General features: G+C 46.3%; 1 protein-coding gene across 1 annotated transcript; it reads left to right on the forward strand.

The window, feature by feature from the left end:
• The first annotated feature begins 23184 nt into the window (after positions 1 to 23184).
• PRSS35 (serine protease 35) lies at positions 23185 to 50602 on the forward strand. The gene is made up of 2 exons (XM_085611028.1): positions 23185 to 23372; positions 46958 to 50602. The coding sequence occupies exon 2, from the start codon at positions 46976 to 46978 to the stop codon at positions 48233 to 48235; it is 1260 nt and encodes a 419-aa protein (XP_085467154.1). The 5' UTR covers positions 23185 to 23372; positions 46958 to 46975; the 3' UTR covers positions 48236 to 50602.
• The last annotated feature ends 21487 nt before the right edge of the window (positions 50603 to 72089 follow it).

A 72089-nucleotide genomic window follows, 5' to 3' on the forward strand; every position in this document is an offset into this window, starting at 1 on the left:
GAGAAGGAGCACTGCCCATCTCCAACCAGAGCGCAGACACACAGGGTTTCTCTGGGGCAATAATAAGGGTCCCTTTTACCAAACCAGTACCAATGGAAATAGGAGGTAAATGTATTCAGCAACGCCTGCTCTACTCAACACAGTCCCCAGTAAATCTCTTGGGACGAGACCTCATGGCCAAATTAAATATGACAATTAGTTTTAAAGAGAACGGTACAATGACTTGTTCCATTCCTGGTACATCAACGTGCAGGATGATGGCTGTCACTGTGGATTCCTCCCTGAGAGATGAGATAAGAGCCCGCCCAATGGATGAGCAAGCATTTTCCACAGAGGTACACATTGTTGTTGCCAATACACCAGAGATGAATGGGCGCACTGTCCAACTTCCCAAAGAATTCCTTTTTCGTCCCCAGTCACAAAACATGCCTGTGCCTGACAAAAATATGATCCTAGGAATACACTGTCTTGAAATAACACCCACGTATGGAGCTTTCTTAGCACTAGACGACAATGCCCACACATGGGCCTGTGTCATTTTCATCGAACCTGGACATCAAGTAAGGAATATTTCAGATCACCAACTATTCGGAGATCCTGAGGAATATTCCAAAGCGGAGATTATTTACCAAAATCCAGTACCTTTGTCGGTGACAGTTGAGATTAGAACTCCAACTCCGCCCGAAGTATTCGATGCTACCCGTGACTCAGACTTAGCTCAGGTACCAAGCATTCTTTGGACAACAGGTCCCAATGATGTGGGGCTCATTAAATCAGCTGCACCATTCAGAGTGACACTGAAACCAGGTGCCCTTCTACCCAGAGTGCGCCAGTACCCTTTGTCTAGGGAAGCAGAGGAGGGAATTGCCCCTACCATACAGGCGCTGCTAGATCAAGGTGTGATATACCCCTGTATCTCGCCATGTAACACGTGCCTTTTTCCGGTGAGGAAACAGAAGACTAATCAATGGAGATTAGTGCATGACCTACGCTCAATTAACAGCATAGTGATCCCAGAGTTTCCCATCGTCCCAGACCCTTCAGTGATACTTACCAACATCCCACCTGACACTAAATATTTTTCCGTCATTGACCTGAAAAATGTATTTTTTAGTGTCCCTCTACACATAGACAGCCAGTTCTTATTTGCTTTCTCATTCCAAGGTAGGCAATTTACATATAGAAGACTGCCCCAGGGGTATTGTGAGTCCCCCAGTGTGTTCAACAGAGTTGTCAAAGATGACTTGTCAAATTTCCAATGTGACAGCACCTTGCTACAATATGTTGATGACATACTCCTCTGTAGCACCACTGAGCAGCAGTGCCGACGGGATACAGTTGCTCTGCTTACAACATTGGCACAGAGAGGATACAAAGTAGACAAACAGAAACTCCAATATTGTCAGGAAGAAGTACAGTACCTAGGACAGCTGATCTCAGCATCAGGGAGAAGAGTTACCCCAGGAAGAGTAGAGGCAATAAGAAGCACTCCAGAACCCCAGTCAGTTAAGGACATGCAAAAGTTCCTAGGACTAGTGAACTACGTTAGACAATGGGTTTTTGACTATTCCACCATTACTGCACCACTCCTGGCAGCCGTCAAAACGGCCAAAGACAGGCATAATAAGATTGACTGGACACCTGAAATGACATCAGCCTTTGCCAAATTGAAAGATGAGATTACAAACGCACCTGTGTTAGGCTCTCCTGACTACACAAAAGAGTTCTATCTGTTCACTCACTGTAATGGACAGGTCATGACAGCAGTCCTCACCCAGAAGTACCCCATGGGCCACAAACCCATCGCATACTTCAGTGGCATGTTAGACTCGGTAATGAAAGGCCATTATCCTTGTGAGCAGGCCTTGTCAACCGCAGCATTTGCTGTTGAGAAAAGCACCCCCCTAGTGATGGGCTCCCCTCTGACACTGTACACTGAGCATGCAGTATTCGCAGTGATACAAAAAGCTAAAACAACTCTCACCACACAAAGAGTGTCAGGATATGAAGTCATACTGTCATTACCATCTTTGAAGGTTGTTAAATGTCATACTGTGAATCCTGCCACGTTCTTTGTTCATCCCATTGCCACAACTGATGATGACAGTCATGACTGTGCCACATATTGTCCAGATGAGTCAGGAACAGCGAAAGAAGATCCATTGCCAGATAGTGTAAGTTACTTTGTTGATGGTTCCTCTACCATTGATCAAGAGACAGGAATAAGATACACAGGTGCTGCAGTGGTCAGAGCACAACAGAGAGACTCCTCTGACTCTCTAGACATCGTACAGCAAATAACATTGCCATCGCATTATTCAGCACAGGCAGCAGAGTTGGTAGCTTTGATTGCAGCCCTCAAACATGGAACGGATAAGAGGATTACTGTGTACTCAGATTCTGCATATGTCACCACAACAACACATTCCAGCATTCTGAGATGGAAAAGGCGTGGCTTCCTTAAAACTGATGGCACACCTGTAATGCACAAACAGTTACTTGAGGAACTAATAGATTCATTAACATTGCCAGCAGAAGTGGCTGTAGTAAAGTGTACTGCACACACAAATGGCCAAGATTTCGTTTCCAGAGGAAATGCCATGGCGGATTGGGCTGCAAAAGCAGCTGCCAGAGGGCCCCGACCTGAACCATCTCAAGTGACAGAGCAAAATACCTGTGCCCCCATCCTGTTTGCTCAAAATGCATCCGTCGTAGTACAGGTAGATACACAAAGTACAATCGATGACACGAGTGAATCGTTGCTCTCAGATACCCCTGATTCAACACTCCCATACACTATAGATGACACACAGCAATATGATATCATTGCACAACTACACCTACGAGAAATACAGGAGAGTGCCCCTCCTGAAGAGAAAGAGCTGTGGAAGAAGAGAGGAGTGCAACAAGATGTCTCAGATTTCATTTACAGACAGACAATGACAGGGAAGCCAGTTATGCCACAGGCACTATTACAAGTAGCGCTCACTCAGTTACACCTTCCGGCACATGTCCCTCGTGATATCATGTCCACAACTTTGCAGACAGAGTGGTTCATCCCCAATGCATATGAGCAGATACAACTCTTCGTTCATCAGTGCCTCATTTGTCAACAATATTCACCTAACCCAACTATGAAGACAGTTGCCTCAACAATACCAAGGCCCAAAGGTCCCTTTAGAGAACTCCACATTGATTACATAGACATGATTGACAGATGCAACAATTACAGGTACCTCATTGTAGTGGTATGCCCATTTTCAAGGTGGATTGAAGCTGGACCATGTGTCCATTGTGACGCAAAGGCCGCAGCTACTTTTTTGCTTCGTGAGGTCATATGTCGCTGGGGATTACCGGATGCTATTCGAAGTGACAATGGCCGCCATTTTTCAAATGATATCTTTGCCATAATTACCTCAATGTTAGGAATAAAACATAAGTTGACATCAGCCTATCATCCACAAAGCAATGGTATTTGTGAGCGCCTTAACGGCCTGCTCAAAGCCAAAATCAGTAAGATAAGTGCCACAATTGGAAAAAAATGGCTCTATTGCCTTCCCATTGCTCTGTTCACACTCAGAAACGCTCCCAGTTCTGACCATCACCTTACACCTCACCAGCTTGTCACGGGCAGATCAATGAATGTGGTTGTTCCCTCCACCAGACCTAAAGTAGACACTGAAATGTCTTCTGAGATTGTGAAAGCTGAACTGTTTGATTACTTGTGTGCACTAACTTGTGCTGCAAAGTTCCTTTCCATCCAGATATCAAGGACACAGAACAAGGGCTCTATTTCTGATGAACTTCCACCTATATGCCCTGGGACAAAAATCTTCGTAAAGAAACAAGTCCGGAAGTGGAAAGATCCTAAATTTGAAGGACCATATCAGGTCATAGACTCTTCACCCACTGCAGTCCGAATAGCCGAAAGGAAGGCATGGATACATCGGAGCCACGTGAGGATCCACCCGGCACCATCCCAGGCCTGAACTATGGACAAGAGGAGGGCATCATGTTTCCATGGTCTATCCAAGAGAAGGAGTATGAAGATCGCATGGCCATCTATGGACTGAGACACAGTAACAGACGTTCCTCGCATAGCGAACTTTCACTGAAAAAGATATGTACAGTAATCGGTATTCTCTTTGTTGCATTTTTAATTGCAGTAATTGCATTTGATTGGGTTGTGGTGTATCCAGAGAGAAGGGGAGGTACAGCTAGCAATGTTAGATCTACCCTAGGACAACCCCAGTCTGAGACACTTCCTGACACCTATGCACCGCCCACTCTGGCACCTTCCACACCCCCTGCTAACCCAACAGAATGGGATATGGTACTGGATATCACCTTGAATGCCCATGTGCCGAATGCCCATGTGCCAGATACTCATAAAAAGGCCCGCCAGAATAAGCGAAGTGTTGGGAGTGAATTAATTGTCAGAGGCATAAAGGCACCTGCCAGGTATTCGCCACGTATCACTCGCAAGCAAGCAGTGGCCTCGCCAGTAGTAGACTGGGTTAGTAAACTTCAGGACACAGTTGTGTACACCTATGACCAGCATTTCATGCCTGGTTTCCACTCCCAGCACACTGATAAAATATCAGAGGATAGTGGGGTTCACAATGCACTGTTTGACAACATGTGGTATAGAGTCATGAGGGAGGTTGAGAGGAAGGTCACGAATGAATCCTGCTTTGTGTGCTCTCACATCCCTCATGCTGTAGGCGCAGACAAATTGATCTTTCCCAGAGAAGTGCCACCACCCACTGCCAAATGTCTCCTACATCTGTTTCTTTGTCGCATACATGGTCAGATACAGCTCCACTCAGCCACAATAGATGGTGTGTTTGTGAATGCTACAGAGTGGGATGACAAATACGTTACATTTACAGTGGTAACAAATCCATCAGAGTATGAAAGGAGGATAGGGGTTTACCGTGGTATGGAAATGCCCATCGGCCTGTTGGAGGTCTGGAGATACCAGTTTAGGAGACTAGGGTACTTCGCCTTCCCAACACCCCCGTCAAAATGCCACTCACCAGTGCATCGCCAAACCAACCATAATGATTCCCAGTGCCCTTGTCAGTGGAGGCCAATATTGCGCCTGCAGGCCAACATTTATTTTAACGGCAGGTGGAATGGCCCACATGACTTGGTATGTAAGGCAGCCTCCTTAGGGGATGCCATTGTGGAGGAAGATGACATACATCGTATTGATAAAAAGATAGGGGAGGAGTGCGCTGAGATATGGGCACAAGAGACTAGAAGATACACTTTCAATGAGGGTACAAGATACCAACCAAAGAAAGCATACAAGCTAAAGTCTCCTCTCCTTTGTTTCCTAGGTAATGGAACGATCTCTGTGGGCCGCAACACAAACTGCAGCAGCACAATTTTTAATTCGGACCTTCAGTACGGCACCTCCAGCCTCATGGACATCTATTGGGCCTGCGGTGAACACATTTATCTGCAGCTGCCACCCCACTGGAAAGGACTATGTTCCATGGTCATGATGCATGAACTACACCTGGTTGTACCAGCATCGAACATTTCCCGCATCCATACCCACCCAATGACAGGTGATGTCACCCTGCTCCACCACCGAAAAAGGAGCCTTCAGAAATACTACTCAAGTGGTCCATTTCACGAGGTTCCACAAGAATTCCTCCTTTTCAACGAAGCTGAACTATTCTTCGGGGGCGCTGTCCCCATGTTCCAGACAAAAGCCAATGCTCGCTGGCTCCAAGTGACGCGATATGAACTGATGCAGCTCGTCAACAACACCCGTGATGGGTTCAACGCCGTGAAAGAAGAACTGAGACCTCTGAGACTTATGGTTCTGGAGCACAGATATGTTCTAGATCAGCTGACTGCGATGAGTGGTGGTGTATGTGCAAGAGTGGGGAAGTCCTGCTGTACTTTCATTTTGGCTAATGATGCGGACAACGGAACACTTACAAAGGCCATCGAGGACTTGGACACCTTGGGGAGACAGATGCATGAGGAAGGAGGTGCTGAAGCAGACGTTTTTGATAATTTGTTCAGTTTTGACTGGATGCCTTCATGGCTGTCTGCTGTACTAAAACTTATGATGCCTATAATTTGTGTGCTGTTGCTGTTGTATTGTGGTGTACAGATTCTAATACATTGTGTGAAAAGATTCAGTTCTACGGTAATTGGTATGAACTACGCGAGCTCAGGGGTGTACACTGGAATACGCACTGAACAGGGGGATGGGGAAGAAGTAACTAGGCTGAACATAGTAGAGCTCACCATCCCTGGGTCTAGCACGTCACAAGCTTCCCTTGGTAGGTGTTATCAGCCCCAGGTGCCTGGTAGCCCCCCACTTCCCTCGAGGAAAGACTTAGTACACCCGTATGAGATAATGGCTGGGGATAAAGGGGAATCACAGGGAGAAATAGAAGCAGGCCCGAATAGGAGTGATGGAGGGCTTTCTCCTCGTGACGCCACATGGCCACTGCCCCCACCGCCAGCTAAGTATGCTGTACGAATGGTGTTCATTAAAGATGAACAAGAGGAGGGAAATTAGAGAGGGACTGATTTTGAGACTTCCCTCCTACTTGCCCGTGCTGTGTAGGCCCTTTTATATGTTATATAGGCCTTTGTTAAATTGACCGTAGCTCTGCCATTTTAGTGCATCGCAGGCTGATGGCAGGTCTGACCCAACTCTGACCCAACGCAGATTCAGTTCCTCTTTCTGCGAGGCCTTCTGCCTCCAAACTGGTAGCCCCCACCCTGCCCGGTCGGTACCAAAAGTTCAGCATCCTCTTGACACTTCGACATACAGTAAGCTGCATCCTGGCATAGCACTTGTTTCCTGGGCAGGTTTCCCGTATTTCAGGAAGTGGCAACCGCAGAGCTCAAGTTGGGAGAACTGAAAGGATGTATGTATGTCTATATTCGATCCGTGCACAATATCTGTTTATATTTTTCGCTTCGCGTACAATGTCTGCTTATAGTTTCTGCTTGCTCTGTGTAATTTACAACAAGCGATTGGCCTGAGAAACTGACCTTTTCACCTAGTTCATTGTCAGCATTAAGTGGTAAATGACGACATGTCTGGTGAAATTCTGCAGACGAGGTTTATTTATGGGTAAGAGTTGCGTGCGAAGGAGCCCATAGAATAGTATATAAGGGGAGCACCCAGACACCTCGACGGATTACCTCGCTGTCTGTATGTAGGTGACAGACTCCGTAGGTCTTCTCCAAGAGCACTCAGTGGCTCTTGTGTTTGCTTTTGCGCCTGCTTAGCATTTTGTTGTATTTTACCTATATGAAATGTCCTGTTGTGTTTAGTTGTTGTTCTCTTTATTTCTGATCACAATGTATTCATTTCATTCAAAATTGCAGGAATGCTTGCTCTAGAGTAGATATGAGAGTACCTTGGTGATAGAGATCTCATACACTGATGCGTTTATACACTGTGTTTTCTTTCTCTCAGACAATCTGATATGGAGAGAATGGATATGTGATATTTGAATTTTGTATTTTGTACTTTATGCCTTTGTCTTGCAGTTTCTTTGAAGTTGCATCTTCTCATTAAACTGCTATTGTGATCTACCTCAGATTCCATGTCTCACATGTCTGTTTTCTTCAGTTTTAGAGCAAGCGTTCCCAGGCACCCCTGCTCAAATTAAGGTGCCCCTTTTGTCCCTGACTCACTCTCCTGCTCAGTTCTGTGGTGGCTCCCGGGGCTCTGAGTACCGCCCCTAGCTTCCTTGTCCCGTAATAAATCCTCCCTCCGACAGGTTTTCATCCAATACATAGGATATGCTGATCCCCTACAATTAACCTTCGATACTCCTGTTACCTTTCCTTGTCCCAGTACTTATAGCATGAGTTGTTTCCACCTCCCTCCATGCACAGCGTGACGTAGTGAAACTCTAAAAGATCTTTCCCATCGTCCTCCGCAGTCCTCGTACTCACTAGGCCTGGGCGGTAAATTCTGTTCCGCTCACGGAATTTGTGGAATCTTGGTAATTTCGCATTCCGTGGAGAATGCGGAATTGCCAAAAATTCCGTGATCTGCGGCTTCGCAGAATATTTTGCTTGTTCGTACTTTCAAAATGCGTGTTCGCGAGATATTTCCCCGTGAGCATGCAAACAGCGTTCGCGAACAGGAAAAAAGCATCACGAACGGGCGGAACAAGCAATTCCGCATGTTCACGGAACTCTGTGTGCTTGCGGAGATTTGTTTTACCATTTCGCGGAGCTTTGCATAGCGCGACTACGCAAATTCCGCCCACCCCTAGTACTCACGTGCCTCCACATTATGAGGGACTATAAAGGGGAAGGCAACCCAAAACAAATCGGGACACACCCAAGTACTGGGAATCAGGGGCATGACAATGGTAAGGGAGGAAAGAAGGTACATACTGAGATAGGTGATCAGCATAATGAAAATCACTGCGAAGTAGTCAGCACATTACCTCCTCAACTCTCTCTTATCTCAGTCCTTACAATATAAGGATATGCCAAGGCAGTAAACCTACGACACAATCCCAACCTTTACACAAACCCTTGAAGCACTTCAAGCGCCCTGTAGAAAAGAACATGGCATCACCTTAGGAGTGCAGCCCGGATGAACGTAGGCAAATGAACCAACAGGGCAGGCACCCCTAGTCCTTATGAGGCCAAAACAAAGTTAGAGGAAAGGTCAACAGGTCCATAAGGGCCTCTCCAAGGATTAGAAGTACAGACAATCGGGTCAACAAGCCATAAAGAACCAAAACCAATCCCTGAAACAGGAAATGGGAGACCAGGAGAATCCGAACAATGGGAACAGATAAACAAACCAGCAACGTAGTGCCAAACCTGATCACCAAAAACCAGAGCCAGATGACAATAAGCCTGAAAGGTAGTCCAGAGCCTATAGGTCACATAAGAAAATACCCATTCACCACCTGTACTGACCTAGAGCTGAACAACGCACAAAAAAGAATTTGGAGAAATCAGATAGCAAGGAAGACAAAAAACAAAAATAAAAGGTATGAAGGTGACCTAGACCAGTCAGGTCAGGGTAGTCTGCTGGAGCTCTTTTATGGTCCCGCATGGTGGGAAGGAAAGGGGAAAAGGACAAGAAGTCTTTTGTGAGTTTGACTAGGCCATGTGCTGCCTAGGAAGAGATGAACACACCTCATATTGCAAGGACTGGGATGTGAAAAGCTTAAGTAGGTAATGGGCTAGGTCTTGGATACAAGTTTGATATGAGATATGCTCTTTTGTAATTAACTATTTGATGGAATCAAAAAGTCCTCTGCATGGTAGGAGGCATGTACCCCTGCCCTGAGTGCCCAACTGTACTGTTGTCTCAATCAAACCAAATTTGAAAAGCGTAGCTAATCACCCAAAAGGGTATCCAGGCACTGAGAGTGTAGCTGTTCAGATCAGTTGAACAGCCAGGTCTTAAGTTCTTTCCTGAATTCCAGAAGGGAGGAGGAGGTCCACAGGTGAAGGGAGAGATCATTCCAGGATTTTGCAGCGAGGTAGGAGAAACAGTGTCCTCCACTATTCATTTGGCAGATGCTGGGGGTGTGCACGAGGGAGAGAGAAGCAAACGCAGGAGTCAGGCAATGCACTGTGCGCCGGAATAAACAAAAACCTCACCCGCAAGCTACAGAACATCCAGAACGCCGCCACAAGACTGGTCCTCAACCTGCCACGACACTGCCACATCCCCCAGCACCTGCGCACATTCCACTGGCTCCCCATCTAGGCTAGAATCACCTTCAAGATGCTCACCCACGCACACAAGGCCCTCCACGACACCGGACCAGCAAACCTAAACAGCCGACTCAAATTCCACGCTCCCCAAAGGACCCTACGATTAGCCCAGCTCTCCTACGCTGTGGTCCCCTGCACCAGAAAGACCAGATCGGGAGGCCACTCCTACTCCTTCCTTGCGGCCAGAGCCTGGAGTGCCCTTCCGCTCCACCCCAGACAGACAACATCGCTCCCCATCTTCGCAAGAAAGCTCAAAACCTGGCTCTTTGACAGACACCCTCCTGGATGGACTGGAACCTGCACCCCCCCACCCCCAGCACCTTGAGACCCTTATGGGTGAGTAGTCGCGCTCTACAAACGCCTGATTGATTGATTGATTGATTGAGTGATTGATTGATTGATTGATTGATTGATTGATTGATTGATTGATTGATTGATTGATTGATTGATTGATTGATTGAAAGGTTGGAGGAAGTTCAGGCCGTGGCTGTCTTGACCCCTAATGCTGATTTTTTGTCAAAGGCGAACATGGATCATGTGTGTGTGCCATGACATAGGCCTGTCTCACAGATTGCAGTCTTGTTGGACCGGGAGGAGCCCCCAAAGTGGTTCCCTCATAGTAGTGTGAGGCTACCGCCTTCACCAAGAGTTAAGCAGAACAAGCGCGGTGGTGGCAGCCTACATAGCAGCGAATAGTAGTAGTGAACAGGAGCCTTTTTACCCTATGTCACTGGAGAGAGGCTTTTTTAAATGTTCTGCTGATCTGTGCTTAACTCATCCTTGGCCTATATTAGGTAGATTGTTGAGTGCTTCACAGGATAGTGACTCTGAGTTGATTTTATGTGTGCCTGGGAACGGTACCGTACAAGGATGGAGCAGTACTGTGTAGTGCATGTGTGGTTAGTACATGCGCTCAGTGGATGTATGCTTGAGAGGAATACATTACATCAGAGATGTAGTGCGATGCAGTGCCTGTGTGGATAAAACATGTGCTGGGTGTATCTGTGCGGTTGTGAAGTACAAAACATGAAGGGAGAAGAGTTGTGCAGTACACACATAGTGAGTGTGTGTGCTGGCAGTGCGTGTGTTGAAATGACACACTCTGGTTAAAGATAGGAAAGCTTCTGTGCTGGTGTGAGGGTACAATGCATAGAGGTATAACTGCTGAACAATAAGGCCCAGATTTGCTCATTTCAAGCAGCACAGAGCAGCAGCCACAAATGCTGTGCTGCGTGAGCAGGAGAGGGCAGGAAAGTGCCATATTTACAGACATATGGCACTCTCCTCCCCTCTACTTTGCACCGACACTGAAATATACTGCTGTATGCTACGCACACCCCATAACACCATATTACAAGGGTGTCTGGTTGAGACTAGCATAGGCTTTGTACTTGAAGGGTATAAAAAATACTATGCTTTAAAACCTTTCTCACTCTGTATGTGTGCTGTACAGTGCAGTACACATGCAAAGTCAGAAAAGTAAGGCGAAAGAAAAGCATTTCTTCATGATAGCGCCTATTTTAAATGGGCGCTGTTTTTTGACGCAAAACCCTGTCTACTTTTTTTTTGTAAATAAGGGGCCTTATTTATGAGTTTTTGCTCTAGGGCAGTGTCGCAGGCATTCCTGCTGCGCTGCACCACAGCAAAAGAAAAGGGCAGGAATGCACCGTATCTATCAGATATGGTGCATTCCTGTCTTTTTCCCCTGCGCCGGTGCAAAATGGGCTGACGTGCGCCAATGCAGGCACCTTCGCACCATGATGCAAGGGTGCCTGCGTTGCTATGATTCTTTTTGTGCAGGAAGGGAAACCTTACTGCTCAGAAACAATCACAAGAGGCTTTTTCCTCTTTCTATGTGTGCTGTAGAGTGCAGCACACATAGAAAAAAGAGAAACGAGGAGAAATAAAGATATTCCTCCTCATTGTACCTCACTTACGCCTCCCTTGGGGAGGCGTAAGTTTTGGGCGCTGCCTCAGATTTACGATTTCTCGTAATTCTGGGGCAGTGTCAAAAAGCCATGGATGTTGCTGGGAACGCCATCAGCAACACCCATTGCACGCCCCTTTAACGTAGAAAACTGTGTTAAAGGGAACAATATTTATGAGGCAGCATCAAGCCAAAAAAAGTGCCTTAGAGCTGCCTCGCAAATATGGAGCAGGCTCCTGTGCAACGGAACGTCACCAAATGTGACGTTCCGGCGGCTCAAGAGGCCTCATAAATGAGGTCCATGGTTTTGCGTCAAAAACCTTGGATAGTTGCATGGGAACACCCATGCACCACCCATGGAACGCCCCCTTGGTGCTAAGTTATACAAACCAGCACTATGTGCTGATTTGCATTAATTCCAAGTGATTTTCCAGTGCAAAACAAGTTTTGCACTGAAAGTAAAGCGGTTTAAAAAGATTTTGTGTTGGTTTGCTTCAATTTTGTGACGCAACCACAGCTCAAAATCTTAGAATATAGTACATCTAAGTGTGCTGAGAGTGTACACTGAGTAAATGTGTTGGCAAGTGTGCATGGTAGGGAGGACTCAGGGTTCCATTTTGGGAAGCCTGGGCCTGCTTGGTGAATACATGAGGAGGCGAGGAATCCACCAGACAGATTTGTGGATTGCTGCATTCCAGTGAGATGGGAGGGCACACACACTGGAGGGAAGGAAGAAACTCCCTTTAAACCTCAAAAGACTGCTCTATGGTTCAGTGATAGATCACAGGGAAGTGGCTTGGACCTATCTCAGGAAGGGAGATAAGGCTGATAAAAAAAATCATAAACAGTAGGTCTGGGGGGCTGGGATCAGCCTTTTGATGCACGTCACTGTGGCTTTCATCCAGGTGTAAACTCTGGCCACTCCCATGAATCTTGTTGTGGACAATCAGCTTCGGGTCTTGCTGGCTGTGACAGACTGCTTTAACAAAGGAAGAAGAAAAGAAGAAGTGTCCACTTCAAAAGAAGCACAACCCCAAAATAAAACTTCAACGACCCAGACCCTAAATTACATTGGTTGTCTGGAAAAGGACAATAAATTGGGGAGGATGAATCTCCAAACATTGGTCATCTGCCAAGCTGTGTGAGAAGAGGAAGCTCTGCAAGACTTCTTTCTGTGACCATCACTGGGGGCAAAAGCCTGCTAGTCACCCTGCTGGGTGAGGGGACATCTCCCAGGACACCAAGATCACATGCCTTGGAGCCTGCAGCAGCATCGCCCGTCTGCTTGCCAAGACCAGTGTGCCCTGTGAGAGAGAGGAGAGCGTTGAAGGGAGCACAGTCCACTGGGAAGCCCTGCACAAAGATTCTCTGAGTGAGGTGTGAGAGTGTGCACCAATCGGACCAGTGCCCAATCCTCATATTCCAGGAGAGAGTCCCATTGTTCTGAGCATTATCGGAAGTGCTGGGCAGGAAGCACCACACCGCATCACCTTGCCACTGTGACCCTATATGCCAGAGGGAGTCACGGTAAACTGAGTTTGGGCCAGGTGCGCAAGACCTGTGACAGCTGAGCTTGACGACCATGTATGCCAGGAGGGGCCGCCGTAGTAAGGGTGATCACCTAAGGAGAGACTGAACCCAATATGTGAGCACTGTCGCAACCCTGTATGCCAAGAGGGGCTACCAGTACTACTTTGGCCTAGAGTTTAGACTGAAGGAGAACTGCTGTGACCATCAGGTCGAGTGCACACGGCATGATCTGCACCTGACGAGGTCCCTGAGGTTCACTGAGACACCGGCAAGGATGTCGCACTCTACTTGGAGCTCCAATCAGGAGCCGCAAGATCACACCAGCAGCCACCCGCCTTGCTAGGGGGAGGGAGAAACTTACCTTTTGTATCTGCCAAGCAGGAGCAGCTTCAATCTCTGGAAACTGATCAGCAGCGATGCTCGGCAGAAAGAGCCTGCACCACTGAGTACTGCCACATCCATCGCAAGCTGTCTGACTTCACTGTAGAGGATCCAGATTGGGGAGCGCTCGAGGAGAGGGCAATTGCTGCACCGCTAAACACTGCCATACTGCCGGAGTGGGTAAGACTTTAACCGGGCCTTTTGGGCCCCGGGGGACTTGCTCGTAATGGTGCTGTGGAACCACAGTCACTTTTGACTCAGTTCCCAAAAGGTCAGAAGGGAGAACTCTTCAGTCCAGCCTAATAGATTTGTTCCCTGATGTGGCCACCTGTGAAGGGGGAATAGCCCTGGACATGTTACATGAAGGAGGGAGTGTGACAAAGGGATTTGCCTAACAACTGCTAGAGCCTCAACCTCAAGAGGGATTGTCTTGTTGCTTCTGAATGTTGTATCACTTTGCATATGTTGAATTAGGAATAAACTGCTATTTTTTATTGTTCATACTATTTGCATTTTGAGTTATGAGTCGTGTTCACTGACCTATATCTACATTCCCTGAGGGAGCCTTGACTGCTCAACCACAGCTGCCACTGATAATCAAGTGCAGAAGGGTTATTTGGCCCAGTCGAGAGGGATACATAGTAGGTCGGGCCCCGGGACATCAGACGTTCAAGGCCTCATCCCCTATGGTTGAGCCCAGTACGCTCCCCTTGGCCCTCTGGAAGAGGTTCTGGCACTTTTAGAGAAAGAAATTGAAGAGTTGCAAATGCTATAATCAGTGCAATCCATCTGTTTCACCTGTGATGTTTGATCAGAGCTGTTTTTAAAGACACTACGTTTTCCAGAGCGTATAAGTGGATATAATCCTTATTGCAAATGATTAGTGTATTTGTCAGAAGGTGTAATGTAAAGAGATTTAAAAAAAACTGACTATATGTTCCTCCTTACCCTGAAGAAGGCCACCGTGCAATATTCAGACTATGGAGCCAAAACATCAGCATTCTGAAATGTGATGATTTTCTAGTAAGACAATACCCTACTTTTCTCTACCATTAAATAATCTTGTGATCATGGTTATGATGCATAGTGAACTTGTGACTATGAATATTGTTTACCCTGTGTTTTTTTGCGTTGGGACCTCTTAAAGTGTTTGTATCTGAAATCTATGTTTCACATCTCTGTTTGCTCATTTTAAATTATATATTTTATGCGACTAAGGGCCTTATTTACAACTTGGCGGACAAACTACTCCATCTCAACGGTGACGGATATCCCGCCCGCCGAAATATAATTCCCATAGGATATAATGGGATTTATAATTTGGTAGATGGGATATCCACCACCGTTGTGACGAGTAACCCGTCCACCAAGATCTAAGTCAGGCCCTAAATATATGTCCTTCTCAATCCAAATAACTGACTAATATCCACCAATCAAATTACTTTCATATTTCACTATACTAATTCACCACTAATCCTTTATGGGTTCCGGGGTAGCATGCTACTCGCCGAAAAAGCAATTCAACAGCCCATCAGGGGTACCAAGTGCTATATATATGTATGCATACCTCTATCCCTCTCCTATCCCTCTGCTACCCTTCACAATCCAAATAACCAACTAACATATCATCCACCACTCAAATTACTTTCATATTTCACTATACTAATTCACCACTAATCCTTTATGGGTTCCGGAGTAGCGTGCTACTCACTGAAAAAGTGATTCAACACCCCATCAGGGGTAACAAGCTCTATATATATATTACCTACTGGCGGTCGCCAGTAGGTAGTTATAGTTAGGACCTATTACCCATTGGAAAATCGTAACATTCTATTCCCAATAACTTTGGCGCCGGTTGACGAATCTTCGCAAAATTTTCAAAACTATTGGCCCGTTCCGGTCTGCTCCTATCCTGAAAGTTTGGGGGTAATACGTCAAGGCCGAGAAAAAAGGGGGTCCCAAAACGCGTTTTCCCCATGTTATTTCCCATAGGAAATTTTAGACACGGCTACAGCCTGAACTGCTGAACGGAATTACACCAAATTATGCAAAAAGGTAGCCCTTGGTTCAGAAAGTGCCCTTTTTTTTAAATGGTGTAAATCCGTTCTGTACTTCCTGAGAAATTCAAAAAATAGTGGTGAAAAAATCATTTTCCCATAGGAAACTTTAGACACAGTTATTGCAAAAACTGCTGAACGGAATTACACCAAATTTGGTAAAAAGGTACTGCTTGTCTCAGAAAGCGACCTTTTAAAAAATGGTGTAAATCCGTTTAGTAGTTTTCGAGAAATTAAGAAATAAATATAGTGATATCTAGAGGCACAGTGGATCCGCGTACCCTCCCAATCACGACCTTTATTCTAATTGGCTGTCAACACTCCAAACCAGGAAGTGTTGGCAGCCATCTTGTGTCTCGGTAGAACCGAGGCACAAGAAAAGAGAAAAACTAACGTGCAAAACACGAAAAGGGGGCAGGGTAGAAACACCCTGACCCCCTAGGCCTGCTCAGGGGGTCTCACAAGGACCCCCAGGGCCAAAAAAGCATTAAAAAAAAAAATATTTGGTGAAATTCGCGTACCAAGCGCGAACTTCGGTCGAAACTTTTTAAAAAAAGAAGCGCGGCCTACCGCGCTTTGTTTAATTAAGCCCCCGGGTGGGCCAGGTCCCCAGGGCAGTTAAAAAATGTGTGGGTCGCCCCAATCCCCCCCACACTGCCCCGGGGACCGCCACCCCTGGCGCTTTCCATAAGTTATGAATGGTCTCTGTTATTCGTGACTTGCCGTCCTGTGTGTTGAAGAGTTCAGAGGGTTGAGAAGGAATGGGGTCTCAACAGCTGCGACCCCCAACGCGGGTTCTGAACCCACAACCTGGCATGGATCGTTTGTTCGGGGCAGTCTACGAAAAAAAAGCGAGCACTCCCCCACCGCTGGGTGACAGGGGAGGGCATTAAACTGAAAATCAGCGCTTGTAAGCGGTTGAAAGAGGGCCGCGTTGGAGAGCGCTTCAGCCTTCCCTGCTGGGGGCTACAGGTTAAAAAAAATGCAAAAATGGGGTCTACAGGTTGGCAGCTCAGCGCTTGGATTCGGTTCACACCACGGAAGTATCACAGTTTATTACTTTCAAATACAACATTAACTTGCTTTATAAAGCGCTTCGAGTCTGCCAGGTTGGGGCAGGTTAGCACCTAGAGTGGTGCCGGCTGACAAGCTCGTCTCTCCGTGCTCGGGTATAGGCTGGGCTCTCCTCCACATAGTCGCGCACAGATAGCGAGCGTTGGCTTCTAGGCGGTACTTTATTTTCGGAAGCCGGGGTGTCTGCGTCTGGAAAGTCCGAGGCTGTACCTCCATGGAGCGGAGACTGACCCGTGTTCGATGAGACGGGACCAGTCAGGCTGCCATTGTATGTTGACTCTCAGATAGATATAGTTTTCCCCTACTTTAATATCAGCAGTTCATGTACAGATGTACTTAAAAGAGCGGAATGCTACCCAGTGCTTAAATTGTAAACAAATAAGTGCCTGGGTCCTCATCAGGAGGCCACTGTAGCTTGCACCACCTATGGCCCCTGCCTGTGCTGCCAATAACAGTATCAACACAACTGCTAACCATCATACTGGAGGTACCTGGTGGGATAGGTGGCCCCCAGGGACCCTCATGATTGAAGAGGAATTAATTCCCCAACTTAAAATGCGCCACAAGGCGTGTTTGCACACATGTCACCTCAGGCCCCGCCCCCTTCCTTCACCACTGTGGAAACGCACCTCCTGGTGAGTTGAAAGTTGGGGAATTAATTCCCCTTGAATACTGAGGGTCCCTGGTGGCCAACTAGCCCACCAGGTACCTCCAGTATGCGCCAGGGTGCTGCGTTGCAGAGAGGTGTTCAGAGGCCACGCCCCTTTTTACACCTCTCTGCAACGCAGCTCTGTAGCGCTTTCTGGAGGTACCTGGTGGGCTAGTTGGACCCCAGGGACCCTCAGGATTCAAGGGGACTTTATATCCCAACTTAAAACGTGCCACAGTGGTGAAGGGAGGGGGCGGGCCTGAGGTGACATGTGTGCAAACACGCCCTGCGGCGCGTTTTAAGTTGGATAATTAATTCGTCTTCAATCCTGAGGGTCCCTGGGGGCCAACTAGTCCACCACTTAGCTCCAGTAAGTGCCACTGCGCTGCTTTTCAGAGAGGTGGCCCAGGCCATGCCCCTTTTTACACCAATCTGCAACGCAACTCTGTGGCGCTTACTGGAGGTAAGTGGTGGGCTAGTTGGCCCCCAGGGACCCTCAGGACTCAAGGGGACTTAATCCCCAAATTTGCAACGCACCAGGGGGTGCGTTTGTGCAGTGGTGCAGGGAGGGGGCGTGGCCTGATGTCACAAGTGGGCAAAGGCGCCCTGTGGCATGTTTTAAGTTTGGGAATTAAGTCCCCTTGAATCCTGAGGGTCCCTGGAGGCCAACTAACCCACCAGGTACGTCCTGTAAGTGCCACAGAGTTGCATTGCAGAGAGGTGTAAAATGGGGCATGGTCTTGGACCACCTCTTTGCAATGCAGCTCTGTGGTGCTTACTGGAGGTACATGGTAGGCTAGTTGGACCCAGGGACTCTCAGGATTCAAGGGGACTTAATCGCCCAACTTAAAACGTGCCACAGGGCGCCTCTGCACAGTGGTAAAGGGGCGGGGCGGGGCCAGAGGTGACGTGTGCAAACACGCCCTGTGGCACGTTTTAAGTTGGGGAATTAAGTCCCCTTCAATCCTGAGGGCCCCTGGGGGCCAACTAGGCCAACCAGGTACCTCCAGTAAGTGCCACAGGCCTGTGTTGCAGAGAGGTGGTCCAGGCCATGCCCCTTTTTACACCTCTGTGCAACGCAGCTCTGTGGCGCTTACTAGAGGTACCTAGTGGGCTAGTTGGACCCCAGGGCCCTGCAGGATTCAAGGGGACTTAATCTCCCAACTTAAAACGGCCACAGGGCGTGTTACCTCAGGACCCCTCTCCCTTCACCACTGTACAAAAGCGCCCCGTGGCGCGTTTTAAGAGGTAGTTTTAATCCCCCTGTACTAGAGACTTACAGAGGAGGTCATCACAGGGGTACCCCAACGCATAGTGTTCTCTAGTGTATGTAGGTGTTTTCACTGTATTCTAAGTGTCTTTTAGCATAGCACTGGCTCTAGGCCTGGTTAGTCAGAGTCAGTTACCACCAGTACCCGTCTGAAAAAGTTGTGGGTACAGGATGATTTTTCAACAAGGCCTCTTTCTGCTCCTCTGTTGGTTCTTTCTGGACATGTTTAGCTTCTCCTTCACTTTTCTTTGTCTTTGTGGACTTCTGTTGCCTCTTTCTGCATTTCTTTTGCGTCTTTCTGTGCATTTTTTCTTCTTTTTTCAGATGTCCAACCTCTGTAGGCATAGTTAGATACTAGCATTTAAAAAACCTTAGAAATTCACTTAAAAAACCATAGGTTTCAGGCACATTATAGTTAGAAATTAGCATTTAAAAAACCTTTGAAATTCACTGAAAAAACCATAGGTTTCAGAGACGTTATATTTAGGAATAAGCATTTAAAAAACCTTTGAAATTCACAGAAAAAACCATAGGTTTCAGAGACGTTATAGTTAGGAATTAGCATTTAAAAAACCTTCGAAACTCACTGAAAAAACATAGGTTTTAGAGAAAGTTATAGTTAGCTGGACATTTCACTCGTACAAAACCTGTGAAATTCCCCCGTTATAGTTAGTTCAGCTAACTATAACTCGCTCCCCCGCAATGCACTGCTGATGACGTCACATATTACATCACTCATGACATGGTCATTGACATCACTGATGACATCACTGATGACATCACTGATGACATCTCAAATGACATCACTGATGACATCATCCATGTGATAAATTGATGCATCTTCTCACACCCTAATATAACCTTTGATACACCCACTCTAAATTACAGACGGCCATTCTCAAAACCATTGACATTCCAACACCAATAACTACATACCCACTCGCTGAATCTTAGGTCTACACACACATCCACTCACTCATCTGTACAGTCACTCATACTTATGGTCACTCAGTACAGGACTATCATATGCACTCATACACCTATATAGACACTCACACACCGTCACTCATCCAGAAAGGTAATCACACATCTAGTCAGTTATGCAAATTAATAATCACACACCCATTTACTCACCTATATAGTTATACACACACCTGCTCACTTACTCATACAAATACTAGAACATTCTTACGCTCTTATACAATCACTGATACAAGCACACACTCATCATTACAGCCACTCTCACAATCACACACTCTCACTTATAGCTATTTAAATACTCTAACACAAATATATACTGCCTTTTAAATATGTAGTTACTCGCACATGTACCACTGAGATATACATTCACTCACTAACACACCCATACACACACTCACCCACCCATGCAGTCCATCACAGATGCACTCTTGAAACCATGCACCCACTGAATCACCCACTCACACATCAATGCACAGTCACACACACCCCACCCACACAAACACTCAGCCACCCATACAGATACTCAGACAACCAATCAATAACTCATATAGACACTCATGTAGCTATTCACAAACCCATGCAAACGCTTACACACCAACAGACAGACGGATACAGAAATTTACACAGTTTAGTCACTAACCCATTCATTCAGTAAGATACGTTTGATCACTCACTGATAGACTCAGTCACACACCCACTAAATCATCCATTCAGACACTTATACACCCACTCATTCTTCAATACGCCTTTCCCTATATATATTAAACATAGTTAAACTTTACAGAAACACACACTCACTGGATGATGTCATCAGTGATGTCATCAGTGATGTCACTGACCATGTCATGAGTGATGTAATATGTGACGTCATCAGCAGTGCATTGCGGGGGCGAGAGTTATAGTTAGCTGAACTAACTATAACGGGGGAATTTCACGGGTTTTGTACGAGTGAAATGTCCAGCTAACTATAACTTTGTCTAAAACCTATGGTTTTTTCAGTGAGTTTCTAAGGTTTTTTAAATGCTAATTCCTAACTATAATGTCTCTGAAACCTATGTTTTTTTTAAGTGAATATATCTATATGTATGCATACCTCTGTCCATCTCCTATCCCTCTGCTACCCTTCACAATCCAAATAACCAACTAACATATCATCCACCACTCAAATTACTTTCATATTTCACTACACTAATTCAACACTAATCCTTTAATGGGTTCCGGACTAGCATCCTACTCGCCAAAAAAGCACTTCTACACACCAACAGGGGTAACAAGTGCTATATAAATGCAAACCTTTTCCCCCTCCTCTATCCCTCTGCTATCCTTCCCAATCCAAATAACTGATTAATATCCACCACTCAAATTACTTTCATATTTCACTATACTAATTCACCACTAATCCTTATGGGTTCCGGGGTAGCATGCTACTCACCAAGAAAGTGCTTCAACACACCAACAGGGGTAACAAGCGCCATATAAATGCAAACCTTTTTTCCTCTTCTATCCCTCCGCTATTCTTCTCAATCCAAATAACTGACTAATATCCACCACTCAAATTACTTTCATATTTCACCATACTAATTCACCACTAATCCTTTCTGGGTTCCGGAGTAGCGTGCTACTCGCCGCAAAAGTGATTCAACACCCCATCAGGGGTAACAAGTGCTATATAAATGCAAACCTTTTTCCCTTTTCTATCCTTCCGCTATCCTTCTGAATCCAAATAACTGCCTAACCTATCCACCACTCAAATTACTTTCATATTTCACTATACTAATTCAACACTAATCCTTATGGGGTCCTGGAGTAGCATGCTTATCGCCGAAAAAGCGCTTCAACGCCTCGTATGGGGTAGAAAGCGCTATATAAATGCAATTACACAATACAAAATACAGTGGGAAAGATTTACAAGCCCCATGCGCCACATTTACGCTGCCGTTGTCACTTCTGTGACGCAGCTGCACCGTAAACCATGCGCCATGTTGCGCCTTATTTACAACGTGATGCATCTAGGGAGATGCATCACGTTGTAAAGCCCTGCACCATATGAAACCTGCGTCAGGTTTCATGTGGGCATTCCTGCGCAGGGAAGGCATTCCGTCAAAGGAATGCCTCGTAAAAGTGACGCAGTGAAATCTACAAGATTTCACTGAGTCACTTTCCCGAGGCCGCTGCGACAAATCCTTACGCCTGCTTGAGGCAGGCGTAAGGAGTGGCGCACTTCGTTAGGTATGGGCAGCCCCTATGCATTGCTGGAGCCGCGTCGCGATTGTGACACGACTCCAGCAATGCGCTGACCATACGCCACAGGATGCGACACGCATCGCCCTATACTTGATCCACGGTGCGCCGTATTGTAAATGCGACGCATTCCCGGTAGCGCAATGAGATAATTGCGTGTCGCATCTTTTCTGGCGCATCCCTGCTGATTTGCAGAGATGCGTCAGAACTTGTAAATCTGCCCCAATGTTTTCACCCAAATGCCTTTCTCGATTCCTAGACTCCTAGTCTGTTTTCTAGATGTATAACTAGATTAAAACATATATAGGGCATCCTAAATGTACTCTAGGGCTTCATTACCATTCTTTAACCACGGACACGCAGGACACCGGGCAGTTATGGCTTGGTGTGAATTACATTGAAAGATTCCAATGGGACTCCTTTATTTATTGACAAACTGAAACACAACCCCCACCACGCACACACCTGGAGGCTGGTGTATGGATATCTCTCAGCCTCCCTCCCTCTCGTGCGAATCCTCGGACCTTTGCAGCATTCACAGTGCGCCCTCTGACCTCTCTACGGAGGTCTCCTCTAGCTTTCTATTTACAGGCCAGTCTTCTCTGCCACCCTCGCGGATGCCGTCATGAACTCTCCCCCACCCCCGCCCTCTCACCTCCCTCCACCCTTGGCCTCGCCCGGAGGCTCGCAGCCTCTCCACGGCTGGCAGTCTGGGAGTCCTTTCGGCTCTCAGTTTGCGGAAGTTTCAGGCGGGCTCCACAACGGCCCCCACCGTCAGACATTAACGGGCTCTGAGGTGCAAGTCTGCGCATCTTCAGTGGCATCTGCAAACGCATCGGTGTGATTACACGACAAGATATAATGCTGTTCTTGGTTAAATGCCCATCAGTCACCAACCTTGACTCTTGGGGAGGTTCGTTTTTTTCTCAAATCTCACTGTCCTCAAATGCACACCTGTCCCTTGTGTTTGTTTACCTCAAGGGTGCCTCTTCTAGTCTTGTGTTGCCGGAACGCCCCCTGTTCTCCTTAGAGAGCTGTACATTAATAAAATAGGCAAACTGGTCCCTGCGCTTCTCTCACTCTGTGCCACAGCCCGACGGCGGTGCACCCCCCCCCCCCCCCATCTACCGTGTGCAGTATGCTGTTCCTCCCTGTCCGTCTCCTCCCCGCCCCTCCCCCTTCTCTCTATCCGCCTCATAGCTATATTCGTAAAGTACCTCCTCCTATACCCCCCATCCCACACGCTCCCCTCCTAAAGCCCGGTTTCCATGCAGCCATTGAAGGAGGGGGCACTGCTCGGTGTCCTGCAGGAGGAGCCGCTCCCTCGGTCAGTGCTCCGGGCTGCTGTGCTGGCGGGGAGGTGTCCGGGGCTCCTCTCGTTTTCAAGGACCTCACAAAAAGCCTCGGAGGGGGTCACTGCCCCTGAATAGCAACATTTCATCCCAAGGGGGTGCATCTCACCTGAAGCCACATTCCTACAGGGCGGAGGAACGCCCGCGCCTCCTGCACTAGCCGCAGGTAAGAAGGGTGCATGGCGGGTGTTGGCCACAGCTCCTGCATGACAACCGGTGGAATGGCTCGACTAAACGAGGGGGCTTGCGAGACAAGAGGGTGCTTTGCATGTGCACAGCCGAATTTCTTTCGAACAAAGAATGTTTTGGGAAAGAAACTTCTTTTCAATATTTGAAAGATGTTATTAACATAGTTGTCTATAATGAAGACTGTCCCTCCATAAGTGGGGGGATGATCCCGTCTGGTGGCCGGGGTGCTGTGTGGCCGCCCTCCCCCCCTCCCCCCCCCCCCCAGTTGTGTCTTGTGTGAGTGGAGGTGTGCTGGGCTCACTGCCCGGGCACTGCACCTGATGCCCCGCGCTGCGCTTCCGGGATGCTGAGGAAAGCTTTCAGCTGATGTGGAGTATGTATAGACGTGATGTATGTATGTGACACCTAGCCAAAGGGCGGCGGGCGCTGAGGTGAGCCCCGCTGCCGCTGTCGACGGGCCGGAGTCACTCGGAGCCCCGAGGCTACCTCGCGGCCAGTTTTAAGTTTAGTAACGCAGTCTCAGACTAGAGCAGAAAAACACATGTTGGAGAGGCGCTAAGAACCGACCTGCCGAAAAACCGCTCACAAATGAGAGAGGCTGGGAATCACAGCCTGCAATTACCATCCTCTGCAGAAGGTCCTTCTTTGTACATCTCAGAAAACACAGATTTTAATGACCGAGGAGGCAGCCTGCGGTGACAGGGAGGGGGCGGGCGGCCTGTCCAGGGCACTGTGGCTGACGTGAAAGAAGTTCTGTTGAGCTGGGGGGCCGAGGGGGGCCATGCCCAGGGCAGCGTGAGCAGGCTCTGGGAAAGGACAGGGTGCTGCAGCCCAGGTGTGCGTGAGAGGTTATTGGGGAGTGTGAGGGCCGGGTGATCAGGAGGGCGTGCGCTCCAGTTCCCTGCCCAGCACGCGAACAAGGTTTACCCACACAAGGCACCCTCTCACCAGCATTTGGACTGTGGCTATCTCCTCCAGCGCACAGGCAGAATGCCAACCCTTTGCACCACCAGACAGTGTATCCACTCTTCGCAGTGTTTATAACGCCAGTGGTACCCTGCTCCCCTCTTCCTCCAATGTGCTGTCCATTATCACTGATATCCACCACTCGTTTATTACTATTGAAACTCCTTGATGGCCTCTGTAAGGATGAAACACTGAGCCAACCTTTTTGGGAATTCGAGACAGGGGCTTTCAGAATGAATACAGTTCGCTACAGAGGACACATTTTGCACCTAATGTATATTATCATCGCCTATACGTGTACTGTGCATCCGTGCCACGTGCATTTTGTACCCTTGATTGATATTCGTCGAAAAGCGCTTCGACGCCTCGTCAGATGTAGTAAGCGCTATATTAATTACAGATACATGAAACCCCTACTTAACCCAACAACGTGATCTTGTTGCTATTTTTGAGGTCGCTTTTAATCCTGTCTTGCTGAAGGATTCTAACAGTGCTTAAAAATACGATGTATCTGTCCGAAAGATCTTGGGATTGGAGCGCGCGCATGTTATCAATGAGCTGTCACAAGTGTCTGCCCTGCTGTGATTGGACGTGAGGGCCTGTGATAACACACTTTACTGGGCACTTGATCATTTTGGAACGGGATTCAACTAAAGAAGGTATACTCTTTAATAAGTAGGGGACGCCGTAGTTATTAGTTCCCTCCCAATTCGACCTTTGTATTTATCCCCATTCTTGGTTTCCAGATAGTCATTCTTTTTAATGTGTGCATCGCTCGCTCCTCAGGTGCTTTCAGTCCCTGGCCGTGGGAGGGAGCGGCCTGGCACTTTTTCATTTACCCAGAAATGACAGGCCTGGCCGCAGGGGAGGGTCTCTGTCCGCAGCCCCGGTGTTCAGCGCTCTGGTCACAAGCTGCAAGGGAAGGGCGATAGAGGGAGGGGGCCAGAGACCAGCCACCCTCTTTAAGGAGTGGGAGGGTATTGTTGCCGGGAGCCAGCGGACGGCTGCCACCTGGGTCCAGCTGCGCCCACCACTGTTTCGTGAGTTTGATGGAAAATGACGCCAGACCTCTCCACTCCGCACCCACGTCTCCCTCTACCGCCCAGCGGTCTGGATCTCACTCGAGTGCAGTCGTGCGCCCCGTACTCTAGAGAACGGACCTCTCTTTTCACCTCACCCCTTGTCTTACCTGCTGCGGTATCTTGTCACGCCCCTGTCTATAATCTGCCTCCCAAGAAACCCTCCCTTTGCATCGCCCTCCAGCCCACACCACTCTTTCTTTATTCTTTCAATACCCTCTGCCACGTCCTCTTTTGTGCAGTCCATTCCTTGCCCTGCCTCCTCCCTCCATCCTTCTCTTCTCCCACCCACTTTAACAAGCCCTCCTTCGTTCTGCCATTTCATCTTTGCATGGCTCTCTCTTTCTTCTAGTTTACTCACGCAACCACCTCTGTCTCCTTTGGCTCGTGACTGCTTTCTCTCTGCCTGTCCCCCCTCATGGGGTAGTTTATTTGGCACTTCTCTCATTTTCTTCGAATATCTGATCCCACTTGCACCACCCCTCACCCGGTCTCTCTCTCCCTCCCCTCCTCGCTCCCACCCTGTTTGAACCCCATTATCTCTCGACTTTCCTCCTCCTCTTTTGCTCTCTCCCTGCATATTTGTCCAATTCTGCCAGAAATATTTTGACAGCCTTCCCATTTCTCCCTAGCGAGAAAGAAAGCGATATTGCTGATTTAAAAAACAGAGCCTACCACAAAACACATCGCCCTCTGTGGAAGGCTGCGTGTTCCTGAATTAGGAGAAACTGAGCACACCATAGCCTGGAATGAAAGCCTCTCTGGGCGACTGCAGTAGAGAGGGTCACATACCCGGTGCTGTGCTTAGAAGCTCCCAAGCAAGACACACGAACAGAGGCGGCGAAACAGCACTGCAGCAGTTATGCACCAAGACGTCCGCATTATGTTCATTTCAGGGGCCTAGGTGCACGTTTGCACCTAAATCTATGCAACTCAGCAAGTGCAAAACATGATATTCTTGGCACCCGAGCAGTGTGAATACATTATGCACTAGTTAATCGTCAACATGTCAGTGTGTAATTGTATCATCATCAGTTCAGTGTCCATCCATTTTATAATAGTTATTCCAAAATGACATCAACACTGGTGTACTTAGTGCAATCTGGCCCGAGAGATCCCCTGTCAGACGCGAGTCTCGCTCTTCACGGGTGAGACATGAGAACCTCAAGCGGTCCCGCGCAGAGCAAGAGACAGCGTTACCACGGCAACGCATCATTCGGGGCCCGGGGTTTACGCGAGGCAGGAGACGTGAATTCGTAATCGGGGGCGCAGCTTCCAGTGGTGCAGTAGATGCAGTGGCACCGGGACCTCGAGCATTGAGGGGCCCCACTGAACCCCAAATATTCATGTATTTTGCAGTTCGGACAACTGGAAGGTGCACATGTCCTTCCTTGCACTAGGGCCCATGACACACTGGCTAGGCCCTGGTCACAATGGTACCAGACGGTCTCTGTGGTGGGGGTGAGCCCAGGACCCGAGGACAGTGACCGCTAAAGGGAGCACACCTAGGGGCATATTTACAAGGGAAGTGGTGAAGTGAGGCGTTAGCCTTCCTGGTTTAACGCCTCACTTCGCCACTTCAGAAACCCAGGGCTGCACTGCGCTGGCGCTACACTTAGCAGCCTAGCGCCAACGCAGGCACCCTTGCACCATAGATCAAGGGTGGCTGCGTTGAAGGGAAGCTTGTTTATAGAACATGAAGGCTCCCCTTCGTGCACATGCACTGCTTAATGCAGCACACATAGAAGTTGCAAAACAGCATTTTAGAAAAGTGATTGTGTATGTGCAGGACGGGGGACCTTCCTGTACATAAACAATCATTGGCCATTTGCTGTTTTCATGTGTGCTGCACAACGCAGCACACTTGAAAACAGCAAAAACAAGGAGAGATGAAAAATTTCTCCTTGTTGCGCCAGGCTAAGACCAGGCTTTCCCTGGTCTTAACTTTGGCGCTATGTCCTATTTACACCTCCCTTGTAAATAGGGGGCAGCATCAGAATCAGTGGGTGTTGCGGTGGAACGCCCACTGCAACACCCATTGCCCTCCCCTTTCACGCTAAGCATAGTGTGAAAGGGTGCCTTAGTTACAAGGCAGCGTTAAGCCACATTAAGTGGTTTAACGCTGCCTTGTAAATAAGGTGAAATCATTACGCCACAAGAACATCACTAAAAGTGACGTTCCTGTGGTGATAGGGGCTTGTATGTATGCCCCTTAGTCAAAGCTGAACCTGCCAACAAGCAAGAAGTGATTATACAAGCAGGCTGAACCAGAAGTTCCCAGACATAACCAAGAAATGAATAACTATAGAAGGCTGATAAAGTAAACAGTTCATTAAAGTGCATGTGTGGTCCCCACATCGGCTCGGTGACTTATACACTAATTGCAGACTTGCTCTGAACTGCGGGGACAAGTTTGAATCCCAGATTGACTATTAAGCCTTCCATCCTTCAGAGGTCTCTAAAGGAGTACACATGTACTGAACAATAATACACATTATTCACAGAGCTTGGAAATGGTGGGAGTTTAGCATGATTCTATGTAAAAGTAATTAACATAAAATTGGGTCACGTCATCCCCTCTTGCATGAACCCCACTGGCTACCCAGAATTTAATGCTGGATTGATTTCAAATGTTGTGACCTACATACAAAAAGCACACAAAAGTTGATGGGAGGAATGCTTGTAATTTGTCTAAACACTGGCGATCGCTCAGGGTAGCATCCCAACCCATCGTTCTTTCGCTCATCATGCCACCTCAGTTTTGACCCAGCCATATGGAAATCAGTCTTCACCCTGCTCTTCAGGGGATCAGTCCAGCCCGAAATGCCAGGCCAGGTCCTCTCTGAACTGGAACCAAGAATCCTGGGACCGGTTTGAGGGTATCACCTCTCAACAGCCAGGATAGCTTGAATCCAGTGACACAGTGAGCCCAGGACCCACCTCTGGGCATACCCATGCCACTTAAAGCGGTACATGACACGCACAAAAGGTGATGGGAGGAAAGCTTGCATACAAAACCATTGGCCACAACAATCCCCCTTCCCCAGCCTAATTGTTCTCCTTTGCTGGTGATCTGAGAGGTCTTAGAAGGTGAAATACCCTTCATCTAAAGTATCTAAATTCAGAACAACATCCGCCCTAAAGCAATCATTCTCTGGGGCTGCTATGACCACAAGTCTCTACTCAATATAAGGGAGAAGCCCACCCTTCTTACCATCAGAAAACATCATCCAAGCCGCCTCTTCTGCCAGGTCCTAAACGAATGCCAGCTCGAATTTTAATTGACATCCTACTAAAAATCTGTTTATTCTTTTTAAACATGCCTTGCATTCTCTTCTTACCACTCTTATAGTTTAATTCTTTTAAAAGGCGTATTGTGGAGTGAAGAGTTTTATGCAGGGGTGGCTCCTCCACTAGGGCTGAGGAGCGTCGCCTCACTGCTTTCTTGCAGTGTGAAAAGCAGAAAGATAAAATGGTAATTACTTCCATTTTATGTTTCTGCTTCTCACACTGCGAAAAAGCAGAAAGGTTTGGTTGTGGGCGGGCGGGTGGGTTGGACTGCTCTGCGAACATGGCTGGACAGGGCAGGAGTGGTGTGCCCACTCCTGAGTGTGCATGACTGGTTTGGTCGGCACTCTGGGGTCGACCAAACCAGTCATGCGCACTCTGCTCTTCTCCATGCAGGCTGCAATGCAGCATACATGGAGACCATGGCCGGGCCATTAGCCCCTGGCTGAGCGCATCCCGACCAATCACAACGCTGCTTGCGGAGTTGTGCTTGGCTTAGGGGTAAGAGCCTGGCTGCCTGCTTCCCGTTCCTGCCGGACGTAGGAGAGCTGGAGAGGAGCTGAGATGACGCGCGACTCGGCCAGCGGGACGGTGAGTTAATTTTTTTGAAATTTTAAAATTAACCCTCCCCGTTTACCCTCCCCCACCCACAAATAATGCCGGCCGCGGCTGGTTATATGTAAAGCAACTTAAAACCAAATCGACAAAGAGCCTCTGGTGGTGCAACTGCATGCTTGGGCTTTTTGCACCCCTAGGGCGCTCTTTGGAATTACAGAAGGGGCTGCAGATGCTTGTACAGCCCTTTCTGCAACATGGATCATGCAGCGTTAAATATGAGTTGGTGCGATCATAAGGAGCTATGCCTACATTTGCCTGAGGGCCTAGCCCTATGCATATGAAGTAAACTTTTGCATTTTAGCATGTACCATATTACAGATATGGGTGCAGAGTCAAATATGCCATCAGGAGGTACAGTGACCGTATCTCACATTGAGATGGTGAACAGTTAATGTGCCATTTAGGAGGCGGCAAATGAATCTGAGGGACCCCCTGGAAATCCTCCTGCAGACAGGTGCAGTCAGTCTCCGCACCCTCTTGCGGTTGGGGGAATCTTTGCCCCACTTTCATATGCAGGCTGGGTTGCCACCTGCAGAGAATGGTGGGCTTTCAGCCATAAGCAGCCAGACCACCTTTCGCTAATCATCTGTTAACAACGCAGGCGTGAGTTTGCACCTTCACTATGAACCTGACCAGCACCTTCAGAGTAGTAGGGAGCACTGTCCCTGTTTTCCGCACTCAGTCAAGGGTGTACCTCAACGCAGAATGGGACAGTGCATCCTACCTCTAATGTGGCCTGAGGTGCGCTATACAAGAATGCTAAATAAATAAATTCAGTTTAATGCATTTTGAGGCATTGATTTAGGGAGATACCCATAACCTAGCAAAGATCATAAACTGTAACACTACATGGACGCCATACATTTCAGTGCCTCCTTACAAAGGCGTTCTGTGGCAAGTGGAGGTGCGCGTAGAGCAAGTATCAAATATTGCACAGAGGGAACTTAGAAGGAGATTGCTAACAAGCCACAGGTGGTCTTCTGTGGCCAGTCACTGTAACTAGGGCTATTCTACTTGAGCCAATGAATAGTAAAATCCAGGGAGGTTTATGATAGACAGAATGAATATGTGTGAGGTGAATTTACATGAAAAGAATTACAGTATAGTCTTCTTCTTTATTTGTTGGTCAATTTAAAAACAGCACCGTGGATCCCAGAACCCAACACTAACACTAACAGGGCTGGACCTCAAGCTGGGACCACTCTGTTAGGATCAGGCCTTCTATTTATGCACTTTTCCACTTGGCATCCAGAAGCCAATGCCACAGAAGTCAAATTAGTCCCAGAACAGGCTGCTTTGAGGGTCCAGGCATCTGTCCAAGCTTCCACAGGCAAAGCGCGTTTCATGTTCCATGCAGAGGGTGTGGAGTCTTCCTTTATTATGGACTACACTTCGTTTTCTACCGGCTTGGTTTTGCCATCAAAGATTCTGTAGGCCATAAACTGCACTGAGTGGCAAATTAACTTGATTCAATGTAGGTTCAAAGGATTTTTCTGTGCAAATTGACATTTTGGCTGCAGCCAACAAAGAAATGGAGAGCCTTAATGCATGTGGGTATGCCAGAGAATTATCTTCATGGGACGGGATCACATATTGCCATCTTGACAACACATCGAGGTCTTAGCAGAAGCAGCAATCCTGATCTTTAAAACGCCTTAGGGCCAGGCCCCAACTAAGGCAGCCTCAACCCGAGAGCAAAGCATCCAGGTCTGCATAAACGCAAGGAGAAGCCGAAATCAGGGCCATGAAGGCAATCACTTTGAGGTGATAACAGCTATGGTGACTAGCACTAGAGGAGAAGCCCAAGCTACTTCTGGGCTTATCGGTCTTTCCTCAGCCACCATAAACGACCCCACCACATAAGTAACTGCTAAAAAACCTCGCCCAGGACATCATCAGAGTCGCAGCCTAATCCAGAAGAGGACCCTGACCTCATAATAGATCACCCAACACACTATACTCTGAACAGGATTCCAAGATGGCTTGGTAGCACCATAAGGGCTGTGATGTCATGTCAGTGAAGTGGAATAGACGGGTCTGTCGTCAAATGAATGGAAGCGTTTTCTAACTAACAGGATCGAAAGAGAAGCCATTACTGCTTTTGTCATCAATACCCATGTGGGATCTGCTCTATCACTGTTTTCTTTACTGCATGCACCCTATTTCTCACAAAACTGTGTAGTAATTGTGGGTTCAGATGTTTAAACTATGCTGAGGATTCCCAGACTATCCATTGGTTAGACCTATCAGTAAACAGATATTCATCTGGCTACCCCAACTATCTTCTAACTATTGACAAAAGATGAGAAAATATTGCAAGAAACTAAGGGCCAGATTTATCATTCTTTCACGCATCGGCGTGCAACAAGCCACCTTGCTGCACTGCGTGAAAGGGCAGGAATGCACCGTATTTACCATTATGTGGCGCATTCCTGGCCTTTTGTAGAGCTGGCACACTTTTGGCTTCCTAGCACCAACACAAGCACCCTTGTGTCATGGTCCAAGGGGGCCTGCATTGCAGGTAGGATTGTTTTTGTGCAGGTAGGGACACCTTCCTGCACAAAAAGAATCCTGAGAGACGTTTTTCTCTTTTTATGTGTGCTGCAGAATGCAGCACATGTAGAAAGAGGATAGAAAAAGGAAACAATAACCCTGGGCGTAGTTCGTGTAGTAGCGCTACGAGTAGCTACGCGAAGTGCACTTTGCACTACACAAGCTATGCATAGCTACGCGAACAGCGTAGTGCACTGTGCAAAATGCTGTTCGCACTGATTGCACAGTGCTGGATGCTTGTCCGCACTGTGCAATCATTGCAAACGGCATCTTGCACAGTGCAAGCGGTCATTTTCTGCCGCTCGAGTAGATTTGTACTCGAGCGGCAGCTTTCTCAACGCGGACTGGTAGTTTCTCATCGCGAGCGGTCACGAGCATACGCGACCACTCGCAATGAGAAACCTGACCACTCCGTATTGAGAATCTCGCCAGGAGGTTTATTTTCCACGCTCGCGATCGGCAACTTGATGTTGCTGATCGCGAACGAGGAAAAAGTCTCGCCGGGATGTTATTTTGCTCGCTCGCGGTCGCCAACTTGACGCTGAGGGCCGCGAGCAAGCAAAAAATGCCCGCTACGCTACACTACGTGTTTTTGCACTGTGCTATGTGCAATTCGCGTAGCGCGTAGTTGCGCAAACTATGCAAACTACGCGAGCGTAGCGTAGTCCTATGCCCAGGGTTAGAACCAACAAGGAGAAATAAAGATATTTCTCCCCGTTAGGCCTCACCTGGGGAGACATAGCATTTTGACACATCCCAGGTCTACCACAAATGTTAAATCTGGGAATGCACCAAAACCATGGGTGGATGCATGGGAACCACTGCGCTTCACACATGGAACCCCTCCGTGCCACAGAATAATGCAAGGCAGTGAATTACGGTGGACTTGCATGGCTTGATGAATCTCACTTAGGTTTTTTGTCACCCTTGGACCCCCTTGCGTGGCCCGAGGGCGATGCAAAATCTTGATAAATCTGGCCCTAAATTCAATGAAATCTGTTTTTCTGATCGTCACTTGAGAATCACTTCAAATACTATAGTCCCAGACTGTCAAAATATTCCTGCATCTCTGAAAATAAACCACATAAAACTTTGTCCCAGGCAAGGCTGTGATGCGAAGGTCCCCTGGGGGATGGGAGGACATGGGGGTTGGGGATAGGAGCTCTCCCATGGCCGCAAGCCACACCCTAACCTAATTGACCATTTCTGCGACTGCTGGAACTCGACCTAGTGCAACAATACCAATTGTCACAACCTCATGCACCGGCCTATTCAGCCCCCTGTTTGGCCACGTGTTCCCCTTTTCTCCCGGCCCTCCAAGCAGAATGCTTCCAGCTCTCAATGCTGCTCATCCACTTAACGGTTTCTTTGCTATCGATGACGGCACCGCCTAGGCACCTTACTGCCTCACCCACACTGGGCCCGCCCTAGTGTCTCTGGTGGCAGAGCAGAAAATCCTTGGTCCCCGCCCGAGGGCATGAAAGCCAGGTCTTGGTCGAACTCTACCACTGGGCTCTGCGTCTCCGTGGCATTCAAGCTGCTGCAGGAGCAGGCGCTGGGAACGGGCAGGCGGGATCATCTCTGCATCTGAAAGGCGTCAGCTCTCTCTTAGGATTCTCGCTCTACTGGAAACAGAACTGTACCACTGCTTTCTCCTTAGAAGATCAACACAGAAGCCATGAAAACTTACAGGTTAACTCATTTTGTTACCCCTGCCACATAATGTGGTTATTGCATGCATTTAATTTCAGTGGTCCTAAGTATAGACCTCTGAAGTTATGCTAAATAGTCCTCCCTAACCTTTGTGTTTTTCTTAGACTTTTGAGCACTTTGTGCACTCCAAGGCAACAACAACAAAAAACAATGAATGTGTCCTCATGTAAAACAACAGGTGCTATGTAAAGCGCTCTGATCACGATTCAGGTCAAGTTTGCGCTATATAAAACTCCGTAAAATAAAAAATAAATACATAAATTATAAATAAGTGCACTGTCCCTGTTTGTGCTGTATCACACCTTTAAATCAGTTCGCAGGGCGCAGACTAGGACAGTGCACCTCATTATAGTAAATGGGCTGCCCCAGCACAGCCGCGCACACACACCTGCCCTGGGGGCAGTGCATTAATGAAAGGTGGACTCGCTGTTTGAAGTAGTTAGTAAGTGTAGGAGTAAACTGCCCTGCTTTTGAATGGCGGGCAAAGATCCTGTGGTAGGCAGGTGCAGCAACTAACTGCACCCGCCAGTAGAGAGATATCTATTGAGTCCATGTTAACTCCTGGATTTCTTCACAGGTTGCCCACAGGGAGGGCAATAACTGCAGTCCACCACTTTGTTGCAAATATTTAGTGCACCCTCTAATGGCTTATTTGCCTCTGAGCTACATCTGGAACACAGCGCCGCTCCAGATGAAAAGTTTTTCTTCATTTGTATGGGGCCACGGAACCAAGCAAATGAGGGATTGCCTCTTTGAGATCATGCCGGTTCTATATTTGCCACCACGCAAATTGTGCCACAGATTGCCCAAGCAAACCTCAGTGGCTCCTTCTGTAATACCAAAGTGCCAGGGGCACAGAAAGCTGATGCACATGCCCATTGCGCCCCTGAGGCTCTTAGTGGCATATTAACAACTAAAGTGGCGGAGCGTTGGGTTATGCCAAAAAGGCTAACGTCACGCTCCGTGACTTTAGAAACGCATGACTAAACCGTATTTACGACAATATGCTTCAGCCCTGCATTTCTCCCTGCGCTGGTGCTAAACTTAGCTACCTAGCACCAACGCAGGTACCCTTCCACCATAGTGCATAGTGCAAGGGTGCCTGCGTTGTGGGAAATTATTGTTTATGTGCAGGAAGGTGCCCCTTAGTGTAATATGGCCTCAGATCTCTAGGAGAGAACATGCAATCTCTGGGTTTTTCTGATTGCAGACAAAAGCATACCAAAGACCTCTCCCACGCTCAAAACAATCTGTTGAATTCACAAGTTGGCTACAAAGCAGATGAGAGAAACAGAGATATGAAAATGTCCTCAATTATCGAGCTCGGTGACAAGGCAACATTTATATAAACAAGTGGATACAAAAATCAAATCTCCCTAAGAGAGTCGTTCCTCAGTTCAGCTTAGGCAAGGAGCATAATATAGCTCGACAATAAAGACAATATTCATTATTTGAATGTAGAATAATGTAAGTGTTCATATTAATCATGATCATTCATACAGCATGACATCCAAATTGAATGGTTTCTTAATGCTGAGTAAAAACTGAGTATTACTACCAAATTAAATGATAGTCTTTTTTTATCAAGTTCTAAAAGAATGATGAACCTCTGCAGGTATTTAAACATTTCACATGCAGGTTACATGCAGCTCTTTGCAGCATGTGCATGGCCCACTACGTTATCTTATCAAACCTGTCATCTTCTATTTACCTTGATTCTACAACAAGCCATTTAACTATCTGAATCACTACGATTACACTGTACTCTGCAGATCCCTGTCATCAGAGGTTTACCCTGCCCAGTTACCATACAATGAGAAAAACGTTATTTGTTTATTGAATGGTTTTATAAAGCGCCAACTACACCGAGTGGTATAGCTATGCTTTACATAGAACAAGAGTAGTCACACTCACCATCGAATTAAACCCAGCTAAGTGAACATAATAATGAAGAAGCAGCAAAGGATATATAGTCAGTCACATGGGAAGCTTTCCGTCTCATTACTGGTGCATCTGTTTCTTCCGGTCCATACAACAGTTTGTGGAGTTTGAGCGAGACAAAGGCGTAAAAAGTGCGTTTTTAGAGCTTTCCTAAAAGGTAGAAGTTTTGTCATAGTCTTCAGATTTTTAGCGCAGAGTTCCACAGGATGGGGTCATTGGTTGAAAGAATATTTCAGGGGGAAGAAGTCCTCAGTGTATTTCTGTCTAGTCTTGCTGTGCTGCTTTCCTAGATATGTCACTGTTTCTTTTTCTTTGCATTCTGGTACTTGTAGTCCTCTATTTACAATGAGGGAAGGGAAAATCATTAGTACCAGAATGCAGGACAACTTGAAATCTTATGAGATTGAAAACACCGGTGCACACCATCTAGTGCATAAACCTGCCCACCACAATCCTGTAGTGTGAGATTGAGCGAGATGACGCAATATTGAGCCTTCAGCTATCAATAACATCTCTGCTGTGGTGGTAGCTCACTTTAATGTCAGCTGTGTTGATGGCCACTCAGCAAGAGCCAGAAAATCACTTATTGTCAAAGCTATTAGTTTTGTCCTTACTGTAGTGTATGTACAAATGTATAGCACGCATGGGTTGGAGAACATCACGTGTTTGAGCCAAGTGGTGGCTATGAAACAGCGTGAAAAATGTATTTTGGAATGTGACAATACTTGCTGAATTTGATGGAGAAGGAATTGGTTTTTGTGTTCGTTTCTGATGAACCTTTTTATAGGGCGAGTTTAAATAACACATCGGTGGCACTGGAGACAGTGTAAAGCAACCTGTGTGAGGCTTAAGGGCCAGTAGCTTTCGAGAGACGCAGTAGGGAAGGGTGAAGGTGCGAGGTACCAGTGCTGATAACGCGCTAGATATCTGCAGGTGATGTCAGACCCTGAGGTACTTTTTGTCTCTTCAGAGTGGGCTTTAACATGCTACCTTCAATTTGAGGTCCAGGGCTGCGACCACTAGATCTAGACCACCAGAGAGATGCTGAGCGGGCAATGCCTCATCTGCCCCCAGGTTGTAGGGTCGGAGGCATGCAGGCGGTGACGCCCTAGGACAGAGGCTGCATCTTCTCGATGTTGGGGTAAAAGCATTGGATGCAGTCACAGAACCACAAGTGAATGATTTACTGGGTTAACTGTCTTTAGAGCAGTGCTTCCCAAACTTTTTCGAATCATTGCCCACTTCCGCGACTGATCTGGCTTTAATGGACATGAGGCAGGTGATTTTTTTAAATGTAATGAAAGCATCGTGTGGCAGCGTACTGTCATTTACAGACCGCATATTTTCCACTGAAACGGCCACTAAGGTGGCACAGACGTACAGTTTTAATGCTAAAACTAGATTGCACACAAATAATAATGTGTCAATGTGTGAATATCAGGTTTTAGTGAATATCTATCATTTGTGCATCAGCAAGTAAAGTGTTTTGATCCTCTTAAAATCTTTGTTTCCATCACAATTCAGAATTACAAAAAATGTGCTTCTCTTTTGCATTCCTAAGAGCTGAACGTACAGTTCACTTACAGGTATTTACATTTTTTAAACAAAATCGACATCCTTTCCTTTCATACTCTCTGTTCCCCAGCAAGATTGACACATAATTCACTGTACTTTTCTTTCTGTCTGCCAATTGTGAGGAGTTTGTAAACATCAATACTCACGTTAAAAAAGTAAGCAATAATTTGTCAGAAGACACAACCTGACATTTGACCTCTGTCATTGGAGGGCAGAAAATGTGGCAGCATAAATCCAGAATTTGAAGGCATCCTTATATGCTTGGACTTTCAGGGCCCTCCAAAAATCTGCTTGAGACTCACAGTTTGGGAAACACTGCTGTAGAGCACCATTTTTGTTCCGGTTTCAAACCTGCCTCTTTGTGGATTTTGACTAAGTTCAAGTGATGCTGGTCATTCACACACAACACAAAGTAACTCTGTCTTCGTGCACTATTTACATATGCAGATACTAAGGTAACATGAATACATTACCTGATGAGTTACCTAGTGAATACAATGAGTGAAAATGCATGGCACATCCCTAGGATAATACACTGGTTTGGATTAAGCGAGGATATGATTGTGCCATAGATTCGGGATTTAGGACTAAAGTGGAAGTCGTGGTGGCAACTAGTCTGTACAGAAAGAAAGGAAGCAGTGTGTAATGCATCATGGTTAAATGGTAAAATCAAGAAGCAGCGTGCATGACACGTATTGCACGTAAGACATATAGATATGCCTACACAAAAATGCACACCAAGTAACACGTAATGAATAGATATAGGAGAAACCAGTGCAAGGTCATATTCGCGAGAGGAAGCCAGTGTAGGGTTTCAGAGGAGCAAGAGAGGAATCCATAGTTGAGTACAGGGAAGGCACTCAGGAAGCCAGTATGGGGCTACTGAAAAGGGTCTGCAGGTCAGTATAAGGGGATAAAGAAGAAAGGGGCTTATTATCAAGCACGGCGTTAAAATTATCGCCACTTTAGCGGCAGAAAACTGCCGCTAAAACGGTGATAATGGGCTTGATAATATGCTGCAGAGAATTCCAATAGAAGCCCATGTTGACACCAGAATATGGGCTTCTATGGGAATTCCCACAGACATATTATCAAGCCCATTATCGCCGCTTTAGCGGCGATAATTTTAACGGCGTTTCTTTATAATATGCCCCAAAGTTGGGTAAGAAAAGGGTGCCAAAAAAGTACAGTGAGAGTGGAGGCTAGTGGAGACATTAGAACAAATAGCATAGAGGTTAAGGAAGAGAGTACAGATCCCAATGTAGACCTGTGGAAATGTGTGTTGAAGACACTGTAGGCCTAAGAAAAAGAAAGGGGAAGCCAAATCAGGTTTGGGAGTAGAGGGGCAATGTAGGCCTTCGGAAGAAAGAGAGTAAGACAGTGTATGGTAATGGATCAAAGAGGGGAAATCAGTATCGGGCTGAGAAAGAAAATGGTTTAAGCGTTGTGATAGGACTCTGGAAGAGGACAGTGGCGTAACACAGACCCCCGCAGCCCCCGCCGTGCGGGGAGAGGGGCAAGCTCCAGGGGGCCCCCTCAGCACAATACCCTGACTGGTGAGGTCCTGATAAAGTCCGGAGGAGGTCCCTTCACGTAACTTGCACGGGGCCCCCTCAAGTTTCGTTACGCCAGTGGGAGAGGAGACTCAGAGAAAATATAGTGGACAAAATATTACAAGAAGGCAGACATAAATGTTTGTCACTACCACAAGGGCCAGTATTAATATGCCTCATAATGGATCAAGGCCAGTCGTGAATATATCTACTAATGGACCATTTACAGTTTCTGGGATGACCAGCAACTCTCACGGCGAAGTTGAATAATGCTTGTAGGAGATCAAAGTCAGAATCCCTTTAGCCAAGTATTGGCTCACCATGAACTTCCATTATGCCCACTAGCGGCTCATGGCCTCTTTCCATAATAGTTAATACCACACAGGCACAATCCTATTTGTAAACCCGCCTTTCCATCAGTCTTGTAGCAGCTCATACCTTCTCTACTGTCTGGATACATGGAGCGTAAGAAGAAGAATGGTTAAGTTCTTTCTGGCTTGCAGGTGACAATCACAGTGGACCGACTGCAGATTTTGACACCTGCTGTGTCAAAAGCAGGGGACACAGCCCAGGTGAAGTCACTACCTGCCCAAACCCACATATTTATGCAGGCTCTAAGGGGCATATTCACAAGAAAGTGATGGAGCACGGTTTTAGCCTCCTTGGCTGATCGCCTCGCTCCGCCACTCCTGCAAAGCTGGGCTGCACCGTATTTACAAGAATACGGTCCAGCCTTGCGTTTCCCCCTGCGCTGGCACTAATTTCGCTGCCTAGCCAATGCAGGCACCCTTGTACCATAGAGGCCTGAATTACTCCCCTTCCCACATGGAGAAAGGGCTGGGTTATAAAAAGCAGACAAAATAAAAACGCTGACCTTTTACGCTTCAGAAACAGCAGGTCTAAAAAAAGAATTACAGCAAAACAGCAAGCACATGTTTACACAAAATTATATTAGGAGCACACTGCTAGGTTCATTGACAGACATATGGATCTGCCCCTTAAGTAAAGCCAATCTGTACATTTCTTGGTCGGTCTAGCATGGTGGTGTGTGGGCAGTAGCCTCTCAGCAACGTACAGTGTGGAATTGTTTCGCTAAATAGGCAGGTTTCCATTTGCAAAGTATTGCTGCCTTTCTGTTGTGCTGGTCAGTGAAAGACTGCCATCTAGTGGCTGCCATTACACTTTTATTCCTATGCATACTATTCTTTTTAATAAAAATAAGCATAGGGTTTATTACGAGAGTTCTGTTAATGAAATCAAGAGGATTTAAAAAAAAAAAGCATGAAAGTTGTATTCATTCCTTTCATAAAGATTCCTTCGTTCTAGAATTTCCTTCAAACAAAGTAGTCAGCTCGAACTCTTGGCTAACTCATTAGTATGTCTTCAAATACTAAAGCAAGCGATTTGGCACTTCCTTCTCTTGGATTAAGGGATTTCCAAGGAGTAATCCCCTCATCTTCCTCCTTAAACACTGCTTTCTTGATCCTTAAATAGAGTGAGGAGAATAGCTGGCGCCCGCTAGAGGAGTCAAGGACATGCATATGGCTGCAGTTGCCAACTAGCTCTCACTCTTACCCGTGTGTTTGCACCAAAATACTGTGGGCCTCATTTATGAGAAGTGTTGCATGGCTGCGTGAAAACAGAGATGCAACAGTTTTCATTGCACCCTCCTTGCGACATGATTGATGTGTCATTTATTGTATGACGCATCATGTCGCAAAGAATGACAGATATGTCAGTATTACTGATGTATCTGTTGGCGCAAAACTGGCGCATTGCTGGAGTTGTGTCAGAAGCGTGACGCAACTCCAGCAATGTTCCTTTCACAAGGGGCAAGCCCCATGTGAAAGGGCCTGTGTCAGTCTTACGCCTGCAATGCGGCAGGTGTACGGTTTTCACGCAAAGACGTCCTAGAATTGACGCCCTGAAAATGTATACATTTTTGATGCGCCACTTCTCCGAGGCTTTGATGCTGGGGAATGCCCACCCTGCATACATTATACCTGACACCGGTATAATGTAGCGCAGGGGTTTACAAAGGGACACATCTGCCTTGATGCTTCACTTTGTAAATAGGGCACAACAGGGGCATGTTTTATGCCACCACTGTGTCACAAAGAGTGACGCAACAGCGGTGCAAAAGTGATGTAGGGACTCATAAATAAGCCCATATCACTTTACGCTAGGGTCATATTTACTAGATAATGTAGGAGCATGCAGTTGTTCAAAATTTGGCAGCTCCACACTCCGTCATTTCCACAATGCAGGGATGCACCATATTTACAACTAATACGGCACACCCCTGTGTTTTCCCTAGCTCTGGCGCTAAAATTAGCTTACTAGTGCCAACGCAGGCACCCTTGCACCACAGTGCAAGGGTGCCTGCTTTGCAGGTAATGATAATGGCTATTTGTTATTTCTATGTGTGCTGTATTCTGCCACACACATAGAAATAGCAAATCGTTATTATTTAATGATTGTTTATTCGCAGGAAGGGACACCTTGCTGCACAAGAACAATCATTAATGTCTTTTTGCTCTTTCTATGTGTGCTGCAGAAGGCAGCTAGCATAGAAAAAGCAAAAATGAGGAGAAATAAAAGCATTACTCCTGTTACGCCATTCTAACACCTGTTCTTGCATGGCGTTAGTTTTTGGCACTGCCACAGATTTACAGATCCTTGTAAATCTGGGGCAGCATCAACAAGCAATGGGTGTTGTGGTGGAACGCCCACAGCAATACCCATTGCTCGCCTCTCTGCCACAGAGGACTGCAGCGGAAAGGGGCATACTTACAAGGTGGTTTTAAGCCACGCAAAGTGGCTTAGCACCTCCTTGTAAATATTGAAAATGCTGCTACACTACCAGAGCATCAAAAAAGTGATGCTCTGGTGGCCATAGGGGCATGTAAATATGCCCCTAGGACCCTTAGTTATAGTCAATGAAAACATATTATTATATATCAACCAAGCACAACTCCCATTTGTTTCATAGTGTTGAATTGAAAATGAAATTGCATTTGTATAGCGCTTACTACCTCCGATGAGGTGTTGAAGCGCTTAACAGAAAGTAGCATGCTACTTGGGAGCCCAACGTTAGTAGTCATTCCATTGATTATTGGGAATAATCTTGTGCACTCAAAGGAAATATTCCATGCATTTACTCCAGTTTCTTTGTTGTGCATTAATGACTCAGGTGTGATCATTAGAGGAGATTATGTTAGAAGCTTGATGAAATTAATAGATATAGTTAGGTTGCAAGGATATGGTTTCGTAGAGAGAGAGAAATTAAGATATCCATGAGATTTAGTGTAGTCTATATATACAGGAGGCATGCGGAAGGTAGAAGGGAAGGAGAGGGGCATTCAAAATAAATAGGAGGATAAACATTTAAAGTTTTAAGTCATTTTCATGCAGGGTTTTAGGAAAATAGCAAGGATATCTTTGCACAGCATACCGTCTATGCATATAAACCTATAGAACAAAACACATTTTAAATTGCATTGTAATGGAATGTGGCTTTGTGTCTTGGTACAACACGTCTTTCTAGAGACACTTTCACTTTCAAGAGGTGGCAAATGCTTGCCTCGCTGCAGAAAGCAACCCAAGTGCTTGTTGACACCCCTTTACAACGGGCCCATAAGCAGTGACATTTAAGCATATCCCAGTACCCCTAATCATAATCTGACTTTGAAAACACCATTGAGAAAGCTCTTGTGCACATCGCCCAAGAGATACACCTTTGTGTACCTATTACAGCAGCACACATCATGACTCTCCAGTATTCACCTTCTTCACAGTGGAGCTCACCTGGCTCTGTTGTCATTTTGTGTCATCTCCACCCCTTAAATTGGGGAACAGATGCATCTGAGTTCAAATGAGTAGAACTGACTAGAAGTGATTAGCTTCCATGTAGTGTTTGGCCTCTTTACTGCCTGTATATTGTGTGGCAGATATGATTGAATGCATGTACATGCTTGTATTCTTTTTTTAAATGTAGACCCAGATAGAGCCTCAAATAGTCACACAAACACAGTAGAGGCAAATAAATCGATAACCGTGAATGTATAGGTATATTTGAAAATACATATTTTTGTATGTATATATCTATTATGTACATAGAAAAAGGTCCGATCTCACTTATGACCGCAAAATAGACAAATTTCCATTAACACATTAAAGGACATGTGATGAAGAAGCTGCAGCATCCCTTCCTATGACGAAGTGACAATATTGTATGCTAATGAGTCAGCCTCCTATTTTTCAGGGCTTGTACTCTGCTTTCTGGGATAATTGGGGGCCACCATGGGAGTCTGGTGCAATACAAAATTAATACATAAGTATTTTTTCATGGCTTGGTGTCGGAGGATGTACAGGGATTGCTTGACTCTGATGTGTTCTCATGTGAACCTCTTCCCCTGACTCCACCATATTGAACAATTGGAAAAACATAAACATCTTACCCATGGTGGTGGTGTTGACAAAATACACAGGCCCTCATTATTTGGGATTTTGATGTAGGGCAGTGCAACAAGGCACCTTGCTGCACTGCCCTACACCAAAGTAGAAGGTCAGGAATGCAGTATTAAACCAATACATGCATTCTTGTCCTTTCCCCCTGCGCTGGTGCTGTCTCTGCAGTCTAGTGCCAACGTAGACACACTTGCACCATGGTGCAAGGGTGCGTCAATTGCAAACAGGATTGTTTTTGTGCAGGAAGGGGGACATTGCTGCACAAAACCAATCCTAAGAGGCATTTTCCTCTCTCTATGTGTGCTGCAGAATGAGGAAAGAGGAAACAATTAGGAGAAATAAACATATTTCTCCTCGTTACATCTCACCTCGGGAGGTGTGAGGATTTGAAGCTTCCCCAGCTTTTCATCATCAAGGTCTACCGTTCATCGAAACAAACGTTTAACTCTACAGCCAATCAGGAAATTTTGTTCATCCTTTGATGTTCTCATCTTCATCCTACCCTTCCACAGATCAAGAAGGGTCAGTTTCACTTTTTGTTCTAAATTCCAAACTGTGGAACCTCTTCCCTTTCTGGATCGGGAACTTTCTAAACCATATTTTGTCAAGGAACGACAATCTTAGTTATTCGAACTGCAACATGTCACTCTGTGATGTCTCTGTCCTCTTTTTCTTGTTAGACCCATTGCTAAAAGACCACCAAGGTAGTGACACCCAATAAGTGCGTTAAGTAGTCAAATACTGATCCTCATATTTAAGACTGAGAAACTGATATTTCCGCACTACAAAGCTCAGAGCGGATGTGTTCATAGTAGAAGTTACAGTTTCTAATTCATTATTCCGTACTGCTACAGTTTAGATACATTATAGCGCAAATAATACATTCTAAAATGTAACAAAGAGACTTGAAAGTGCACCATGCTCGCCACCGGAGCATCTCTATCACAGCAGCCAGCACACTGAATACATGTATGTATTGTGTGTTGCTGGTAATCAGCAACATTTATTTCAAATGCTTTTATGAAGATTAATCACTGTAATTAATTAGAAGATAGGATTGATAACCACAAAATCAATGGCAAAAAAATCCTCCACTCTCCACTACACAGACTGAGAGTGACTCACTTGGACAAGCTTAAACCTTTCCTCAGGCATCAGGGATAAATTCACATACTGTTTGTATTTCAGAGGTCATCATCGTACAACAATAAAGCCTTCAGTCATTTGAATGTTCTTTTTAAAGGAGAAGCCGTGCAAAGTTAATTTTAAGTATAAGAAATGAACAAGGGCTCCAATTCAAAAAGCCCTGATTGTCAATGGCAGAAATCTACTCCAGGCACTTTCCACCTGTGGGGCATATTTTTCAAAGTTTTGCATCGCCCTTGCACCATGCCATGTGAAGCAAAGGTGATGCAAGACCTAGATGAGATTTACCAAGACCCGCAGGGCCACCTTGTGTAGCCCTGCGGGGCTTGGTAAATGTGGAGTAACGCAAGGCAACGCAATCAACGCAAGTCGCTGCCTTGCATTACACTGAATTCCATGGGTGGAGCGTGGGTGTGCCCATACATCCACCTATGGATTTTAATGCATTTCCAGATTTACCATGATTGGTAGGCCTGGGAATGCATCAAAATGCTAGCCCTTCCCAGCAGAGGCGCAACGAGGAGAAAACCTTTATTTCTCCTTGTTGTTCTATGTGTGCTGCATTCTATAGCCCACTTATAAAGAAGAAAAAGCCATAAAGGATTGTTTTTGTGCAGGAAGGTATCCCATGTTTCACAAAAACAATCCTGCCTGCAATACAGGCACCCTTGCACCCTGGTGCAAGTGGGCTTGTGCTGGCACCAGGCAGCCAAAAGTGCGTCATCAAAAGGAGATCGATATGCCGCATTCCTGCCCTTTCTCTTTCACGTAGTGCAGTAAGGTGTCTTGCTGTGTGGTGTTGTATGAAAAAATGAGAAATATAGCCCTAAATTTGTATCGGATTACTGCTTTCTTGTAGACTCATAAACAATCCCAGGAGTATGCATGTTTCCATAAGACCCCCACCCCGAAATGTACTGATGTGCATCTTCACTTGGTAGAAAATGTGCACTAGTAATTCTAGTTGAGTGGTGCTTTGACACATATACCTTTCCTTTTTTTGCAGAAGGAAATGTTTCTTTTTCATTACTTTTTGGGAAATCCCTTACCCTAAACTCCCTTCGTCCGACCTTTAAATGGAGTAGTGCTATGAGCACTTCCAGGATGGGCAACTACTTGCAAAGTGTATGGAAAAACGGGCAAGCACTGAGGGACAGATCTACAAGGAAGTGCCGCAGCGTGGCACCGCAAGCCCTTTGGCTGTGCCACGCTGCGGCAATTATTTACAAGAATATGTCGCATCTCTGTGGTTCCCCCTGCGCTGGCGCACAAACTGCAGCCATGCGCTGGCGCAGGCACCCTTGCACCATGGTGCAAGGATGCCTGGGTCGTGGTGAGATTGTTTTTGTGCAGGAAGAGGCACCTTGCTGCACAAAAACAATCCCTACAGGCATTTTCCTCTTCAATGCTTGCTGTAGAATGCAGAGGAGAAATGAAAAATTTCTCCTCGTTGCACCTCGCTACTCCACCTCTAGGGTGGCGTAGCATTCAGACGCATCTCCAGATTTACGATTTCTCGTAAATCTGGAGATGTGTCTTGTTCCATGGGTGTTGCGTGGGATCACCCACAGCAACACCCATGGAACGTCCCTTCAAAGCAAAGTGCTGCGTGTGAAGGGGCAGCATTTACAAGGAGAGGAAAAGTCACACAGGGTGGCTTTTCCTGTCCTTGTAAATATGGAGGAGCTCCCTGCGCCACCACGAAAAGTGACGTACTTGTGGTGCAGGGGGCTTGTAAATCTGCCCCCGAGTTTGTAGACGTTCACTCAGGAGTGATTACCCCTTCGCCTAGACATACAACAATTGAAATGTCACCGTCCTTCGCGGATTTCCTGCTGTTGTGAGTGCACTTATAGATTGTAGAATTCCACTAATTCGGGTTTTTGTGAACTATTTTTTTGAGTTTCTAATCACATATGGTTTTATGCACAGAAACCTTTATAAGTTGGACCTAAGATTGTCAAGCGATGGTGGAAGAAGGAAAATGACACAGCAGGATAAGGGCTATAGTCGTGTAAATGAGAGATGGGTTGCAGCTTGGAGCAATGCGAGTAGGCAATCTTGCTCTCAGGATACGTTAAGTTCTGTTTCAGGCTCCACATGTTGTGTTATGTTACACGTTCTATTTTATTTTGTGTGAAGTGGAAACAAACGGAAATATGCTCTCTAGGATCTGTGGATGGCCTCTGAATTTATACATCCTTACAGAATAAGATTTTGGGTACAATTGAGTATAAATGCAGCTGATGACATTACAGTTTGTTTATCAGAGCTATGAAGAAGCTTCTTTTGAAAAGTGAGTAATGGTCCTTGCAGTATGGAGACACTGGCAAACTGACGGGAATCTCAGTGCCTTCAGTGGAGCCACATCTGCTGCAGCTGCATTGAAGGCACTGAGTCCTAAAGTAGGAGTTTGCTCTTCAGAACAAGATAACATCGACCCTGATGTTCAGGGTGCTTTCACCATGTGCATGGTGGATATTGTGCAATTTTCTACCATGTCCCACATGGTGGTCCCTGTAGGGAAAACGAGTGATAGTTTCACACCCTAAAATAGGGCATCAGGTATGAATAAAACCCAATGTTGCTTTTCAAACACAAATTCACCTGGTAGAATGAGCCATTTGCTGAGTCTAATCATGATTTTCCTTTTTTTCTAGAACACGTGACGTACCAAAATGGCCCATGCGCTGCATTTCTTCATGGTTTCTCTGCTCGCAATCAGTCTCGTCAGAGGTGCGGAACAGGACTTCACCTGGCATTTAAGAAAGCTACCTGTAATTTTAAACCAAAGGACTGTCCACCTCGAAAGTCCAAGGTTCGAGGCAGAAACCAAGCTGGAGCTCAATGGAACGTGTGGCATTGAGTGCCACAAGAGGCTGTCACCACCCAGCCTGTCTGAGCTAGAGGAGTATTTGTCATACGAAACTGTATTTGAGAATGGCACTCGCACCATGACCAAAGTGAACGTCCAAGGCTTGTTACCAGACAGTCTAACTGAGGAGGGCACCGCCACAGGCAGATCAAGAAGGAAGAGGCAAGTGTATGGCATGGACAACAGATTCAACATTGCTGACAAGCAATTCATGACCAACTTTCCATTCAGCACAGCGGTCAAGATCTCGTCGGGCTGCAGCGGGATCCTCATATCCCCTAAGCACGTCCTGACAGCTGCCCACTGCGTTCATGATGGGAAGGATTATGTTAAAATGGGAAAAAAGCTGAGGGTGGGGTTATTGAAGATGAGATCCAAGGGGGGTAGTGGCAAGAAACGCAGAGGAGGGAAAAGGAACTCAAAGGTCTCATCCGATGATAAGCAGCACATTGATGATACCAGTAAACTGAGAGCGAGAACCATTGAGAAGAGATCTGCAGAAGGTGGAAAGAGAAACAAAGGGTCAAAGAGGAACAAAGGCAGTGGTGATGGAAAGCCTTCTTTTCAGTGGACTAGGGTGAAAAGCACCCATGTCCCGAAAGGCTGGTTTAAAGAAACATCAGAGGATGTTGCCTTGGATTATGACTATGCTGTTTTAGAACTCAAGCGTCCTCATAAAAAGAAGTACATGGATTTGGGGATTAGTATACCAATACAGAAGATGCCAGGGAGCAGAGTTCATTTTTCTGGTTTCGATGATGATAGACCTGGGCAGTTGGTCTATCGCTTCTGCAGTGTGTCGGATGAATCCAGCGATCTTTTCTACCAGTACTGCGATGCCGAGCCTGGCTCCAGTGGCTCCGGCATCTACATACGCCTCAAGGATCCAATCAACAAGAAGAAATGGAAGCGCAAGATTGTAGCCATATACTCTGGCCACCAGTGGGTGGATGTGAATGGTGTGCAACAGGATTACAATGTGGCAGTGAGGATCACCCCACTAAAGTATGCACAGATATGCCTCTGGATACATGGCAATGACGCTGATTGCACTATTGGTTGACTACAACCAAACACAAAACATTGTCAGCATCCACAGTCAAGTCCAAAGTTTTGGATCTAAGTAGGATGCTGACCCTCTGCCATGCAATACTGCAAATATGTTTTAAAATGGAAATGCACCCTCTTGTTTGCAAGCTCACTGAGACATGGGTTTTCAGCAGATTCACTTGACATCCAAAAAGCGACCTGTGTCAAAAGTGAATACGACTCAGAGACCGTTCAGTTCAGGAAACATTATTTCTCATGTTTGCTTGCAAATAGCGTTTAGACTCGTTTTGGCTTTCAGTGTCTATGTTTGGGTTTCTCAGGCTCCGTAACATGATGCCCCATGCGTCTGTTCCACCTCGTAGTATGAAGCTGCGTCTGTTCCACCTCGTAGTATGAAGCTGTGAAACTGCAGAGTATTTCACCAACCATACACTGTAAACTGTCCGATAACATGTGATGGTGCTCTTTCTCTCTGTGAAGCAAGTATATGAGATACCTTACTTCTGGGGGGTTGAACAGCTGCAAAATTGGAATACAGCAATACCTTGATAACGTTAATGAGATATTGCCCAGTAAAGCCAACTTCACAGGTCAGGCAAGAAACTGTGCCTTGTGTTCGTCACAGGGGTGAGTCGCAAATGAGTTCACATTTTCTGGACTACATTTTGGTGCAGCAGTTTGAGAATAATACCTCAGGTCTCAAACACTGATTTTTCTCAAGAGCTTGTTTCTAATGGCACATATGTCAACCTCACGTTTGTGCCTCTCCACCGTCATTAATGAGGCAGTGTATTGAGTATTTACAAACCCAAAGGACCTACTTTTCTGCAGATGGAAATCACAGAAGCTCTTTTGAACAGCACTGCCGCTCAGTCAGTGGTCATATTGCAGGCAAGATGGCGGCACTCATAGTGGCCACCTTTGTATATAGTGCCTTATCCTGTTTCAGACTGGACACTCTGGTTTGAGACACCTCTTGCAGTTTTGAAGACTATGTTTGTTGGGAAATATGTGTCATATTGCTAGTACATATACTTTGTCACATTTTTATACCATTCTAGGGAGCTATTTACATTAGGGACAAGAAGGAACCCAATGTTAAGTGTATGTACAGCCATCTTTTATTTTGAACCAACAGCCAAGTCAAGATCTTTTTTTTCAGAAAAATAAGCTTAAATATTATCTGAAACCTGAAATCTCTCTCCAGTTTATCCCACAGCATCACTGTTATGGTATCTGTGTCCCCTCTGCTAGATTCAAACCTGTGTACACAGAAAGTAATCTCTGCGGTGTACCTCTTTTTCCATATTGAACCTATTCAGACAACTGTTACCTGAATAGGTACCCTGGCACCAGACTTCAGAGAGAGCCTAGTAGTACTTGAAAATGTAAAGAGATAGGTTTTCAGAAGTATTTTACAGACTGTATGATTGTCTGAGAGCCAGAGCTTCAGAGATAATGTGGTCCAGTGGGTGGTAACCAGGTAGGTTAATGATCATCCACCCATCAGGTCTTACTAATCCTAGGTACAGTGAGAACTGGTAGCAAAGTCAAACAAAGAGAGGATGGTTTGTGCACCTAGATTAGACCTAGATTTACTATAAGTCATGCAATGGACTGCATTGTTTGGACGAGAAATGTTTGACAGTGCAAATCTACAAAGCGTCTCACACTGATGATGCCATCATGGGTGGACATGCAAGAAATGTGGGGTGGGCTGGTGCTCTCTCTCACTGATAGTATTTGGGTGAACCTCTAAAGTGCTTGCACTCTTCTTTAACGTGCAGTTACACAGAGTGAACTCCACCTGGCCTGTCTAGTGTGCTGGTAATATCACTGCCAGTACTGATGGGGTACCTCTTACTGTTCATAGACAATGACTGCGCAACATCCTGCGATGCCGTGCAGTCTGCTCAAGAGTGGACGTATTTTCTAGAAGGGTCTGCGTAACAATGATGCTGCACCTTCAATTTAATGAGTAATTCTGGAGACCTGACGCTTTTTACCTTATCTGCTCCTGTTCAACTGTCACCAACGTATGAGTCAAATCAACCAATTCAATGTACTTTGAGTCTCTTGACTCTCCCAGATGGGATCTTCAAAGTACACACATGAGAGTGGGAGGCTGCAGCGCATAAAAAAACCAAAAGTACAGCATGCAAATGAAAAGTGAGGCATGCAGTTTATTTTCCCCTTTGAATCTCTATAAGCCTACATCTGTTTTTCAGTAAGAGCAGCCACTTAGGCCTATCATCACTGGCATATCAACAAAATCAGCATGTTAGTGGTCTAAAGTCTTATATGTGGCCAATATGTCACAGCGATTCTGCACAGGGTAATACTACAGTGGTGTAATAATACCCCCTCCCGAGCCCCTGCGGAGCGAGGAGGCCCCAAGCTCCAGGGGGCCTCTACCGGCCCAGTGCATGGGCAGCAGGCCCCTGGCTGGAGAGCTCCTAACTGCATCTGAATCATGGGTGACCACGCTCCATGTACTTTGCAAAGGGCCCCCTCAAGTTTCATTACGCCACTTGAATCACATGCTAGAATCACAGCTCTACCAACTACACGCAGATGATAAAAAGGCAGAGGTTGCAGTGCCAGAGGCAAAGAGAAAATATGAGGGAAAAGGGAAGAAAGGGGTGAAACCCTTAAGGTAAGAAAGAAAAGGAGACCCGCAACCGATAGGACAACAGGCCAGCCTCAGAAAACAAGGGCTATCCTCAGCCAGAAAAAAGAAGCGATGGGTGAAGTGCAGGGACATACTTCGACATGGGATAAGGAAGTGAGCCATGGGTATTGAATTAGAAACAGTTGTGGCACTGTGAGCCACAAAGCTGACAGATAGACATGTACAGAGTTAAGAACAAAGGGGCATATTATCAAGACAGGCGATAAAATCAGCGCCGCTTTAGCAGCAGAAAACTGCCGCTAAAACGGCGATAATGGGCTTGATAATATGCTCTATGGAATTCCAATTGAAGCCCATGTTAGATGTGAAGGACATCTAACATGGGCTTCAATTGGAATTCCATAGAGCATATTATCAAGCCCATTATCGCCGTTTTAGCGGCAGTTTTCTGTCGCTAAAGCGGCGATAAATTTATCGCCTGTCTTGATAATATGCCCCTAAGGAAGGCAGGTCAAAGAGGGTAAGAGGGCAGCATACCAAGGTGTTGGGAGGGCACACTGGTGGGTAGAGTCCACATAGAGTAAACATAAAGGAGGATACAACACTGGTGATTCACAAGGGGGGATCAGCAACGATTAATTCCCCACACTGAATTCAGCGATGATCCTAATGTGTAAGCAGGAATGCCTAGTATGTAGGGGGGACTCAGGCTAGATGCCAAATGGAATGGCAAAGTCAAGTGTAAAACTGGTGACAAGCGATGTGTAAGTAAATGTGAAGGGTCATTCTCAGAGGAGGACTAGGAAAGGGAATGCTGCTAAAGAACATGGGCTATCTAAAGGATCCACGCCATCGCTTTAGGAGGCATCACTTAATTGCGCTGGAATTCATACATTTAACGAAAACACCCTTTCGTGTCCATTTTACAAAAGGATTTCACAAGAAAAAATTAAAACAATCTAAAATATTTTTGGGCATATCAGCAAGGCAAGGCGATAGAATTATCGCTGCTTTTGCGTCCGTTTTCGATAATTTTATCGTCTAATTAGCAAGGTAACGCGTGAAAACTTGCGTTAGCGTAGGACTTCCTAACGCCCAGCTTTGCATCTCTAATGAGATGCAAAGTGGGCGTTCCTGACCTGACATGACAGGAGAAATGTCGCTAAGCGACATTTCTCCTATCATCAAGCCCCACGCTATGAAGCATAGCGGCAAGAAAAGTAGCGATAACCCCTGTTATCGCTACTTTCCTTACGCCTGCTTCAGGACTGATTTAGCCATGATATCCTATGGAAGGTGGATATCATGGCTAAGTTTGTGAGTCCCTATCATCAAGCTAACGCCACATTGCGTGAGATTATCGCTGGGTTTCCAGAGATAATCTCACGTTAGGCAGTTAGCGTGGGGATTTTTATCACTTTTGAGATAAGCGTTGCTAATAGCACGCTAGCCGGTGATAATTATCCTAGCGCTAAGTGCGCTTAGCGATAATTATCGCCGATTGTTGCTGATATGCCCCCCTGTGCTCTCGTGGATGGGTTAGTTAATTTATAAACAATGATATGGTATGGGATTAGAGGTAACAAACTCTTTCCACTGTGACGACCAAGGGCAGAAGGAGCATACCCCACTGTCTGTCTGTCTGTGCACCACACTTTTCTACCAGAGTTCTTGATTAAGTGCCTTGTCTTCCCATGTTTATTTTCTCTGATCATCTCCTCAGCAAAGCTCACAATAATGCCTGTAATCTAAAGGGAAAATCAGTGTAACTTGCAGCCACAGGCAGCTCTCCGAGAAGCTAAAAAGTGCACTTGACCCGCCTTTTGCACGTGCCTGGATTCTGAGATGGCAGTCTACAATGGGAGGGCGTCTACTCCACTGGAGTGTACCAGCCCGTGCCCTGCACAGTGCCACAAGTGAGCGGGCAAGGGCTTGGCACGCACTCCCCTTCACACATCCCACCCTCGAAGTTGAGGTCGCAGGGCTGTTTCTTCTCTATTGCTCAATATTTTTTCACAGAACCAGCAGACCTTCCTTCTCCTCTATGGTGCCCATGCATGCAGTCCTCCCAGGGATGTCCTAGACATTCTTCAAGTACCAAAAAACATCTTGTATTGAGCGAAGTGACAACCAGCATGTGTTGACAGTTGAGAAGTTGAATAAAGTGTAGGAAAGCCGTGAAAGAGTTGACATATCTCTGTGGCAATGTCTCTTTCAGGGCACTCGAGGTTTCTTGTTTGTCAAAGAGTCGGATTTTTTTCAAACTATGTCAAATGTCTTTCAAAAGATTTGTACTAAATGCTTTACAATATTTGTTGGTTTTCACCCAGAAAGCCCTGAAGATCAGGCCCAAGAAGGTATTGCTTGTGAATGCTTTGTGCTCTCCATGAAAGCCTGTTCATTGACCCTGCAACAAACACTGCTCCTCTTCATGGGCTCGGAATCATAAAAGAGAAGAACGCGTGCATTTGTGCCCCTAAACCACCAATGAGAATACAGGGCAGTTTACAAAGGCGATCCTACCTATAGATCCTGCACTCATGTCTCCTAAAGTACTTCAAGGCGAGGAATTTGAGATTGCCACGGATTACATCAATGGAAAAAAAACGAAATGGACCATATACTTTTGTATTCTTTACGGTTTTCCAAATGAGGATCTCCAGTATCTGACTGAACTCACATTACTAAAGGTGGCTGTGAAATGAAAATACATTCTTGAAAATATTGTGTTCACTTTTAAACACCAAGGGGCATATTATTAAGGACCGGTTTAGCAGCAGAAAACTGCCGCTAAAGCGGTGATAATGGGCTTGATAATATGCCGCAGAGAATTGCAATAGAAGACTATGTTCTGGTGTGAACATGGGCTTCTATGGGAATTCTCAAGGGCATATTATCAAGCCCATTATCGCCGCGTTAGCGACAGTTTTCTGTCGCTAAACCGGCGATAATTTTAACGCCGTCCTTGATAATATGCCCCCCAACTCTCCTTTAAGTTCTGTCATACAATGGTTGTAATTGAAGGTACCAATTGATATGTGAAAGTAAGGGGCTTATTTACAAGACAAGATGTGGAGTAAGGCAAGGCAGCGCAAAGCGATGCGCTGCCATACTCTGCTCAAGGAAGCATTCCCTGGCCATTGTGGTGGGTGTTCCCACGCAAAACCCATGGATTTTGACGCTGCCCCAGATTTACAAAATAACATAAACCTGGAGCCGCACCAAAACCTTACGTCTCCCCAGAGCAGGCGTTATGAGGAGAAATGTTTTAATTTCTCCTCGTTTTTTCCTCTTTCCATGTGTGCGGCATCCTGCACTACGCATAGAACGAGGAAAACACCTCTCAGGATCGTTTTTGTGTAGGAATGTGCCCCTTCCTGCACAAAAATAATTCTGCCAACAACGCAGACACCCTTGGACCATGGTGCAAGGGGGCCTGCATTGGTGCTAGGGACCAAATTGTGTGCTGGCGCTGGCTGAAAGGACAGGAATGCACCATATCTCATAAATAAAGTGAATTCCTTCCCTTTCAAATTGGCATAAGGCAGTGCAGCAAAAAGCCACGTGGCGCTGCCCTAAACCAATATTTTTAGGTCTCGCATGGGTAGCGCGCATGCGCTGCCTCTACGAGGCATCAAGTAATTAGTAATAAGGGTGAAACTCCACCCATTGCGTTTTTTTTGTTTTGTCCCTTGCCATTGGTTTAAATGTGGCATTGCTCTTTTAAACTCGCTTATTATTGGCTGATGGGCCGATGCGTCACTTCCGTTTTCTTCCGATTTCGGAGGAAGCAGCATCGACCAACTACAGTTACCTTACCCTGCAAGGCAGTATCTTTGAATGTAGGGACTACTTTGTTGTTGCCTGGTGCCTCCTCATGGACCCTTTCTCAGCATTCCATCCACTCGTGGAGTCTGGAGGGTTTTTTGCTCCACCGGGCCGGCCTCCGTGGGAGTGTCTCACTCCTCCTGCAAGCAGTGCGCCGGCCCGCCTCTGCTCTTTCCTGGGTGTGTGAGCGCTTCCAGCTCCGAATCGCTCCCTTTATAAATTGTTTGATTTGTTTTCAGCTTCAGTCTTTCCGTGTGCTTGAGCCAGAAACGGCCGAGAGAGGCAGGCGGGATGGACACTGTGAGTGAGTGCCCCTGTCCTGGGGGCTCTCGGATGTATGCTGAGTCCAAGTTTAACCAGATTTGGTGGCTTAGTGCATCCCCATCGGCGAAGGTGCAGGGCTTGGGGTGCTTTCAGAGTGCACAGACGGCGAGCCTGGCTGGTAGACTCCCGCGCAGCGCCATTTCACAAAGTAAACTGTTTTTTAAAACCTACCCAGAGTCATCACATTGTTTCCTTCGATGGCGAGAGCGTCTTCGTGTACTTCAGGGCGAACTGCGCTTTGCGGTCCCTGGAACACGCAGCGGAGTACTGTGGAGGTAGGAAGGAGAATAGTTTACTAAAATTGAGTGTAAACTGCTTTCCGGGATCTCGCCATCTTCCATACAAAGATATGTAGATAGATAGATATTTTTAAACATTCCCTTCCCCTTCAGTGAAGAGCTCCATTGTCCGGCTGTCGCAGCCCTCATTCACGCCTCATTAAATTCTGCTGTGTCGCTTGTTTCCTTTAAAGCCAATCTCGACGCTGCATGAATGAGCTGTATGCACACCCACCTCTGAAAGTCATGACTTTTACTGCGCTCCTCGTGTTTTTGAGAATTAACTTACAGCCGAGAAGCAGTTATCACCGTTTCTCGTTGATGGAAGGAGCTTACTGACATACATAATCAGCGGGGCGTCTGCTTCACGAACACTGCGCTGGTATTACGTTCATTGTGTTTTTTCCCAGCTCCTCCACCCCACTCTCTGTTTTTCCTCCCCTCCTTTGCAATCACTCACAGAGCTCGGCTTGTTTTCTTTAAACTGTTCACTGTGAGGGAATACTTTCCAAACATTAAGGATCGTCCTTCTGTGTGAGTGGTGACAAAGGATCGACACTTATGGGACACTTCCTGTTTTATCTTGGAATGAATTCCAGTGTTTATTTGCTCGTCGGTGTTCTGGTTGATAAAGTGCGTTAACTCCAGAGGGATTTCTCTATTAGGCGTTGGTAGAAGCGAAGAGCTTTGGAAGCACGTCAAAGATGGAATCTGTTAGATCAACTTCCAAATACATCTACACCCCGGCCCCTGACATTCCGTGTAAGTAAACAGGTAAACAAAGAAGTTATTATGGCCGTAGTAATTATCACAATTAAAGTGATTTTTTTGGCTGAAATTAATTAAAGCTCGTGTTTAAATAGGAACCGTGTTGCAGCATCTGGGTCTATTTTCACATGGCTGCTGCATAACCCGTGGGGGGAGGGGGAACTCGGTGGAGACGAGGCTGGCTCGAAATAACCGAATGAGTTAAGGCTGTTGAGTTTGTTTGGTGTTTGCAGGCACACTGATTTCTGTTGTCTGCCTTGTCAGTAATTGCATAGCAGGCTGCCGTGTCTGGGATGAAGTGTCAACAGCTTCCTAGAATTCGACTTGTTTTCATCTACTTCATGTCAAGCCCTGTGACCCCTTTCTTCAATGCCAGTTACATAATGTTTCGATGCTCTGTCAGATTTCAGCAGGGCCAGTGCAAGGGGTTTGAAAGTTACAAATGAATGATAGTCATGAATAATATTCACTGATCTTCATATAATTGATTGCTATTTTGGAGCGCCCTTTCACCACCAGAAATGCTGTGATTATGGCTATTGATGCGATCTGGCACCATCTTTCTTGTAAGAAAGCCATAAGGCAGCTGCTGCAGCCCAAATGTAGTGAAAAACGGGTGAATATTATTTATTAATGCTCTCATATACCACAGACAGGATCCAATAGATAACAGAGTACTTCACACCGGAAGTGTAGTGCTAGATGTAAAAGATAGATAACTATAAAATATAAAGTATAAAGCAGTAATAATATACTAACCAGCATTTGCAATGCAATAGATCTAGTATTAGCGAGAGTTTGAGCTATTGGCACAGTAAACGACAATGTCTTTTATTTGGGTGTTTAAAAACCTGCAAGCGGTGCGTAAACACGCACTTTGTACTTCTGGTCTTTGCTTATGAGAAGCGTGGCTGGCAGTAAAAGTGGTGCAGTTACTGCCAGCTTTGCTTCTCATAAGCAATGACTATACATACAAAGTGCGTGTTTATGCATCGCTTGCGGGTTTTCAAATCATAAATAAAAGGCATTGTAATTTACAATGCCAATAGCTCAAACTCCCGCAAATGCGAGACCTATTGCATTGCAAATGCTTGTTCTAACTGGGGCCCTTAGTTTGTAAGCTGTAGACCAGCTTCTAATTCAGCAATTATGCCATGCATAGTTATTTCTCTTACATCAAGCATAAGAGAACTCTAAGGCCCTTATTTACGAGCCATTATGATGCTGTTGTGTCACGTTTTGTGATGCTGAGATGGCGTTAACAATGTGCCACACTGCACCATATTTACAAAGTGACGCATCAAGGCAGTTGCGTTACTTTGTAAAGCCCTGTGCTACATTATACCTGTGCCCGGTATAATGCATGCAGGGTGGACGTTCCAGTACAGAAAAAGGTCAAAGTGTTGCAGTGAAATCTCTTCAACGGCCTCACTGCGTCAAATCCATACGCCTGCTTGCAGCAGGCATAAGGGATGACACAGGCCTTTTCACATGGGGCTTGCCCATGTGAAAATACCCATTGCTGGAGGTGCGTTCGTTTCCAGAAACACTCCAGCAATGCGACATTTTTGTGCCAACAGATGCGTCAGGATTCCTGACGTATCTGTCAATCCTTGCAACATGGAGGTCTGTATAGTAAATATGGTGCATCCATGGTGTCACAAGGAGGGCGCACTGAAAAGTGTCGCATTGCTGCAACACTTTTCAGAAATGAGGCCCTAAATCTCCCAGAGAATATTTAACTTGTCTAAGAATCGTCTGTACTGAGCAGCATCCAAGGTTCTACTGAATACCAAAGATAGCACATCCACCACTCCTCCTTGGCATAAATTCCAGGTCACAAAGTTGAATCAATCAATTAGATATTTCTTGCTTGACTGCAGTAGTGATAGCATTGTGCCATTGATCTGCATATGCTTTAATCTAAATATTTGCCTCTGCTATTTTGCTGATACATTTTCCATTATGAATTAAGCCTCCCTCATGCAGTGTGTTACTCCAGATATACTTTGCCATGCACAGCCACACAATGTGCCTCTCTCTGCATGGCATAGTAAATCTGACTTAAGGGCTTGGGTTGACTAAGGGCAACGCAAGCCCTTCATAAATCTGGGCCTGAGTGAGCAAAATGCACAACTTTCAAGCCATACTATCTGACAAACACTTTATAGTTTACATTCCGCCGGATCATCTTTCAGTATGGACTCCGTATTTGCCACCTTGGTTTGTTGTAATAGATCATAATATGGAAAGAGAATACAGCCTAATCAGTAAGAAAATGTCAGTTTCACTTGTCATCAAACCTATCAGTTCTCTCCAAGGAGAAAAGGACAGAACTAGTCCCAAAAGTGGCTCCAAGGGCCTCCAGCCTCTCTCTTCTGAATATCATTCCATTCTCTTTAAAAATAAAGGTGGGTAAAAATAAGTCCATTTTTTAAGAATTACTTAAACACCTGTAGATCTGAATGGGTTGTTAACAGCAGGAAAGGGCCGATAGAAATAAGGCAAAGTCTAAAATGTCTGCCGGGCTTTCTTATTAGGTCACCATTAGTCCAGGAGTCCTGTGAAAAAGACTATCCAAATCTCCATAGCTTTGTAGATATTCTGAATTTACACAACTGTTTAGCATAAAAGGATTAATTTTGTCTATGTAGCAATGCTGTTTTGCATGATATTTTTGTAAATGCATAAGTCACTGAATCATTTTCAAATTCCGTCTCTCATTGGTGCTGTGTTCGTGCTCAAATGATCTAGCAGGGAATCTCTGGAACATGCACATAAGCGGTTTTGGTGCTAATTTTATTCCGATAAAATAAAGACGATGAATTCCAGCTGTCCTAGATACAGTGAGCTGAACCACTCAGATACAATATTTTATTTGATGAAATGATATATATTTAAAGTAGATGGACATATTTAACTGGCAGGCGTTAATTCCAGCAGTATTCGTGAAGAAGCATGCTGAAAACCTTGGTGTAATTCCATGTATTTCTGAAAATGCTTTGAGAAAGCAGAGTTTTCCAATGTTGCCTGTATATGATTGTTTAAAAATATAAAATCTGCCACGTTTGCACTTTGTGTGAAGTTTTTGCATTTTAGCTACAAATCACAGACATATGATGTTTTCAACTAACCATGCTTGAAACTCTGGGGCATATTTACTAGGAAGTGGCGGAGCACGGCGTTAGCCACCTTGGCTTAACGCCGTGCTCCGCCACTTCCATAATGCGAGGCTGCACTGTATTTACAAGGATACAGTGAAGACCTGCGTTTCCCCCTACGCTAGCGCTAATTTTAGCTGCCTATCACCAAGGCAGACACCCTTTCAACATAGTGCAAGGCTGCCTGCATTGTAGGGGAAGATTGTTAATGTGCAGGAAGGTGCCACTCCCTGCACATAAACATTCTGAAATGGCATTTTGAAACTTCTATGTGTGCTGCTTGATGCAGCATACATAGAAGTTGCAAATTGTCCTCTTTTAGGTCTCGCCTGAGCCAGCGCATGCGCTGCTCTGCGAGACATTTAGTAAGGGGCTTTTCAAAGTTCTACCAGAGGCTTTTGCTGGCCTCAAGCTTGCGTTCACGCGCGCAGCCGCCATGTGGGTTTGTGTCATGGCTCATTAAGCCTTGCGTGCCCTTCTCTGCCTTGCTTGTGCTTCAATTCAATTCCCTCCTCCTCCCCCACCACAGATCGCGTCACCACTCGCGTGTTGTTTTCTTTTATTTCAGTTTAGCGCGCACGCACACAACTCCCGGGCTTGTATCTTTCATGAAAAACAATTGATTTTTTTTTTAAACAAATCTTTATACATAATCAAGGACGTACTGCTTTGAACATAAAATTCCGTAAATTATTTATGGTAAATATCATGCTGAAATTGCGTACTGTGCTGAATGTGGCTGAATTCTAGCCATGTTCTTGTAGATTTTATTTCTACAAGACACGTAGAGAGGCAAGTGAAGTCCTTATAGTATGATTGTCGGGGAGGCGCCTTAAGTTTCCACTCACTTGTTGTAAGCGAGGGCCCTGGCAAGAGTTCACTTGTGGCGCGCGCTTTCCTGCGCTCTAGCTGCAGCCATGGCAATGGGTCACATGCCTCCTGTGGGGCTCTGGCGCCTGCCACGGGCTGCTCCCGAGGCCTGGCGATGGCCGATAACCGAGGGCCTGCAGCTAGGCGAAGAGAGCTGCTATCCGTGCAGGAGAGGCACTCCTGTCCGCCCCACGGCTTCTCTTCGAGTGCGCAGTTCAGCAAATCGTGCCCCTACATTCGAACCCCATAGGGCTTACGGAGCAGCCAAGTCCTGAAAGTTAGAGCTAAAATGTGTCCATTTCTCTGACGAGCGCTGGATTCATTCTGTGTTATGATTAGTTCTAAAATCCCCCTTCTGTCTGGAGTGCTTGTGTGTGGAAAATGTCACGAGATTGCTTCATGTTAGCAGTTCTGCAGTGCCCCAGTTCTGTGGTTTTCCTTTACAAATCATTGCTTACAGATGTGGTTTTTAAAATGTATTAAGTGGGGGTGAACCGAGACTACAACTCCCAGAAGGCATTAGATTGGTAAATGAGACACAGGGATTGAAACCATGCACCCTTGATGTCATGTGGTCACCTGAAAACTCATATGGAATTTATTTAGTGCAGACCAATAATCCTGATGCTTTCACATGAAGTTTGAATTTGGAAGGCAAGGGTGATTTTAGCATTCTCTTGTAACGCGTTGTGCTTTTTTTCTGGATGGGAATATACTTTTAGATGGATGCCAAATGTAACAATTAACTGTTTTGTGTCCAAATAAGGTATGCATGTTCTTAGTCATAAAATATAAAGGCATTTAATTTTTCATCCGGTCACTCTGATCCTCATTTTAGTTCTCTCATTTTGTGCCCAAAACATGTTGCGTTGAACAATGAGAAATAAGGGGCGAGATGTGAATGGGGGCATGGTATTATATGTGACGTGTATATTTTGCAGTTTACATTTTCCAACACTTAAAAATGAAATGAAAGCCCCTGAGAATGTTCGGCACTATTTAATGGGGTTTTATAGGTTAGAAGTTGAAACAATAAAACACAAGCAAGAACCACTAATGAGCATGCTCACTCAAGCGTTTAGCCTAATTAAATGACATTTTACCTCCCAGTGTGATGACTTTTCCCTAAAGCTCCCAGTACATTGCAGCCCGCACGCGCGCATGCACACAACTCCTGGGCTTGTTTTTTTAACTTTCACTTTTCCCTCTCATTTGTTAATCGCTAATTTCTCCATGACATCCCCTTTTTTCCAGCCGTAACACGCTGTAAAATCATTTGTACCATGGCACTACTTGCACAGTATCATTTACAAAGTAGAATGCGGGGACTCCCCTTTCACTAATCTAAAGCATTTTATCTTGTGCCTCGTGCGTAATGCTGCTTTTCCCCTTTGGACAAAAAAAGACAAAAACGTGCATATGTTTTTTGTGACCGTTCGTGTTTTCATTTCTTTTGTCCAGATGACTTGTTAACAATGACGCAGATACTTGATCCGAAAAGAAAAGAAATATTTTTATTAGAGATTCAAATGGGGGACGTTAGGCCATAAAAATATGTTTCTACGTTTTGCATCATATAAGAAAGCAATTCTGTTTTCCCCGTACTGCGAATTCAACCTACTTGGAAAATTCCTAACACATTGCAACCACCAGGTGGCGTGACAGCAAAGCAGACCCGTGCTTTTTGGGTGGCTCTCATATTCTGGAAGATTTAGCCGTGAGCATATGTATTGTATTAATTATTTTCCAGTAGGAAAGAGCTTTGTAATCCCACTATAAAGCACGCTTAGAGGCAGCCACAGATGAGGCGAGGTCATTTTGAAGGAGGTTCATCTTTAAGAAAAACTGTTTATGAACTGAACACGTCTCTCTTTTTAAAAGTAATAATATACTGCATATTTATTTGGTTGGAGAGAGTTTTTAATTCTTCACTCTTTCCCTCTCATTTGTTAATCGCTCATTTCTCAATGCCATCCCCTTTTTTCTACTGCTCTTCCTTCCTTTATCATCGTCTCCCTTGTGTACCATCTCCTCTCTCTTTCACCCCTTACATCTTTTTCTTTCTTTTAGTCTCTTTCCTGCTCCTCTATCGACTTGTTTGTCCTTTGATCCTCTCTCTTCTCCTTCATTTCCTCCTGTCACCCCCTTTCCCATCTCACTCTATCAGTCAGCCTCCTCTCACTTTTCCCTCCTTTCAGTGTCCCTCCCTCTCATCTGTTTAATAATTTCCATTTGCATCCTCTATTTTCTGTCTTTTTCCCGCCTCTATCCTTCTCCTACCCTCTTTTCTCTCTCCTTTTTCCCTTCTTTTCTTTCATTCTCTCCCTCTTATTCCTTTAACTCATTTCTCCTTTGCACCCTGTCAGGTCTGTCAGGTTGTCAGTGGCACATGTGCAGAGTACACCACTAACCTTTTTTCTTGATCCCAGCAGAGACGATGATAGCCGACCTAATCCCCGATTCCCCTGAGCATAACTCCCGGCAGAGGAGTGGAGATCCTGCTGTGTGAGGTCGTGCCCGGGGAAAAAACGGAAGGAGGATAAATAAGAAATACGCTCTCCGTGGTAGGGTCCCTTCAGGGTCTGGTCTGGGAGGTGGAACGAGTCCGGGTGGATACAACCCAGAAGAAGTGCCGCTAGGACGTCGTATAATCCTGCCTGGGGTTGGAAGCCTGGTCTGTGATCCAATAGGTCCCCAAAACAAGGAAAAGTCCCAGTCAAAACATAAATTCTAATTCCCTCGTAATGATGTACCCTAGCCACTCAGATTGAGAGAGAACCTCACTCTCTGCTCCATATGCGGTGAATTTCCTCGTGATACAATGTATATATGACTGGAGCTGGTTCCGGAATTCAGTCAGTGGCTGTAATACGTCTTAGAACACACTGCCTGCGAACACCAAAAAGTACAATAACACTAATGGCCAAAACAATAAACCTGGAGAAACGAGGTGTTAAATGCTCCAGCGCTCGTGTGTAGTCTTCCTTGCCCTGGTTGCTTCAGCAGCCAAAACACGTATGAGCATACACCGGTGACCCAAAACAACCACAGGGGTCCCGGTGCTTCCGTGGCGCTCACTGGCGTCTTCGGTTAGACTTGCGGCGTATGTCAATCGTTTCTGGATGTAGCGAGGAGGAGCACACCCGTGCCTCCGACGCTACTTGAATGCTCGCCTGTCAAAGGAAAGCGGTTAAGGAAGGAAGCGCACAGGCTTTTCTTCCCGCGTTACCTGAACCGCTTCGATAATAGTCTACGGCCTTTTGTCCTCCTCCGACGCGTCGCTGGTCCTCGGCGGGAACGGGACTCGGCCCGACTCGGGAATCACTGCGGAAATGCTTCTCGCTGGTATCCGGCGGGGAGCACCATCCGCCATCAATATCCTTCTCTGATTCGAATTGTCAAGCACCTTCCTCCTCCGGCGGAAGTGCTTAAGTACTGCAGGCCCCGCCTTGCGCCCCATGGCCTGTAGGGAATTGTAGTTTTTGGGGTGTTTACGTAGTTGTCGCCCGAAAACTGGCTTTAATGTGATGCGGTGACGGCTCTGTGTAGGAATTACCAAGTGGGTGACCGAGACAGTACCCCTTCTCAAGGACCGACGACTCGGCGGTTGACCAGGCTTGCCAGGATGCACTGCATGAAAGCGGTCTACCAACTCCAGACAATTAAGATTAGCCTCGGGTTCCCAGGTCCTGTCTTCCACCCCGTAACCCTTCCAGTCCACTAGGTACTGCACCCGCCCTCGTGTTTGCCGGGAATCAAGTATCTCCTACACTTCGTACTCTTCCTGACCCTCTATGTCTACGGGTAGTGGTTTCTTCGGTAATCTCATACTGCTCAGGCAAGGCTGGAGTAGGGACACATGGAAGACTGGGTGAATTTTCCAAGAAGGCGGCAGAGACAACCGCATGGCCACAGGGTTGATAACCTCTTCGATGCTATAGGAACCTATATATCTAGGTTTCAGCTTAGTTATACCCCTTAAATGTAGTTTTATTGTGGAGAGCCATACCTTGTCCCCACCTGGTACTCGGGTTCTTTGGTTCTCTTCCGATCCGCATGGGTTTTTTGGGCGGATTGGGCAGCTGCTAGATTTTGTTTGGCCTCTAGTAGGACGGCCCGGAGGTGTGCATGGTGTTCATGTACGCTGGGTACTGGAGATTGGACTGGACAATCAAATGGAAGCATATTGGGGTGATGACCATAAACACAATAAAAAGGAGAGCAGCCTAGTGTGGAATGTGTGGCGTTGTTATAGGCGAACTCCGCCATCCATAACAATGTGGGCCAGTGTAAGGTGTTTTGCATGGTAAAACAACGGAGGTACTGTTCCAGGGTATGATTCAGGCGTTCAGTTTTGCCATCGGTTTGGGGGTGGTAACTTGAGGAGAGTCTTGCCTCGATGCCCTACGTTTTGCAGAGAGACTTCCAGAAGCGAGAGGTGAACTGAGTATCCCGATCTGTGATCAGAACATTAGGGATCCCATGGGCTCGGACTATATGCTGGAGGAAAATCAAAGCGAGCTCCGAGGACGTGGGTAATCCGACCAGCGAATTAAAATGGCCCATCTTCGTCGGATGGTCAACCAACACCAGTATTGCTGTTTTGCCTTCGCAGGGGGGCATTTCCACGATGAAGTCCATTGATATGGTGTGCCAAGGATGTGGGGGAGTAGGCAAGAACCGGAGTAATCCTACTGGTTTAACGTGAGTGGCTTTTCCCTGTACGCATACCGCACAGTTCTGGGTATATTCCTGGACGTCCTTTCGCAGTCCGGGCCACCAAAAGGAGCGTTCCACACAGGTGATAGTCTTGTATTTCCGCAAGTGTCCTCCCAAGACTGAATAATGAGCCCATGTCAATACTTGTTGTTGCTGGGTCTTGTGAGGTATATACAGTGCATGGTAGTGGTAGGCTAACTCCTCAATTTCCGAGTGATGTTCAGGTTCTTCTTAGATCCAGGCTTGTACGTCCACGTCCGCTAAGGACACTGTAACATCCTCAAGGAAGTCCTGGGAGGTGAGTAGGCTATGGTTTGTCTGGGAGGTTCGGCCTCGGTGAATATGAATAGTGGGGGCTGTTGGTGTCGAGCGGCCGTGTTTTCGGAATAGCCTATACGGGAAAGGGCATCCGCCTTTCCGTTTTGTGGCCCTGGTCGGAATTTGATTACAAAATCGTAGTCTGAAAAGAACAAGGTCCACCTTAACTGACCGGGTGTCAGAGCTTTAGCGTTTTTCAGAAACAGCAGATTTCTGTGGTCCGTGTAGATTTCCACCCTGTGCAGTGCTCCCAATAGGTAGTGTCGCCATTCCTCGTACGCTATTTTTATGGCCAGTAATTCCTTGTCGGAGATGGTGTAATTGATCTCGCTAGGAGTGAGTTTTTTGGAGTAATACAGGGTGTAGCTGACCATTTTTGGGATGTCGTTGGGATAATACTCCTCCCAATGCAAGTTGCGACGCGTCTGTTTCGAGCACAAAAGGGAGCTGTGGATCCGGATGGCGCAGGATAGGAGCATGCGTGAACTTATCTTTCAGTACCTGAAAGGATCGGGCTGCTTCTTCTCCCCATACGAAAGGGACGTTCTTTCGTAATAAGCTGGAAATAGGGTGTATCACCTTTGAAAAATCCTTAATGAATCGCCGGTAGAAATTGGCAATTCCGAGGAAGCTCTGCCCAGATTTGACGTTCTGAGGGGTTTGCAATTGAGTGAGTGCCTCCACCTTGCTTGAATCCATTTGAAATCCCTGGGCGTTGATGATGTAACCTAGAAACGCCACTTCCTGGACCTGAAAAAGGCATTTTTCGAGCTTGGCGTACAAAGAATGTTTTTGAAGCCGCTCTAAGACTGCTTTTACGTGGGCTACGTGTTCCTGGAGGGTAGAGGAATAGATTAAAATGTCATCAATGTAGACCACACAGAAGGTGTCCAAATAGCCTCGCAGTACCTCGTCCATAAAATACTGAAAGGCCGCAGGGGCTTTGCAGAGCCCAAAAGGCATCACCCTATACTCGAAAAGACCGAACTTGGTTCTGAAGGTCGTCTTTAACTCGTCGCCTTTTTGGACTCGCACCAGGTGATAGGCTCCTCTAAGGTCTAGCTTTGTGAAATACGTAGCCCCTTTTAATTGGTCCAGAAGTACCGGTATTAACGGCAGAGGGTACCAGTTCTTTATTGTTACCTGATTCAGAGCACTGTAATCGATACATGTCCTTAATTCATCGCAGTCTTTCTTCGGTATGAAGAAAAGAGGAGAGGATGCCGGGGAAGTGGAGTGCCTGATAAATCCTGATGCCAGATTGTCATCGAGGTATGTCTTCAAGTATTGTGTTTCCGGTTCCATCAAGGCGTACACTCGACTGCACGGTATATGCGCTCCAGGTATCAACTCGATACGACAATCATACACCCGATGGGGAGGCAATTGAGTTGCCTTCTGCTTGTCGAACAGGGTTTGATAGTCTCGGTAGGTATCAGGTAGGATGGTAGAACAGCAATACAGCTCTTGGGTACAGGCGGTCGCTAGGTACGTGGCGGGTGTTTCCTCATTGTCTTTACAGCATACATCTTCTTGCTTGCAATGTTCTTGACAGTAGACCGATGCCATGGTCACCGTGCGTGCTGCCCAGCTCACCACGGGGTCATGTAACGTCAACCAAGGCATTCCCAGGATTAGCCAGAGCTGTGGTGCATCAATAAGGTCAAATCGGATGTATTCGTGATGGCTAGGACCTAATGCCATCCGCAGGGCGAGAGTTCGGTACTTCACAGGACCGGAAGAGAGGGCGGTCCCGTCTACTGCTTTCACAAGTTCAGGGATGACTTTCTTTTCACAGGGAATCCCTAGTCGGAGGGCCTACTCCTGGTCGATGTAGTTACCCGTTGCTCCAGAGTCCAGAAGGGCATCCAGTTCCAACACATCCCGGGAGGAGATCCATAGGGACACACTAACGTTCAGATGTGCGACGGCCGGTTGCTGGGTGTTTGCTAACACAGATGAGATCATGGTGCGTGGTGCGCCCAAATCAGAGACCTCATCCTGACACGGGCTCTTTAGTTTTCCGCCGGTTCGTCTTGTCTCAGGGTAGCTTGGACCCGAGGAACGGAGGTTCTACCGACTACTGGGGTGCGGGCACGGCACTCTCTAATGAAGTGGCCTCCTTTGCCGCAGTACAGACACAGTTTCATTCTCCTCCGTTTGTCCCTCTCTTCAGGGGTAAGGGGGCCTCGTATACCTCCCAATTGCATTGGTTCAGGTCCCTCCACGGTTTTGGGATGTTCTTCCATGTTACTCTTTGGTCGGGGGTAGGAGAACCGTGTCTCACCTTTGCTCTTGTCCCCTTTGCGCTCCAGGAGGCGATGGTCCAGTTGCACGGTTAGGTCTATTAGTTCTTCACATGTTTGCGGCAATTGCACGACCTGCGCGAGGACATCCTTGAGTTCCCGTCTTAGTCCCTGATAAAACAGGGTAATACTTTTCTCCGGGGGCCATTCCGTTTCCACCACTAATAGATTAAACGTCATGATGTATGACAGCAAATCCTGGGACCCTCGCCGCAAGGTAAGGAGTTCTCGATCCAACGTCATCATATGGGATTTCCTGGCGAACAGTTTCCTCAGGGCTAGGCAAAATTCCTGGAAATTATGCAAGACAGGGTCGTTTCTTTCCATCAGCGGGATGGTCCAGCTGGCGGCATTCCCTCCCATATATGACATCATAAACGCCGTTTTGGCTGTTTCCTCCTGGAATACGGCTGGCTTGCATAAGAAATGAAGCCGGCATTGATTTAGGAAAGTTTCAAACTTCTTTGGGTCCACATAAAAACGTTCAGGGGGGGCTAATGGTATACTGGTGTTCTGTAACACGTGAACAGTGGGAACCGTGTCTGTGGTAACAGGGGGATAAGGTGTAGCAGTGAAAAATCCACCCCCTGAGCTAACAGGATTAGGGGGATGTGTAGCAGAAACAGGAGGGGGTAGGGTAGCAGGTCTAATGTAGGAACCGTCTCCATGGCCCTTGCGGGAAAGACCCGTGACTTCCCTACGCAACATGCTCATCTCTCTCTGTACATTCTGGTTTTCCAAATGAGAGGTCTGAACCTCCTGCTGCAGAGCCGTCAGGCTTTCCAGCAGTGAGGTCAGCACCGCGTTGGTATCCATCGTCCGAGCTGGGCGTAAACGTGGGCTTGACAATCTGTCAGGTCTGTCAGGTTGTCAGTGGCACAGGTGCAGAGTACGCCACTAACCTTTTTTCTTGATCCCAGCAGAGACGATGATAGCCGGCCTAATCCCCGATTCCCCTGAGCATAACTCCCGGCAGAGGAGAGGAGACCCTGCTGCGTGAGGTCGTGCCCGGGGGAAAAATGGAAGGAGGATAAATAAGGAATACGCTGTCCGTGGTAGGGTCCCTTCAGGGTCTGGTCTGGGAGGTGGAACGAGTCCGGGTGGATACAACCCAGAAGAAGTGCCGCTAGGACGTCGTATAATCCTGCCTAGGGTTGGAAGCCTGGTCTGTGATCCAATAAGTCCCCAAAACAAGGAAAAGTTCCAGTCAAAACATAAATTCTAATTCCCTCATAATGATGTACCCTAGCCACTCAGATTGAGAGAGAACCTCACTCTCTGCTCCATATGCGGTGAATTTCCTCGTGATACAATGTATATATGACTGGAGCTCGTTCCGGAATTCAGTCAGTGGCTGTAATACGTCTTAGAACACACTGCCTGCGAACACCAAAAAGTACAAGAACACTAATGGCCAAAACAATAAACCTGGAGAAACGAGGTATTAAATGCTCCAGCGCTCGTGTGTAGTCTTCCCTGCCCTGGTTGCTTCAGCAGCCAAAACACGTATGAGCATACACCGGTGACCCAAAACAACCACAGGGGTCCCGGTGCTTCTGTGACGCTCACCGGCGTCTTCGGTTAGACTTGCGGCGTATGTCAATCGTTTCTGGATGTAGCAAGGAGGAGCACACCCGTGCCTCCGACGCTACTTGAATGCTCGCCTGTCAAAGGAAAGCGGTTAAGGGAGGAAGCGCACAGGCTTTTCTTCCCGCGTTACCTGAACCACTTCGGTAATAGTCTACGGCCTTTTCTCCTCCTCCGACGCGTCGCTGGTCCTCGGCGGGAACGGGACTCGGCCCGACTCGGGAATCACTGCGGAAATGCTTCTCGCTGGTATCCGGCGGGGAGCACCATCCGCCATCAATATCCTTCTCTGATTCGAATTGTCAAGCACCTTCCGCCTCCGGCAGAAGTGCTTAAGTACTGCAGGCCCCACCTTGCGCCCCATGGCATGTAGGGAGTTGTAGTTTTTGGGGTGTTTACGTAGTTGTCGCCCGAAAACTGGCTTTAATGTGATGCGGTGACGGCTCTGTGTAGGAATTACCAAGTGGGTGACCGCGAAACACCCTCTCTCTTCTGTCGCTTTGCTCCTGTCACTTCCCCTCTCTCATTCCCTGTTTCTCTCTCGCCACCCTTTTACTCTCCCTATCTAGCCTTTCTTCTTCCTTGCCTTCCTTTCTTTCATTGCCTCTTCCTCTCTTTCTCTATCCGCCAATGTCTGCATGTCCTCCTCTCCCTTCTCTGTCTCCTTCCCCTCTCATTATGTTCTCCCCCGTCACCCCCTTTCTCCCTGCCTTTTAGGGCTTCTAAAAGCCTATAAATTGCCCTGACAAGTGCATTTGCCTGACACTGGGAATACCCTTGGCTTTAGCTGTTCCCCTTTGATCTCCGTTGAGAGCTTTCTAGATTTGGCAATGCTAAGACCTTTTTTTCTGCTAAACCTCAGGTGTGATTAAATTATTTTTGTAGCAAGTAAAAGCGTCTCCAGTCCTGAATGCATGAGCTGTCTGCAGCATGTGTGCTTTTTTGTTGTTTTTAGGAGGTCCCCGGTGAATCACAGGCAGGTTTTCCCAAGCTGGCCATTCATTTTGGATTGATTTACATCTGTTAATGAATTGCATCACATGCCCCTTGTACAGAGAAGCTACCAGCTCCTAAATCACAGGCCCAAGATTGTTATTGTTATAGTATCTTTTTCGGGGGGGGAAGGGGGCAAATTTATTGAGCCTGGCATCGAGACATGCATTTTGGCCACCCTGAGAAATGAGTGAATACTCTTCAACGGGGAGCTGGTTTTGATGGCTGGTTAGATATTTTGGGACACAAGTACTGGGCCTTTCACCGCAAGTGTGGCAGCTCGGGTCTAACATAGGCTATGAGTGAATACAAGTATTCACTCTCTTTTGTGTTCAGTGGCTGCCCTGGTGAGATTTTAACACCGGCATTTACATATTTTCTGGCCCTGATTCAGTCTTTCGTGGATCCTGCACCCAACAGGTGGGACCCCTTACACCTCAAATAAGAACACAGCCGAGCCTGCTGCACTTCAGAAAAGTAGTGATACATTATCTCTTTCATCTACAATTCGACTCGTTTTTGAACTCTTAAGCTTTTGCACATATTTTATCACTTAACGTTACCTTCTCACAGTTTAGGAATCACCACTGAATTCTCTACATTCATCCCAGAATTACTTTTGCTTTCTGCAAAGCCTTTCTGAACATCATCTGCACTATAGAAAAACAGGTCTTGCTTTTGGGACCTTATAAATATTTAGTTATGCAGAACAATATCCTTGGTGCAACAACATCAACTGTTGCATGGCTAAACACTTATAAGGTCCCAAAGGCGAGACCTACTGGCTATGCCAATACTTGTTTTAATTATGTGCAGGAAGGGATATCGTCCTGCACATAAACAATCAATGGCCTTTTGCTGTTTCGATGTGTGTTGCACAATGTAGCACACATGGAAAGAGCAAAAACGAGGAGAAATGAAACATTTCTCCTCTTTGCGCCTGTTTAAGACCTCGTTTACCCTGGTCTTAATTTTAGCACTGCCCTATATTTACGCCACCCTTGTAAATAAGTGGCAGCGTCAAAATGAATGGGTGTTGTGGTGGAAAGCACACCACAACACCCATTGCCCGCCCCTTCCACACTAAGTACAGCGTGAAGGGGGGCCTTATTTACAAGGCAGTGTTAAACCACGTCAAGTGGCCTTGTAAATAAGGCGCAGTCCATATCACCACAAGAACGTCACTAAAAGTGACATTCCTGTGGTGATACGGGTTGAAAATATGCCCCAAAGTATCCAAATGTTTTGCTGGTTTTGTGGGAAATGGAGAAGGTAGCTCCACTATGCAGATGCAGCAATTATGCGAGTGCCACCATGCAATTAACAAGCAATTAAGGCCTATCCCACCCATTTAAAAAATAGTGCAAGCCTTGTCAGCTCCCCATGTGATGATCAGTTATTTTCAGATAGGTAAAAAAAATTTTGTTGTCATGCCCCCTCTTTTTTGAAGTGTTGTGCTACAATGCAAATACAAATGGACAAGGTTTGATTCTTCAATGCGGAGGGTCCCTTGTGCACTGTGGTAATACTGTAAGAAGTGATCTTATCAGTAAGATCCATTATCCCATAGAGTGTCCACTGGAAAGTACATTTCAAATACATAACAGAAGTATGACTACCAATTTGGCTGGTGAGATAGCAAGGTAACTCATGCTTGTCTTAAAAGAAACACTTTGCTCTCGAGGTTCCATGCATCACTCATTTATCTATTCTTCAAAAACCAGAGTGCCAATAGGTTACAACCTAATCATTCCATATCTCAAATTACAGTAGATATTGCCACTCTCCGGAGTGGTAGACTCCTCTGCAGAGAAAATACTTCATTCAAGAGTGACAAAAAGAAAGATCACTCCTCAGAGAGATTGCCACCATTCTAACAGTGACCTGGCTGATGAACAGAACAACTTTAGGGCCACTAGTGACTCGCAATGGGAACTCACACGTTCATAGATTCCAGTTCTTTGGCCAGGAACTACTAGATTTATAATTTAATAAAAAAATATATTTCCTGCAATGGGTGAAGCACACTCTTGCCAAGATCCACTAAAGTGCAAACAAGATGGACCTCCTAATAATCAAAACT

This window comes from Triturus cristatus, chromosome 6 (genome assembly GCF_964204655.1).
Source record: "Triturus cristatus chromosome 6, aTriCri1.1, whole genome shotgun sequence".
NCBI classification, from domain to species: Eukaryota; Metazoa; Chordata; class Amphibia; order Caudata; family Salamandridae; genus Triturus; species Triturus cristatus.

Coding starts and splice junctions, on each gene's coding strand:
- PRSS35 (XM_085611028.1), top strand. CDS start 46,976: ATGGCCCATGCGCTGCATTTCTTCATGGTTTCTCTGCTCGCAATCAGT.